We start from the raw sequence: 60,847 nt of genomic DNA, 5'->3' as shown, positions 1-60,847 counted from the left end.
TCATATTTACTCTCATAAAATGTACAATTTAGAGTATTTTGGTATACTCACAAAATTGTTCAATTATTACCAGCCTCCCTTCCCAGAATGATTTTCATTTTCCCCATAAGCAAATTCTATTCCTTGTTAAAAATTATTCTTCATTCCCCTTTGCTCCTAAGCCTAGGTAATCACTGATCTGCTTTTGTTTTCTGCAGCCTGACTTTCCTGGACACATATGACTAGAATAATGCAGTATGTGGCCTTTAGTATCTACCTTGTTTCACTTATCATTATATTTCCAAGATTCATTCTTGTCCCATCATTCATGAATACTTTATTCCTTTTATTTATGTAAAAGGATCCTCTGAGCACTTGTGCGCATATATGCACGTGTGTGTGTGTGTGTGTGTGTGTGTGTGTGTGTGTGTGTGCACGCACGCACAGAGACAAGAAGATCAGTGTCATCCTCAATCACTATCCATCTTTTTTTTCTTTTTTGATATGGGTTTCTCACTGAACCAGAATCTGGCTAAAGTGGTAGCTTGTGAGCCTTGAGGACCTTCTTGTCTCTGCCTCACAATCGCTGAAATTGCAGGAGCACACCACTGTGCTCAGTCTTTTTATATGTGTTCTGGGAGATAAACTCGGTATCCATGCCTGAAAGTAAGCAGTTTACAAACTGAGTCATCTCTGCAGCTGCAATTGCACATAAAATGTTTAGGAGGGCCAGGAGGTAGTAGCACATACCTTCAGTCCCAGCACTCGGGAGGCAGGCTCAGTTGACTCTCTAAGGTGAGGCCAGCCTGCTCTACAGAGCAAGTTCCAGGACAGCCACAGCTACATAGAGAAACCCCATCTCGGAAAACAACAACACAAACCATTAAGTGGAGACATTTTTTTTTCTCTTGGGTACGTACATAGAGAAGTCCTGGGCACATGTATCTCCCCCCACCCTCATTAAGTGCCAGCAGAGGGAGCCCATTCTTTCCTTCCCCCTTTACATAAATTCAGGGGATTGAACTTGAGCCTCTAAGATTGTCAATTCCTTTACATACTGAACCATGTAGCTGGGCCCCTGCCTTCCTTTACAATTACAGTTACAAAGAAAAGAGAACCGTCTCTTTACATTTAATAATATTTTCCTACTAAACACTAATGAAGACTTCAAAGACATCTATCATGGAAACATGTGGCATTAGGTAGCAGTCCTCATATTCCTTCCACAACCGAGATACAGGCTGGAGCATGGTGTAACATGATGAGCCTGCTTTTCCTGCCCAGTTCCCACAGCAGGTAAGCCCCCAAAGAAAATCACATAGAGAGTCTACATTAGGTTGTAAACTGATTGGCCCATTAGCTCAGGCTTCGTACTAGCTCTTATAACTTATATTAATCCATTATCCTTATCTGTGTTAGCCACATGGCTCAATACCTTTTTCATCGGGGCAGGTCACATACGGCTTCTTCCTTGGTCTGTGTAGGACTGGGAAGAGACCTTCCTTCTTCCCAGAATGTTCCTGTTCTCATTAACCCACCTCTACTTCCTGTCTGTTTGTCCCACCTATACGCCCTGTCTGGCTACTGGCCAATCAGTGTTTATTTAAAACGTAATTGACAGAATACAGAATTGTCCCACATCAGCATGGGCTATAAAAATGAATCCACGATAACCAGTCCCTAGTTCGTCACCCAGAATGAGGCCTTGGACAAGTTCTTTCTTCAAGTCTGGAAATCTTATGTGAACCCAGGAAACCTATTGGGGGAAAAATAAGTTTAAAGACAGAGGAAAGCTAATAGATAAGATGTCAGACAAATTGCCACACCTTTCCTCTTTTCAATGAGGCCTTATATTGGCACCTTTCAAGCCTTAAAAAAAAAGCTTCCTATGACCTGATGCCAATGAAATGTCTTTCTTAAAATATTTTTGAGCAATATTTGCTATCTTTCTGTGTGTGAGTATTTCGTCTGCATGTATGTCTGTGCACCACGTGCATGCATGCAGTGCCTGCCGATGGAGGACAGAAAGGGGCGTCAGATTCCCGGAGGCCAGAGTAACAGATGATTGTGAGCTACCATGTGGGTGCTGGCAATTGAACCTGGGTCCTCTGGAGAAGCAGCCAGTGCTCCTAACTGTTGAGCCCCATCACTGAAATTTCTTTAGTCCACTCAGCAGTAATCGCAAAGGTCTCTCTCCATTTATCATGCTTATCATGCCCAGCAGGAGGTATCATCAGGATGTATCTTTTAAAAGGAGAGTCTGGGGTCAGAAGCAATATCATAATTACTAATTACTGTGCAAGGAACATTTATAATAATAAAAATGTGTTATTTTTCACAACAACCCTAAGACAATTCCAAACTTCACTTTACGTGCGGAGAAACTGACTAAGCCCATATAGGTTATGTGGCTTGACTAAGGTCACACAGTTAGTGAATGATGGGGTCGTGACTGGAATTCAGGGAGTGTGGGTTAAGAGCCTGGCACTTAATAATTTTGCTATATTGCTTCAGATTGCACAGAAACAATAGGAAGATGATTTTATGCATATATAATTTTGTGTATGTGTGTGTGTACATTTATCTATGACATTACAAATGGGCTTGATTTTCTGCAGTTTTAACTGAACAGGTGGAATTTTGCTCCAGCTGTCATAGTCAGTCCAGAAAACTAGGCCCGCATAAAGGTCAGGGCTGCCCTCTGGTGGTCAGTTTCGAAACTGAAGTTAAAATTAAAGCAGTAATGGCAGTACATAGCCACAGGATGTCACTATATCATCATATAAAATCCCTCTAACTTGAATTTTTAATATTAATATAAGGGTACACATGCTGGCTGTGAAAACATTTTGTGCTACAAACAGTACAATGTCATTAAAATATTTTTTTGTATTGAATATAGTATATGTGTGAATTTGGTTTTTTGAGACAAGGTCTCACTCTTCAATGCAGGCTGGCCTACACTTTTGGCAATCTTCCTGCCTCTGCCTCCCAAGTGCTTTGATTAGAGGTATCACCTACCATACCGAATTTACATTTTATTGTATTTTATGAGACAAGATCTCATGTAACTGTGGCTGGCCAGGAACTAACTATGTAGACTAGGCTGGCCTTGATCTCACAGACCTGCCTAATTCTACTTCCCAACTGCTGAGATTAAAGGCATGCACCATTATACCCAGTGCAGTTATTTTTTAAAATATGACATTACAACATACGTGCTCTCATTAAAACCACAGACTACGAAGTTAAACTGGACCTACCTGCGAACACAGGCTCCACCTTTCCTAACTCTCACTTCTGGAGGTCATGCCCCATAGTTTCTCCCACATACATTGACATGAAATGTCACATGTATATTTGAAGAAGAATTTAGAGGCTGGGAGAGATGGATCAGCTGTTAAAGAACACTGGCAGAGGGCTTGGGTTCAGGTCCCAGCACCTACATAGTGGCTCATAATGTCTATAACTCCAGTTCTGGGGATCCAGCATCTTCTTCTGTCCTCCTCAGAAAGCAGGCATGTATGTGGTGCAGGCATCCATGCAGACTAATACTCATGTGCATAAGCTTAAGATAAATATTTTATTTTAAAAAAGAAGAATTTGAAGAGTTTGAAGTTTTGACTTTAAAATTTATTGCTTGTCATTTTTTTTGGGTTAGATTTATGTGGTTGTTCTTTGACACAAGTATGTAACTAAGTAGAAAACTGAATTTATTTTTATTTTATTCTAAAATTTTAGTGTGCATGTGTATATGCGTGTATGTTTGTGTTTGTGTATGTGTGCATGCATGAGCAAACATGCTACAACATGCTAGTTCAGATCAGAGAACAACCTGAGAGACTCAGTTCTCTGCTTATACTATGCGAGACCTAGCTATCAAACTCAAGTCATGAGGCTTTGTGACAACTGAACCGTCTCTTTGGCCCTGACACTGAATTTGTGATCCTCGTACTTCTGCCTCCCAAGTATTGGGAGTATATTTATACTTCTTAGTAGAAATAGTATATATTCATTCATTCTTAAAAACATACCATTCAACCAGCCATTTTGATAAACTACTGAATTTTTCTGCAGTTAAAGCGTAAGCATTCATAAAAATCAATGCATTGTATGTTTTCACATTTACTTAACATTTATTGTCTTGGATTTTAGAGTTATCTTGATGTGTTGAGCCAGTTAACTCCAACAACTTTAGTCAAGCTTCAAAGTCCTTTGCAGGCCCTTGAGAATGTCACAGGCCTGAGGCATTGTGCCTATGATGGTTGAAAATAAAAACTTCTGGTTAATATTATTATCATGTCACTTATGTATTATTTTTATGTCTGTAGAATATTTGTATCTATTCCAAAGTGGGCCCATCAATATTCTGTCACTATAGATTTAGGTTGTTTCCAGTTCTCCCATTATAAATGATGCAACAATATGAAATCTTTAAATATAAACCTATTTACAATATATTAGATGATTACTTTAGGATAGATTCACAGACATGAAATTTATCACATTAGTGTATATGAAGATCGGTTATAGTTCATAGCATATGTGGTACAATTATTTTACAAAATATTATGAACAATTACTGCTCTTATCAATAGCAAATAAAAGTTCCCATTCTCTTGTTTCTCAGTAGATTTGTGGACCCTCCAAAATGACATTTTGTTTTAGTATATATTTTTATAATATGTGATTTAATTAAACAATCTGTGGGCAAACTATTTTGTAAGCCAAACCCTTACAGTGCTTGATACCTTTTTCTGCATCTAAGATTCAAGAATAGGCAGAGAATGCTCCAAATTAGCATTTTTCCCCACTTATGCAAAACTACAGTGTGAGGGGCCTGTGAGGTGGCTCAATAGGTAACGGTATTTGCTGCTAAGATTGAGGACCTGAGTTCAATTCCTGGAATGCACAGGGTGAAAGGAGAGAGTTGACTCCCATAGGTTGTCCTCTGTCCTGTGTGTGGTGACACACATATGACCACACACATGCATGAATGCATGTACACACACATACATAAAAATGTAGTTAAAATTAAAGCAAAAGGAAAGAACTATGTAGTATCTAATACTATAAAAGCCTTACAATCAGATAATAAAAGGGATTGGTTCTGTTTCCTCTCCATGTCAGAACATTATACAGTTAGGATTATTCATATAGATCAGATGTCATCAAATAAATATACTTGTGGAACATTTGGTAGCTGAAAGTGGTCTGACAAGGTAGAAAAATTGTGTGTGTTTGTGTGTGTGTGCGTGTGTGTGTGTGGTTTTGTAGTATTCACTGTCCACCTTACTGAGTATAGAGAGTAATTGCGGTTTTGTACACAGAGAAGTTATTAAAGGCGGCTTTCTGACCTCATTTCTAATCAGTGGATCTCAGATGGGGCTGTTCTTACGATGGACTGCATAAAGAGATAAATATAAAAGAATATTCTCAGAAATACCGTACCAAACAAGGGTCATGCTTGTAGTTCACTAAATATTGTTGCTGACAACAACTAGCATAGTCTGAAGAAACATCAGCCTGCCTGCCTGTCTGCCTGCCTGTCTGCCTGCCTGTCTGCCTGCCTGTCTGCCTGCCTGTCTGCCTGCCTGTCTGCCTGACTGCCTGCCTGCCTGCTCAGATTCCCCTCTCAAGGTCTCAGGACACTGGAGTCAGGACACATGAAGTCAGATCCCAGAAAGAAGGGGAGCTGTAGACAGAGGCTGTTTGGATTTTGGCTGACCAAACCCAAAATAATCATATAGAAACTGAATTAATTAAAATGTTGTTTGGCCTATTAGCTTAAGCTTTCTTTTACATCTTAAATTAACACATTTTTATTAATTTGTGTATCACCATGTGGCTGTGACCTATAGGTAAGGTTTTGTCTGGTGTCTTTCTCCTTCAGTGGTTACATGGAGCTTATAAGACAAGCCCAAATTTAAGCATGTTAGTTTTTTTCTATAGTATTTGTTAGCCTGTGGTCCAGACACATGCTAAAAGGGGCTCCAAAGAGGCACAAAAGGCAGCATAGCTTTAGGTAATGTTCACAAACTCAAGAGAACAGAAATTGGAGTTTGAAAAAGCCCCAAGCCCTGCTAAGATCTGAGTAGTCTTGAGTCTGAGGAGACAGAAAGATGGAACTAGCGCTAAGCATAGTCACTACCATCTATTAACCTGCCAGTCGTGCTGTGAAGAACGAAGACTAGAAATGAAAAAGAGCAGCTAAAAAGTAGCGTGGAGTAGCAAATGCTTCACAAAGTTAATACGAACTTCTTGAAGAACACTGATGCTTGGAAACACCCGTCCCTGCATCTCATGCTGTGTTCCCTCCTTGATAGAAGGAATGTGGTAGGCTAGATATAAATGGATTCTAGCAAATATTGCAATCTGGCCTCCAGTCCTAGCCCAGAAGCTGCATTGATTCAAAATAATTTGTGTTTCTGTCACTTGGCAGAAAACAGTATTGGTAGCCACACCTGTTACCAACAACTTTGAAAAAGTAAAAATAAGCTCAAACTCTCTGACCTTTAGTCAAGGTGGAACAGGCTCACATCTGTGGGCCCTCACAACTAACATCACCATTTAAAAGCAAAAGCAAAGGCAGTGAGATGGCTCAGCCTGTTAAGGTACTCCCCACAAAGCCTGACAATCTGAATTTCAACGCTGAGACCCACATGGTAGAAACCTGCATTTAAAAATGTCCCTCCCCCTCTGCCTCCCATTCCCTTTCACCTTCCCATGACCACTCCCTGCCCATGTATTCTGAAACAGTCTCACTAGCCTCAAGCCTTATAATCCTGTTGCCAGAGGCTCCAGAGTCCTGTGATCATTTATGTGTGCCAACACTTCCAGCTAAAAGGCCCATCTCTTGCTCACCTTTTCATTGTGTACTCATAAAACAATGGGCTCATGTATTAAAAAAAAATCCCTCTCACCAATAGGCTAGACACAGGCACATTATAGACTGGGGTTGAAATTACCTGGCGTGAGTGAGAAGGAAACACGAAACACACAACAAACCCACTTAGGAGTTTATTAGAGGGGGTGTGTACAGGCCTGGGAAAGTCAGTGTGCAGAGAGAGAGAAAGATGGTGCGTCCAGCTTTTAAAAGCTGCCTAGTCCATGCACACAGGGAGTTGACATGGCTATGTCATAGGCAGATGACGGAGTTCACGCATGCATAAAAGGGCTTAGCTGAGTCATACGTAGATGATGTAACCACATGCACACAAGGACTTAGCTGAGTCATGGTGTGGGAGGTCCTTCTGTCTATGTGTTGCTTTACTGGTTAATGAATAAAGAAATACTTTGAGCCTATGGCAAGGACAGAACAGAACTAGGCGGGAAAAACTAAGCTGAATGCTGGGAGGAAGAAGGGCAGAGTGGGAGGGACACATGGAGCCACCAGGGACAGAAGCTGGGAATTTTACCCGGTAAGCTACTGCCAAATGGTGATACACAGATCAATAGAAATGGGTTAAATTAATATGTAAGAGTTAGCTGCTAAGAAGCTAGAGCTAATGGGCCAAGCAATGATTTAATTAATACAGTTTCTGTGTGATTATTTTGGGTCTAAGCTAGCTGGGAACGAAACTAGCACCTTCTTCCAACAGAATCATATGTGGATGATGCAACCACACATGCATGCAAGGCCTTAGCTGAGTCATACATGGATGATGTAATCCATGTTGTACGTGGGTCACATGGGGCCCTTTAACATCCCTGGGGGTCATTAAGTATTTCTGCCTGAGGGCTTGTCTGCATGTGCATGGCCCCTAGAACCTGGAAGTATCAGCCTTCTTGTGGCTGAAATCCTTACAGGGGTCCTATGTCAGATTCTCCAGTGTCTCATAACCCTACACCATGGAAGAACATTGCTTGCTTCTAGCAACAGAGTTTATTTCACCATGAGTTATTACTATGGCCTGTGTACCTGGGCTTGAATAAGAAAGATGAAATAGTGACACTCAATGATCAGTTTTTACCTCAGATCCCAGAGCCGGTGTCTCAAGAGACCAGCAGCTGAAGCTCAGCTTTGAATAGGACAAAGCATTACCTGGAAAGCGAGCACATTCTACCAGTAAGATAGAGGGACCTAGAAGAGGAGCATGGAGTGCATCCCAGAATTGTTAATAACCACATACCTTCGGGCACCCAAAGGATACTGCTATCAGCAGCGTGTACTCTAGAAGGAAGGGAAAGGGGCTCACTAGGACAAAAGGATGTGCTTCTGGGTTGGATGGGGCTTAAGCTGGTCTGTTCATCTAATCTCATCTGTCTGATGAGGACCCACTGGGATGTGGGTATTCACCCTGTCTTGGAGTTTTATTGCTGTGATGAGGCAACATGACCACAGCAACTCTTATAAAGGGAAATATTTCATTGGGGCTGGTTTATAAGTCAGAGGTTTAGTTCATTATCAGCATGACAGGAAGCGTGGTGGCAGGCAGGCAGACATGGTGCCAGGGAAGTTTCTGAGAGTTCTATATCTGGCTTCTCTGGCAGCAGGAAGGAAGAGAAACAATGAGCTCGTTTTGATCATCTGAAACTTCAAAATCCACTTTCAGTGACTTCTTCCCACAAGGCCACACCTACTCCAACAAGACTACACCTCCTAATAATGCCACTCCCTATATACCTATGGGGGCCATTATCTTTCAACCCACCACACAGTTTCCTTCCTATAACTGACTGCCATCATAAGGGTTAGATTTCCACTGATGCCTCCTGTTGGCTGCTGGGTGTGATTAACTTGTTCAAAGATGTTCCCTCAGCACTCTCTGCTTCCTGGTGGTGGAGGAGGTATTCAAAGACATGTGGTGTACCAAATGCCAAACACACTAGAGAGGTCAGATTGATATGTGAAATAACCACTAAAAAGTGATGTTTCCACCATATCCAAGAATTGTGTAAAAGAAGAAGAATACAAACACATTACAGATCACAATTTGGATGCCACAGAATAAACAAATTGCAAGAAACATATCATCTGAGCTAGAAAGATGGCTCAGCGGTTAAGAGCACTGACTGCTCTTTCAGAAGATCTGAATTCAATTTCCAGCACCCACATGGCAACTCGCAGCTGTCTGTAACTCCAATTCCAGGAGACCCAACACCCATGGTAAAACACCACTGTACATAAAATAAAAATGAAATAAATTAAGGAAGAAACATATCATCTACCAGGGATGAATTATCAATAAGAAATAGAAAATATGAACAGAGCAACAACTAGTATGGTAATTTGAATGTAGTTACCTCCCTCCATAATTTCATAGGGAGTGTCACTATTAGGAATTGTGGCTTTGTTGGAGGAAGTATGTCACTGTGTGGGTGGGTTTTGAGACTTTCTATGCTCAGGATAGCATTCAATGTCTTAGTTGACTTCCAGTTGTCTTCTGATCAAAATATAGCCAGCATCATGTCTGCCTACATGCTGCCATCCTCCCTGTCATGGTGATAATGGACCGAATTTCTGAACTGTAAGCAGCCACCTTAATTAAATGCTTTCCATACAGAGTTGCTGAGGTCATAGTGTCTCTTCACAGTAATAGGAGCCTTAACTAAGACAACTAGTAATGCCACTGAAATTAGGCATAGAAAGAATGTATGTCAGTGCATCAAAGCCCATATGTGTCATAAGCATGGGTATCATCACATTGAATGTGGAAAAGACGAAAGCCTTGCCTTCCAGATCAGGAAAGAAGGATTTCATCTTTCACCACTTTTACTCAACATTCTACTAAAAGTTCTAGTAAATTCAACTAGACAAGAGAAACAAATAAAAATTGTCCAAGATGTTAAGAAGAAAACCAAACCAAACTGCCCTCACAAATAATACAAGTTTCAATATAAAAACCCTAAAGACTTCACCAAATATTGTTAAAGCAAAAAACAAATTTGATAATGCTGAAGGATAAAACACCAACATACAAAATTATATCATTTCTATATATTAATAAAAGCTAATGAAAAAGAAAACAATATAACATCTATAATTGCTACAAAAATTTACAAATAAAAAAAGAGGTGAATGATATCTTTAGTAGCTAGGCTAACTGCACATCTTCACCTCTCTCTCCATCCCTCTAAATCTGATCACCTAGTGTCTTAGGGTTTCTATTGCTGTGACAAAACACCATGACCAAAAGGCAAGTTGGAAAGGAGTTTATTTAGCTCACACTTCAGTATTGCTGTTCACCACTGAAGAAAGTCAGGACAGGAACCCAAATAAGGCAGAAACTTAAGGCAGGAGCTGATACAGAGGCCATGGAGGAGTGCTGTTTACTACCTTGCTTTCCATGGCTTGCTGAACCCACATTCTAGTCACCCAGGGATGGTGTCACCCACAATGGGCTGAACCTTCCCCCCATTAATCGCTAAATGAAAAAAATGCCCTACAGCTGGATCTTATTGAGCCATTTCCTCAACTGAGGCTCCTTCCTCTCTGATGACTCTAGCCTGTCAAGTTGACACACAAAACCAGTCAGTACACCTAGTTTCATCCCCAGAGCTACAGCAGACCACCTGCTGTGGCTTCCTTCACCTACAGTGGATCACACAAACCTTCCCCTCCGAACTTCCCTCCCCACACTCATTACTTTTCCCAGCCCCCAACTCCAGTAGTCATTCCATGGGCACCCAGACGCCACTCCTGCCAGAGAAGCAGATAGCCTAAGTGTGGATCTTCACAGGTCCCTCCAATACAACTCCCCAGGCTCATCCCCATCTCTGAAGCAGAACAGCTGCTATGGGCTTGCCCTCCTCTCTGCCCTCATCGCCAGGGAATCTAGCAGATCTTAATCCTCCAACCTTTTCCCCCACTCATCCTGTTGTCCCAGCCCCCAACTCTAGCAGGCTTTCTCTGGGAACCCACCATCCAAGACTGACAGAGAAGCAAGTCGGCAATGAGCAAGCAGGTAAGTCAGCTTCAGGTAAGTCAGCTTCAGATCTTTACTCCCGCTCCTCCACACCCAAGCCCCCAGTCTCATCCCCAGCTCTGTAGCAAACCACCTGCAATAGTCTCTCTTTATTCTCTGCCCCAATTTCCAAGGGGATAAACAGATCTTGGTGGAACACCCTGATTTCCTCCCTCCTGTGGCCTCGGCCCCCACATCTAGTCCATCTTCAATCCTAAGTGTCAGCTCCCAACCCTAGGAACATGTTTTACCAGAAAACCCCAGTGACCATGTCTATCAGGATCCCAGAAAAAGTCCCCAGTAGGCAATACACAGTCACCATACCCTCATAAGAACCGGAGAGGCCAACAGAAACCAAGGAACACAAATCACCCACATAACAAAGACAAGAACAGTTATCAGCACCTAGAAACAGTAGTTCTCAACCTTCCTAATGCTGCAATCCTCGGAAAACATAGGAGAATTAAGCAGTGTACTCTTAAAGAAGTCACATGGGAAATTAGAAATGCTTTGGTTGTTTCTGTTTTTTAATAATTCAGCATACCAAAATATGTGGTACTAATGAAATCAGTGGTCAAAGGGAAATTTATTGAAATAACTGTTTGCTTATAAAAGATGACCCCACCCCTCACCATAGGCATACACCTCACCTGGGAAGCACACTAGAGCTGATCCTGTGGTCAGGGACACAGGTGAGCTGACCCTGAGGACATGAGAATACGAGAACAGGAGAGCTGACCCCCATCCCTCCCCGTCTGTCACGTGGTAGCATGGGTGAGGGAAAGATGTCAGGGACCAGCCTCTACAAAAATACCTCTTGCCAAGGTAGAGGCATGAGAATTTAGAAATATAGTAAAGAATATGAAGATGGGAAAGAAAATAATAAAACAGAGAAACATATATGATTGTATCAGGAGGAAATTCCAGTGAGTACTGAAATTCACCCACATTTAATTTCCAACTGCTTAAAATACCCCTGACCCCCAAAAGTAGGAGTAAGACAAAAGACTACATTAACATGATACAAAGAAATGAACATATCAATTGAAAGTTGTGGACTACATCCATAGTTAAATATTCTGTTGCTAGAACAAAACAAGTCACGCTCACATGTTAGACCAAAACATTCTGTAGGCAAACCGCCACCTGGGTGGAATACAATATTATCTCCATAAAGGAACTGGACCCTTAGTTGGATCCTTAGACTTCTGTTTGAGGTAGGAATATATCTACTTCTCAATTCTGAAATACAAGGTCTGGATATTAGCCACACCTGTTGATAATGACCTTGAGAGAGCAGAACTCTCTGATCTAATTCTAGGTGGAAACTTTGTTTGAGGTAGAAACACAATAACCTTAAAGGGATAGAGGTAAGTTCCAATTCTCTGACCTTTGGTCAACATGGAAATAGGCTCACATTTTCGGTCCTCCACAATTCTTCCCTTTTATTAATTTTAATAGAGCCCGTGCTTCTGCAATGGGACAGATGATCGTTCTGCCTTAGGTGAACACTTTTTCCCAGACCTACCCATCTTCAGAACATGCATGCATTCCAACTATGCAAATCAATGTCTTGGGTACCTGGAGCAGGAAAAGATCAAACGATCACTAACTGTTGATCTCTAAACAAAGGGCCTCCACAAAAAAATATCCTCTCCCTCCAACCCTCTCTAGCAATGGCAGTTGAGAGAGCTAGCTGGCCCTGGGGTCATGAGAGTGAGAGACCTAGCCCTGCCCCACACCAGCTACAGCACGCAGGAGAATGGGCCCTACATTTCATCTGGACATCACAGTAGAGCAGACCCTGTTGTCAGGGGTGCAGGTGAGCCAGCCTTGAGGGCATGAGAGTAGGAGAGCTGACACCACTCCTTGTATTCCCACTACAACAACCAGGAGAGAGGGCCCTGCACCTTGCCTGGGCAAAATAGTAGAGCTCGCCCTGGTGATAAGAATGTGAGGGACCTAGATCTAAGGGTTGGAGAGTAGGAAAACTAGCCCTGTTCCTTGCTGTAGGCTGCATTGGGTAAGCTAGCTGAGGCAGTGCTGGAAAGCTCACCCAGGTAGTGACAATAAGGGAAAGCTAGCAAGCTGACCAACCCACCTTCCATCCAGAACTATGAGTTGGCCCACCCCAACATCTATCCCATCGATGAACTGCTGTAGCATGTGAAGGGGACAAGCCTACAGATCCAAAACAGTAGGATCGCCATGACACAGAACAACAGGATATCCAAGAGGAGCCCCAGTGAGAGCCCATTATCAGTGGTGTGGCAGGAGCCAGAGGCCTTTAACCAGACCAATGACTCAAACTAAGATGAAAGTACCCCCATTCACTCCTCAGAGGGCTTAAAGGAAGGTTTAAGACTCCTTCCTTGTGGAGTCAATGAAGTCTAACATACCAAGCTGAGGCAGAACCAAGCCCCTCCCCGCTGTATCAAGGCTGAGCAAGGTATCCCACCATAGGGAATAGGATCCAAAAGGCCAGTTCATGTACCCAGGATAGGTCCTGGTCCCATTGCCATTCCTTCCCACAGTAGATCAAGCCATATAACTGTCACTCACATTCAGAGGGCCTAGTTAGGTCCCATGCAGGTTCCCCAGCTTTCATTCCAGAATCCATGAGCTTCCACTAGCTCAGGTCAACTGACTCTGTGGTTTCCCCCCATCATGATCATGAGCCCCCCCTTGCTCATATGATCCCTCCTCCTTCTCTTCAACTGAACTCCAGGAGCTCAGCACAGTACTTGGCTGTGGATGGACCACTGCATTTACTTCCAACAGTTACTGGATGTAGAAACTATGATGACAATTAGGTTAGTCACTAATCTGATTATGGGGCCGGAGCAGTTCAGATACCCTCTCCACTATTTCTAGTAGTCTTAGCTGGGGTTATCCTTATGGATTACTGGGAATTTTTCTTTCTTATTTCTCTTTGCTTGTTTTTTTCCCTTTAATTTGGTTTTGATCTGGGGGAGGTTACAAAGACAGAGGGCAGATTCAAGGAGACTGGAAGATAGGCGGGATCAGAGTGTAATGATGTAAAATCCACAAAAAAATCAATAAAGGGGAAAAAACAAAAACGTTAATTTTGTGAAATGATTAACAAATAGGCAAATGTTGCCAAAGTTAACAAGGAAAACAGAAAAAAAAGTGAATCAGTAAAATAAGAAATTAAAGTGAAGACATGTCTTACAGATATAAAAGTGAAAACTAAGACTGACAGGATGGCTCAGCTGATACAGGCACTTGCCACCAAGCCTGAGGACCCAAGTTCAATCTGAGACCCATATGGTAGAAGGGAAATTATTCCTGCAAGTTGTCCTCTGACCTGCACACATGCTCTGTGGCAACAAGTATGTGCATATGTGCTCATGTACACACACACACACACTACACCAGAAATAAATAATAAATTATATTTAATAAAAAGGAACATATGAAAGAATACTATGAACAATAATAAAATAATAAATTAGTAGCATAAATAAAATACACTCATTCTTATACACACACCAATTACAAAAAAATAGCTCAAATTCAATATGGGTCATCAGGAAAATTCAATGGGTAAAGTGCTTGTCACACACAAGCCCTATGACCTGAATTCCATCCCTGGAACCCACGCAAAGATGGAAAGAGAGAAAGAACCCCACAAAGTGTCCTACACGTGTACTTAATGGCACAGCCTCCCATATACATTATATGCCCAATAACAATAAATAAATTTCTAAAGAAGGGGCAATAAAAAATTATAAACGTGAACAAATGAATGTAGAAATATAGTAACTGAATAAATTATTAAAAATGTTCCTGTTAAAGAAATCCTGGAGCTGATGCCTTCAAAGGAAAACTATTACATATTGAAGTGAGTTCCAAGACAGCCAGGGCAATACAGGGAAACCCTGACTTGAAAAACATAAATAATAAATAAATACAATTGTTTAAAATGAGAAAGTGAAAAATAGGTACCCTCCATTGCTAGAAAAAGCTGTTCCCAGATTGCCAGTTATTAAACAAAAATTCAAATGCTTGGGGTGTGAAAGAACTCCAGAAGTTGTCAGGGACGCCCCAGAGGCCCATAAAGCAACACAGGCTTTTGCCATTTCTCTTGATTGCCCACCAAAACTAAATGATAACAGGACTATTCACTAGCCAAAAGAACCAATTTAATTATTTAAACTTAAATATTAAATGATTTTAAATATTTAAATAAATATTAAATTGGTTAAATTCAAATATTAAATTATTTAAGTTTAAGTATAAATATTTAAAATAGTTAAGTAAACACAAGAAAGTACTAGATAATATTAAACAGACAAAATCATTTATATGTGTATATAATTATCAGGAAACAACTAGAGATAGTTTTAAAAGATAGACCAGATTTGTGACTATATGCCTGTAATCTCACCACTTGGGAGGCTGAGGCAAAGGATTTCTGTGAGCTCAGAGAAACTTTTGCTTTAGAGTGGCGTCCAGGTCAGACCAGATTATATGGAGACACTATCTAAAGAAGGTATTTTTAAGAAGACAAGACCATTTACAGTATCATAAAATCCAAGCTATCCAGGAAGAACTCTAATAAAAGTAGTTTACCACTTCTCATATGAAGCATTACTGAGAGAAATCAGAGACCAAAATAGTAAGAAATACATCATGTCATTGTTTTAAAGTCAATATTATTATGATTTTAATTTCTTTAAATTAACCTAATTGAAAAGTTTTTGTGCTTCAATAAACCTCTCCACCGATACAATAATCCGAATCAGACAAAATCAAAACAAATTTCTAAAAGCCCAGGTTTAATGGATACCAATGCTTTCAGGTGGCCTTCTAGCCCCCAGAGAGAGGAGACCCGGAAGGAAGACCAGAAAACCACGTTTGTTCTCTGGGAGGGGGCAATTTAAATACCCTGTGGGAGTGGTCTTGAGCATCTCTGGTGAGGGGGTCATCATTTGGTGGGCTTTCTCAGAGGTGGAGTCTGGACTGAGGCAACTCTCAGAGGAGGGGTCTTGGGATGGAACTTCCAACCAAACATTCCAGACTCTTTGAGTATATGGATGCCAGGGGCTAGGGTGACCTTTTCTCCCAAACATCCCAGACTCTTTGGATACTTGGATACCAGGGGCTAGGGTGAAGCTTCCACCCAAACACTAATATTTAATACAACCCAAACCCAAGTCACAACATAATTTATCAGTATATCAGAAAAAAGAATTGAAACTTTATACCAAGTTGCAAAAGACCCAGAACAGGCAAAAATCATTGAAAAATCAAAGAAAAAGTTTTATCTTCACTCTCAGCAACTCAAAAACAGAAGGAAAAAAAACTCAGGGGAACCGTGTGACATCTGAAAAACAAAGACACTGCTGTTTTCTGGATGAAGGAATGGTTTTTGCAATAAGATGTTACCTGATCCATGTCCAATCACAAGGTGTAATAAAGAACACAAACTGCTCGAGTATAAGAGAATATATTAAAGACCTCCAACTTAGTCAAACTTTCTATACTGGGACACACAAACATTAAAAGAGAAAAGTGACCAATTGTATCTCATCAAATTTAAAACCTTCTGTGCATCAAAACACAACAGTAAGAGAAGAAAATGGAAAGCCATGAATCTAAAGAAGACGTTCATAGTACATACATACTCAGTTTTGACCACTACTCTGTATGTTTTTGTCAGTGATTTCAGCGTTAAATATATGAAAATTACATATTGTAATTCCTGGAACACTAAATCCGCTAAAAATAAGTTTATAAATAAGAAAGGGGATTATTATAATAGCTTTTTAAAAATATGACTAGAATATAGGGAAAAATATATAAATCAAGTTTTAGAAACACAGACTACCAATATTTTTGATGATTTTGTTTGTTTGCTTGCTTTTTAGTTTTTCTCTATTTAGTATCTCACTATTTAGCCCTGGCTGTTCTGGAACTCACTCTGTTGACCAGACTGGCCTCGAATTCACAGAGATTAATTTTCCTGTCTCTGTCTCCTGAGTGCTAAGATTAAAGCATGAGCCACCACTGCCCAGAAAGAATGCTGATTCTTTTTTTTAAAGACAGGATTTCTCTGTGTAGCTTTCGTGCCTGACTTGGAACTAGCTCTGTCGATCAAGGTGGCCTCTAACTCACAGAGATCTGCCTGCCTCTGCATCCCAAGTGGTGGGATTAAATGAGTGCACCACCACCACCTGGCTTAGATTGCTGATTTTTAATTGAGTAAAATATACAAATACCCTTTCCTCTATAAAGAGCAAATAAATAAACAATGGGGATCTTAGCTCATTACCTACCGAGAAACAAATCTGTGGTGAAATACCAGCCCACATCCTCCAAAATAGTTCAAAATAAAATGCCAACCACAGAAAAGTGTTATCTGGCAGAATCTCATGGAGCTAATCACATTTGGACACTATAATCTAGCAATTACAACTCAATACACAAAGCAGATGAGATCTCTTTGTGTTAAAAATAAATAACACAAATTAATGTGAAACAATAGACTACAAGACAACAAGGATGAATTTCACAATAATTTCCAATAAGGGGAAAATAAAATGTGCTCCAAGACCTACTGTCTACCAAAGTGAGAGTAGTTAATAATAAATCATACTATACTTTGAAATTGTAAATGATAGGTTGATATTAAATGTTTTCTTGGAAGAAATGATAACTATGCCAAAGATAGCTGGATTTGTCTGATACAGATATTCTGCAATGTATACAAATAATTAGCATTTTAACCACTAAGTTATCTCTCCAGGTCCTATTAGTCAATTAAAAATTAAAAATTATATTTAAAAAGCTAAGCACTGAAGAATGTGTACTATGTAATGTCATTTATATGAAGAGCAATAACTGTCAAGACCTATCTATAACCAGAGAAGTCATTATAGGTACCTTTAGGAAGTATGGGCTGGGAAAGGACTGGAAAAAGCTTTCTGGAGCAACGCAACTATACCATTTTGATACAATCCTTACATGAGCATATATATAAAATCCAGAAATAAATCACTTCAACATTATGAAAATTATTGTAATTATGATGGCTAATCTTGATCGCTAACTTGACTACATCTGGAATTAGTGAAAACCCCCAAATGGAGGGGCACATTTGTGAGGGATTTTTGTTCATTTGAAGTGGAAAAATTCAATTCTAATCCAGATCTTTGAGGCAGGAAGGTCCACCTCCAATCTGGGCCATACCTTTTATTGAAAGCCTTATGTAAGGATGAAGAAGTGAGCTTTTTCTCTTTGCCTGCTTGCTCTCACCTCACTAGGAAGTCCCCTTCTTCACCAGTATAGAAGTTACTTCTTTGGGATTCCAGTTTATACTGAAGACCAGATAAGATATCCAGCCCGGTGGATTGAACAATTACTGGATTCTTTCTATTTTTTAAAATAACTTTCTTGTTGCTTGCTGTATTAAATATACATCCTTACATAGACACTTTGCCACAAATAAAACAGCAAAAATAATGCAATATCTCAAGATGTGCTTGGCATACAAATATCATCTTGGAGAATAGGAAGTCTGGATACCTGTACAACAAAAAGCTGAGAAACAAAAAGCATTGTATTCTGAGTATACCCAAATGCGTGTGTAAAGCATTGTATTCTGAGTATACCCAAATGTGTGTGTAAAGTCAGCACATACACAATATAGTCTACTTAGGTTCCTTTATGAGCATAATTCCTTAATCATTCTTTTGTGAAGTAAGGATGAATATTAAAAACTATGAGGCCAGGTGATGGTGGTTCACACCTTTAATCTTAGCACTCAGGGAGGCAGAAGAAAGGCAGACCCTCTGTGAGGTCAAGGCCAGCCTAGTCAACAAAGTGAGTGCCAGAACAGCCAGAGATACACAAAGAAACGCTGTCTCAAAAACAAACAAAAAGTATGAAATCCAAACTTCATTTGTTTTCACAAATCAGTGTTAAACTCAAGAGAAACAACTTCATTGACTAAGTTTCAAAAGTAAAAGGTAACCTTAATTTTTAGTAACCATCTAAACAGGGCCTTGAAGAAAAAAGGTAAATTTTTTTTCTCTCTTGGCATGAATAAGGAGAGCAAACAAGTATCATTGAGAATGCCCACAATATATAAAGCTATCATGGGAACCATGCTCTTTCTAATATAGCAAGCCAAATAAGAAACCACCAGAAATATTGAATATATCTCAGGCAATAGAAGCGCAAAGTTAACTCTATACATTTGTTAGAATTTTCAAGTTCTTGCTTCTAAGACAATTTTAGTACACCTAATAAGTATAGCAGGTCATTTAGAAAAAGAGAAACAAAATATATACCTAGTCTTTGTAATTCAAACATTTTTTCACATGATCAATATTCAAATATAAAATTTATACTTTTTTTCTAAATACAATATATACAATCAAGGTTTTCTTAAGCAAGCCAAGCCTTAGGAATATGATGTGTACAAACTAACAGTAGTGTATATTCCAATCTCATTCTTCCTGTGTTATGATATGACATAACTTTTCTTAAGGAATGTTTATGTTAAAGCTTAAGGTGTAAACACTATAGAAGGTAACTTAGTGAAATGATTGTTCACTTAAAAATAAGTATCATCTCATAACAGGCTTCTGAATGTTCAAACTTACATGTAAAATACATTTACATCTTACATTTCTAGAAAAGGCATGTTTCATACAGAAAAGTAGCAAAATATTAAAGCAACCAATTTACTGAAAAAGCCATTTCTCTTTATTACAAACAATAATGCTTCTCAAGATGTTGACAACAAGGCATAGTATAAGACACATTTCATGCATTATATTTAATTATATTCCATGCCTCCTTGGCTGTGGGAAGCTGACATATTTGATGAACAATGTAACCTGGTCTGCTTCTATACAAACCAAGCATTTCGTCCCCCAAAGTATCATACTCAGAAAGCCAAAGATCACAGATACATTTAGGGAACCTATACAAGTCACAGAGACAAAGTGACACATTGCTACTTTTGACTGACAAGGCTCAGGTTCCTGAACAATATTGTGTCTGGCAGCTATTTCGATATCTGTAAGAGCTTTAACCCAGGCGGAGAAACTCACCAACCACACAAGGTGGCAACAGTAGTAACAATCAAGTCAATGGTGGGAAGTTGGCGACTATCCCTGTGGAGAGAGGTTGGTGTACCCCACATAGCGCACAAGGGCAGCAATGCAGTACAAGAACACACAGACTGCAAATGTGGTGTAGAACTGTGCACCAGGAGAATTGCCACCTATGAGGACATGCTTTTCCCATTTCACATCGCACACATTGACATGTGAAGGTGGATGAGATGACGCCTAATTCAACCTGAAAAGATAACCAAAAATAGTTGTAATCATCTTATTGTCACCAACATTAGAAGAACAACTCACTTGGATTTTGGTTTTGTCCTTAAACCCATCACAGGTGGCAAAAGCAAAGATGGAAGCAAACCACTCCATGACCTTGATGAAGCCAAGAAGCTCCTGAGCGGGTTGAAGTTGACATTCTCTGAGGAAGGGAGGGAAAAGACAATTACTCAGTTCTTAAACCTTGTGTACATAGGCAACCATTGTTGGATTAGCTGGACTACAGCCTGTAAGCCATTCTAATAAATTCCCTTTATATATCTAGAGATAGATAGATAAATAGATAGATAGATAGATAGATAGATAGATAGATAGATGATAGATAAGTTCTGTAAGTTCTGTTAGTCTGTAGAACCCTGACTAATACAGTAACTAAATTCATATTTGAGGGTTGAGTTGAGATAGGGTCTCACTATGTAGCCCAGACTGAATTGGAACTCACTATGTAGCACAGGGTAGCCTCAATCTAATAATGATCTTCCTAATTCAACCTCCCATGTACTGGGACTACAGGTATGTGCCACCACAACACCCAGCTGCCTCTATGGGTTTTTGCTTGCTTGTTTGTTTTTAGAAATATTTCCTGGCACACACCCATAATACAACTATATGCATTTTTCCATTTTTTAATTAAAATATAATTATATCCTTCCCCCTTTCCCTTTCCTTCCTCCAATCCCTCTCATTTAGCTCCCCATCCCTTTCAATTCAAGGCCTCTAGCCTCTTTTTCTTTACATGTTGTCACATATATGCAATTTTGAAAAGGCAACATATCAATATTAGATCTCAGAAACACTGAAAATAAAATAATGGAATAAAGTTATGCCAGACAAATACTAAAAATACTGATTAGGAGCATAACTCAGTGGTAGAGTATTTATCTAGCTTAGGTGAAATGCTAGGTTCAATTCTTATTACCATAAAATACTTTGTTACTAAAACATTAATAAATTTATGTTAATAGTAGGAAATATAATTAAAGGTATCTGAAGAACTGAACCATGACACTAGGTCCATAACCACATATTCTTTCTGTTTGGGAAGGCAAGCAAAGAAGGATCACATATTGTCTTCATAATTTTTTGTTTTCACTTGAGTTTGTGGAAGGGTGAAATTTGAGACTTGATAGGAAAGAATACAAAAGAAATGGATACTTAGAATGAAGAAGAATTGGCTGGTAGAGCAAAGCAAGATAAGGAATTTTTTAGATTTTAGTTTGTTATCTTGCTAATTAAATGCACATCTCTGCCAGAATCTTCCATGCCAATATCTTGACCATCACAATCATATTTTTCTAAGACGTTTGCGGTCTGGATGAAGCAATGTCTCTGCAAGACTCCCTGAAACCAGAGAGCTCAACCAATACGAAAGACTTAGTACATGTTTTATTCTGAAAATAATTAATTGAAAGCAAAGTTTCCAGCAGGGGGATGAAAGACTTGTTCTCCTTGAAGAGAAGACTTGTGAATGCCCCATAGAGGAGGCAGTCGAAATGTAATGAGGTGAAAATGGAGTAGGCTCTCACCTCTGTATCACAGGAAGAAAAAAATCCCTTTACAGGAAATTAATTCACACCTTCACTTCTTTCCGAATGGATTCAGAATGTGGATGTAAGGAGGTTTACAAAAGGAAGAAATTCTATTTGGTCACTCAGCTTCAACCATATACTCTATACAATTTTTACTGAGTGTCAGGGGTTCAGGTGTTAAATATGTGAAAATTGTATAGTTATTTGCAGGAATGTCAAATCTACTAGAAAAATAAGTACATAAATAATAAAAGGATGATTACTGTTGAATATTTTAAAATATAAATTTCATTTTGTCTAATTAAGGTAGACATCATCTAATCATCAACTAATTATCTCACAGTTACCCAATATCCTTCTATGACCAAATCATCTGCATTTTCTTTGTCCACCCAATTCCTGAATACAATACACAACTATTACCTAGGAGTCTGTGTTGTATGGTAGCTCTCTAGACTGCTACTTTGAGTCCTTTGACCTGCATCTCCTCATTCCCTTCCCTACCCTGCTCCCAATAATCACTGTTTTATCCTCTGTCTGTGACAGCTTTTAAATTCTACATGTAAAAGAAATCACCCAGTACTTTTCTTTCTATGCCTGGATTATTTTACTTATCATCCATATTTTTTCCAAATGACAGCTCTTTTTGTTATTATTTTTAATTACTATATTTAAGTTATTAGATGCTGAGGGTTGAATAAACGTGTCTCACATAGGCACACATATTTGAATGCTTAATCACCAGAGAGAGACACTATTTGAAAGAATTGAAAGGACTAGGAGATGTAGCCTTGTTAGAAGTGTGTCACTGGAGGTAGGCTTTGAGATTCAAAAGTCCATTCCAATATCAGTCTCTGCCAGCCCACCTGCCTGCCCTCCCCCACCAGAGATTAAGATATCGCTCTCAACTACTTCTGCAGTTACCATGTATGACTGCCTTGCCTGCTGCCATGTTCCCCACCATGATGATAATGTACTAAACCTCTGGAATTGTAAGCAATTAATTAAATTAAATAAATACCCAATTAAGTGCTTTCTCTTATAAGGGTTGATGCGGTCATGATGTCTCTTCACAGCATCAGAATAGTGACTAAGAGAGATACTATGGAATTTTTTCACAAAGTGTTTCTTTGTTTCCTTCTAAAGACTGAATAATATTCCATTATGCCCACATAGACACACATATTACAGTTTATCCCTTCTTCCATTCCTGGATACCTATTATTCCATATCACGGCTACTGTGAATGCTATTACATATCAACAGGCTATAAAAGCATCACTTTCTAAAGTTACTTATACTCTCATAGTGATTGTAGTATTATACAGATATGAGTTCATATTCACTAGGTTGGCTGTAGTCCTAAAGACAATTAAAAGTATTGGGAAATACATAGAAAAAAATGAAACTCTCGTGTATGCTGGGATGGAATGTAAATGTAAGCACCATAGAAATTAAGCTAGTAGTTTCTTAACATATTTAGTATGTTACCATATGATTCAGCTATTCCACTACTTGGTATTTGAAATGTACCCACATAAAAATTTATACAAATATCCACAGAAGCATTATTTAAAACAGCCAACATGAGGAAGCTACTCAAATAACAATCAATGAATGAATATGTAGATAAAATGTGTTGTGTATGTATAGTGGAAAATTATTTTGCAAACTGAAAGGAATGATGTCTTGACATTGTGTTATAAAATGATCAAACCTCGAAAATATTCTAAATGAAAGATACCAGACACAAATAATCACATTTTTAAAATTTCCCATCCATAGAATGTCCAGAATAGGAAGACACCTGGAGAGAAGCTGAATACAAGTCTGCCAGGAGCTGAACTGAAAGAGCAAGCAATATCAGCTGAAAGGGGGAAACTGTGTGTAATAATGCTTGAATAAATCTGTCACTACATGAAAACTCTCTGAATTGTATGCTCTAAATGAGTAGTAGATCATGTGGTATATAAAATATACATTATTCAGTATGAATAAGATGCTTTCTAATTAGAGACCCATGAGGAAGTGAATGACTACTCAGAACCCTCCTCCCCAATTTTCTAAATTATTCCTGCTCAAATACAACGCAACTACCAAGAACTTTAATTCTCTTAGGTCCACGCTACACCAGAGCTGGTTGTACAATACAGCTGCAAGGAATCCTAACCAACCCCATCTATGGTCCTATAGTACGTTTTGCCACAATTCCCAATATATTATTTAGCAATAATATATACGTAAATGAATAAACAGCCCAGTGTGTTAATCACACAGTTTGGGGTTAAAATTATGGGTCCACCATGAAGATATACAACACACATGGTGGTGCCAAAGAAACCCAAAAGAAGATGTCTGATCTTCTGGAACTGGAGGTACAGACAGTTGCAAGCTGACTAATATGGCTGCTAGGAACTGAATCTAGGTCCCTTGCAAGAGCAATAAATGTTCTTAGCCACTGAGCCATTTCTCCAGCCCAGAGCTGGGTCATCATAGCAAATTTTGTTTTTGTTTTTGTTTTTCTCTTTTGAGCTTCATATCAAATTCTTAAAAATATGTGTCATATTAATAACTACCTCTCTGTGCTTTATGAAGATTGAATGAAATCATATAAAGTATATTTCCTCATTCAAGAAAAGCCAACACCAATATAACAATGAACAGGAGTCATTTTGTGAAAAAATATAGTTTACTAGCCTTTCTTAAATTTGGGAGAGAACTCTGGGATAAATAAAATAAAACCACATCAAGATAGGCTGTAAATATTAGGAGAACTGAGGGGTGGGAATAGAAGAAAGGGGTAAAAGTGAGAGGGAGGAGAAGCGGGGAGGAAAGAGAAAGCGGGGTTAGAAAGGCAGAGATACAGAAAGAAAAGGAGGTAGAGAATGTTTTAGAGATTGGCCAAAACTAGCTACTTAGAATTCACTGCTTGGAATTCCTTTAAAATGTATTAATATTTACCTGATCGTTTGCTGCTGTGGTTCGTCCCTAAGCTTTGTGTTTTTTTTTAAGTCAGTTTTAATTTTTAATTGGACTGGGACTCCCAAAGGTCCATTTGCATAATGACAGTAGTGAACAGCAGAAACAAACACTTGGGAAGATTTGTGAAATTTTATGCACTTTTTTGTCTTATAAATAATACTATTCAAAATTTCCACTTCCTCCCCTCTTCCCACTTCCCTCCCACTACCCCACTTGCCCTCCCCCTCCATTCCTAAGACACCTGCCCTGTGGGAAGTCTAAGGCCTAGGAAGGTGTGCATCCAAACAGACTAGGATCTCAAAAAGCCAGTACATGCAATAGAATCTAATCCCAGTGCCATTATCATTGGCTTCTCAGTCAGGACCCATTGTCAGCCACATTCAGAAAGTCTGGTTTGATCAAATGTTCGTTCAGTCCCAGTCCAGCTGGCCTTGGTGAGCTCCCATTAGATCAGTCACACCTTCTCAGTGAGTGGACGCACCCCTCGCAGTCCTGACTTCCTTGCTCATCTTCTCCCTCCTGCTATTCTTCATCTGAACCTTGGGAGCTCAGTCCAGTGCTCCAATGTGGGTCTCTGTCTCTATCTCCATCCATCGCTGAATGAAGGTTCTATGGTGATATGCACGATATTCATCAGTGTGGCTATGGGACAAGGACAGTTCAGGCACCCTCTCCTCTGCTGTCCAAGGACCTAGCTGAGGACATCTCCTTGGACACCTGGAAACCCCTCTAGAGCCAAGTCTCTTGCCAACCCTAAAATGGTTCCCTTAATTAAGAAATCTTCTTCCCTGCTCCCATAACCACCCTTTCTCCATCTCAACCATCCCACTCCTCTAAGCTCTCCCCAATCCTCCCCTTCTCCCTTCTCTCTCCCCGTCTCCCCTTCCCCCACCCCACCCCTATGCTCCCAATTTTTGTCTGGCAATCTTGTCTACTTCCAATTTCCAGAAAGATAAATATATGTTTTTCTTTGGGTTCACCTTGTTATTTAGCTTCTCTAGGATCATGAATTATAGGCTCAATGTCCTTTGTTTATGGCTAGAATCCACTAATGTGTGAGTATATACCATATTCATCTTCTTGGGTCTGGGTTACCTCACTCAGGAAAGTGTTTTCTATTTTCATCCATTTGCATGCAAAATTCAAGATGTCATTGTTTTTTACCGCTGAGTAGACCTCTAATGTGTATATTGCTACACCTTCTTTATCCATTCTTCCATTGAGGGGCACCTAGGTTGTTTCGAAGTTCTGGCTATTACAAATAGTGCTGCTTTGAACATAGTTGAGCAAATGCTTTCGTAGTATGATAGGGCATCTCTTGGGTATATTCCCAAGAGTGGAATTGCTGGATCCTGAGGTAGGTTGACTCCCATTTTCCTGAGAAACAATCACACTGATTTCCAAAGTGGTTGCCCAAGTTTGCATTCCCACCAGCAATGGATGAGTGTTCCCCTTACTCCACATCCTCTCCAGCATAGGTTATCATTGGTATTTTTGATTTTAGCCATTCTGACAGGTGTAAGATGGTATCTCAAAGTTGCTTTGATTTGCATATCCCTGATTGCTAAGGAAGTTGAACATGACTTTAAGTATCTTTTGGCCATTTGAACATCTTCTGTTGAGAATTCACTGTTCAGTTCAGTACCCCATTTTTTAATTGGGTTATTCAGAATGTTAATGTCTAGTTTCTTGAGTTCGTTATATATTTTAGAGATCAGTCCTTTGTCTGATGCAGCGTTGGTGAAGATCTTCTATTCAGTAGGTTGCCTTTTTGTCTTAATGACAGTGTCCTTTGCTTTATAGAAGCTTCTCAGTTTCAGGAGGTCCCATTGTTGTTCTTATTGCCCGTGCTACTGGGCTATACGTAGGAAGTGGTCTCCTGTGCCGAGTGTTGCAGACTACTTTCCACTTTCTCTTCTATCAAGTTCAGTGTGGTCAGATATATATTGAGGTCTTTAATCCATTTTGACTCGAGTTTTGTGCATGGTGATAGATATGGATCTATTTTCATTCTTCTATAGGTTGACATCCAGTTATGCCAGCACTATTTGTTAAAGAAGCTTTCTTTCTTCCATTGAAAAATTTTAGATCCTTTGTTGAAAATCAGGTGTTCATAGGCTTGTGGATTAATATCCGTGTCTTTGATTTGATTTCATTGGTCAACATCTCTGTTTTTATGCCAATACCAAGCTGTTTTCATTACTGTAGCTCTGTAATAGAGTTTGAAGTCAGGGATGGTAATGCCTCCAGAAGTTCCTTTATTGTATAGGATTGTTTTGGCTATCCTGGGTTTTTTATTGATTATTATTCTCTCAAGGTCTGTGAAGAATTTTGTTGAGATTTTGATGGGGATTGCATTGAATTTATAGATTGCTTTTGGCAGAATTGCCATTTTTACTGTATTGATCCTACCTATGCAAGAGCGTGGGAGATCCTTCCATTTTCTGGTATCCTCTTCAATTTTTTTCTTCAAAGACTTAAAGTTCTTGTCAAATAGATCTTTCACTTCCTTGGTTAGAGTTACCCCAAGATAACTATGCTATTTGCGGCTATCATGAAAGGTGATGTTTCTCTGATTTCCCTCTCTGTTTCTTTATTCTTTTTGTATAGGAGGGCTACTGATTTTTTTGAGTTGATCTCGTATCCTGCCACATTACTGAAGGTGTTTATCAGCTGTAGGAGTTCTTTGGTAGAGTTTTGGGGGTCACTTATGTACACTACCGTATCATCTGCAAATAACGAAAGTTTGGCTTCTTCCTCTCCAATTCAAATCCCCTTGATCTCCTTATTTTGTCTTATTGCTATTGCTAGAACTTCAAGCACTATGTTGAAGAGGTATGAAGAGAGTGGACAGCCTTGTCTTCTTCCTGATTTTAGTGAAATGACTTTAAGTTTCTCCCCCTTTAATTTGATATTAGCTGTTGGATTGTTGTATATTGCTTTTATTATATTTAGATATGAACCTTGTATCCCTAATCTCTCCAAGACCTTTATCATAAATGGGTGTTGAATTTTATCAAATGGTTTTTCAGCATCTAATGAAATGATCATATGGTTTTTTTCTTTCAGTTTATTTATATGATGGATTACATTGATAGATTTTCATATGTTGAACCAGCCCTGCATCTCTGGGATGAAGCCTACTTGATCATAATGGATAATTCTTTGATGTGTTTTTGGATTCGATTTGCCAGTATTTTATTGAGAATTTTTTTGCATCGATGTTCATGAGTAAGATTGGTCTGTAATTCTCTTTCTTGGTTGAGTCTTTGTGTGGTTTTGGTATCAGGGTAATTGTAGCTTCATGAAAGGAGTTTGGCGATGACTCTTCTGTTTCTATTTTGTGAAACACATTAAGGAATATAGGTATTAGCACTTCTTGGAAGTTCTGGTAGAATTCTGCATTAAAACCATCTGGTCCTGGGCATTTTTTCGTAGTGGGTTTTTGATGACAGCTTCTAATTCCTCGTGACTTATAGGTCAATTTAAATTGTTCACCAGGTTTTGATTTAATTTTGGTATACGGTACTTATCTAAAAAAAAATGTCCATTTCTTTTACGGTTTCCAATTTGTGGCATACAGGCTTTTGTAGTAAGATCTAATGATTCTCTGAATTTCTTCTGTTTGTGATTATGTCCCCCTTTTCATTTCTGATCTTGTTAATTTGCATGTTCTCTCTCTGCTGTTTGATTAATTTTGATAGGGGTTTGTCAATCTTATTGATTTTCTCCAAGAACCCACTCTTTGTTTCATTGATTCTTTGGATTGTTTTCTGTGTTTCTATTTTGTTGATCTCAGCCCTCAGTTTGATTATTCCTAGTCTTCTACTCCTGGGTGAGTCTGCTTCTTTTTTTCTAGAGCATTCAGGTGTACTATTAAGTCTCCAATGTGAGCTTTCTCTGTTTTCTTTATGTGGGTACTTAGAGCTATGAACTTTCCTTTTAGCACTGCTTTCATAATGTCCATAGGTTTGGGTATATTGTGTCTTTATTTTCATTGAATTCCAGGAAGACTTTAATTTCTTTCTCTGTTTCTTCCTTGACCCCGGGGTGGTTCAGTAATTGAACAAGTTTCCGTGTTCAGTTTCTGCTACATCCACGGCTGTCTTGCCAGTGTAGCAGAAATGCTGACTAGGCAGGCAAGTGTTTCCAGAGGATTGGGATTTGTGCTTCTCGGAGCTGTGTGTTCCAGACGGTCCCTTGGCAATCAGTTGTGGTGTAATGCCACCTGAGTCGCCATTTGTATTGACTCGACCTGACTGTCCTTGGAAGCCATATGTGTGTCTTTTTCTTTGTCTGTGTGTTCTTTGTGACCCTTGCATATTGCTAACAGATCAGACTATTCCAGGCAATTGCGGATACAAACAAGACTGCTGAGGACTCTTTTGAATTCTGCTCCACTATTAATTAAAGCCTTAAAAGAAGTAGCCAGTTCTGGGAATTGGAAGGGTCATCATTAGGACAATTCCTTGATGATGTGGAACAAAAGGAGTTAATTTTACTAGGAAAAACCTTAGAAGCTTTAGGCATTTTGCCTGAGAAATATGTACAGTTGTAAATAGAAGGCCTATGAAACCTTTCTTATGGGAAGAAAAAGACCTAGCCTAAGCTGACAATATCTGAGCCTGAGAATTGAGAAGGGAGGAGAGTTGAGGTTAGTGATATAAAGTAAACTTCAGAGAGATTCAAGACTATATATAAGAAATTTCCTAGCAGAAAGCTTTCCCAGGGAGATAGTAGCCTTTTTCTTTCTCACCCAGGCACACAAGGTCACTTAGCTCAAATCAACCAGCCACCTGCAAGCTGATAAAGATGGTCTAGCTCAAGGACAGTGGTCTCTTTGAAGGGAAGAGGAGAGTGTTTTGTAAAGTGTGAGAGAGCAGAAGTCCTTGTGCCCAAGTCAAAGCATCTTCAAAGATTCTTTTTGTAAACTGTTTTATGCTGTTCTTTTTCTGTTCTATGATTTGATGATGTATGCCTTTTCCAAGTTCTTTGATTGTAAAAAAATATATAATCCTGCACTGAAAATAGTAAAACGCAGCAGCATTTTCAAAATACATTGAGAGTGACTGCCTGTCATTCCTCCGCCATATCCCGATTTCTCCTGTTCTTCGTCCTGTTCCCTCACAGTCTGAGGAGCTCCCCTGAACCGGTCCGTAGCAAGTTTCCACGAGTTTGTAGGCTTTCTGGGATTAGAATTGTTGTTGAATCCTAATTTTATTCCATGGTGATCCAATAGTACACAGGTGGTTACTACAACTTTTTTGTATCTGTGGATGTTTGCTTTGTTACTGATTATGTGATCAATTTTTGAGAAGGTTCCATGAGATGCTGAGAAGAAGGTATATTCTTTTCTGTTTGGGTAGAATGCTCTACAGATGTCTGTTAATTCCATTTGGTTCATTACATCTGTTAGTTCTCTTATTTCTCTGTTAAGTTTCTGTCTGGATTACCTGTCCATTGGTGAGAGAGGAGTGTTGAAATCTCCTACTGTTAGATTGTGGGGTTTGATATGTGCTTTGAGTTCTACTAATGTTTCTTTTACATATGTGGGTACTTTTATATTAGGGGCATAGATAGTCAGGATTGAGACATCCTCCTGATGAATTGTTCCTGTTATGAGTATAAAGTGTCCACCTCCATCTGTTCTGGTTGATTTTAGTTTGAAATCAATTTTCTTAGATATGAGTAGAGCCACACCCACTTGTTTCTTAGGTCCATTTAATTGGAAAACCTTTTCCCAACCTTTACTCTGAGGTAGTGTCTGTCTTTGAGGTTGAAGTGTGTTTCTTGTAAACAGCAGAATGTTGGATCCTGTTTTTGTATCCATTCTCTTAACCTGTGCCTTTTTATAGGTGAATTGAGTCCATTGATATTAGGTGATATTAATGACCAGTGGTTTTTAACTCTGGTTATTTTTTTTCTTGGTGGTAGTGTTTGTGTATTTCCCTTCTTTGAGTTGTGCTGGTGGAGGGTTGTCAGATATCTGTGTTATTATGGGTGTTGTTCGCTTCTTTGGTTTGTGGTTTTCCTTCTAGTACTTTCTGTAAGGCTGGTTTTGTGGCTATGTATTGTTTAAATCGTTTTTTGTCCTGGAATATCTTGTTTTCTCCATCGATGGTGAATGCAAGCTTTGTTGGATATAGTAGTCTGGGTTTGCATCCATAGTCTCTTAGTGTCTGCAGCACATCTATCCAAGACCTTCTGGCTTTCATGGTTTTCATTGAGAAGTCAGGTGTAATTCTGATAGGTTTCCCTTTTTATGCTACTTGACTTTTTTCCTTTGCTGCTCTTAATATTCTTTCTTTATGCTGTATGTTTTATGTTTTGATTATTATATGGCGAGGGAATTTTTTTTCTTTTGAACCAGTCTATTTGGTGTTCTATATGCTTTTTGTACCTTCATAGGAATGTCTTTCTTTAGGTTGGAAAAGTTTTCTTCTATAATTTTGTTGAATATATTTTCTGGGCCTTTGAGCTGTAATTCATCTCCTTCTTCTACCCCTATTATTCTTAGATTTGGTCTTTTCATGATGTCCCAGATTTCCTGGATGTTTTGTGTTAAGAATTTGTTGGATTTGCTGTTTTCTTTAATCAGTGAGTTTATTTCCTCTATAGTATCTTCAGTGTCTGAGATTCTTTCTTCTATCTCTTGAATTCTGTTGGTTATACTTGTCTCTGTAGTTCCTGTTCGTTTACCCAGATTTTCCATATCCAGCCATCCCTTGATTTGTGTTTTCTTCATTACCTCCATTTCATTATTCAAGTCTTAAACGGTTTCTATTACCTGTTTGATTGCTTTTTCTTGGATATCTTTGAGAGATTTATTCATTTCTTGCAACTTTTTGTTTGTCTTCTCCATTCTTTAAAAGGAGTTTTTCACATCCTGTTTAAGGGCCTCTATTATTTTCATAATGTTACTTTTAAAGTCGATTTCTTCTACTTTTTCTGGAATAGGGTGTTCAAGTCTTCTTGTTTCGTGTTCACTGGATTCTTGCATTGTCATGTTGCTTTTCAGGTTGCTGAAGGAATTCTTGCATTGGAGCCTGCCCATCTCTTCCTTCAAATGCAGGCAGGAGAGTCTTGGCATCGTGGTCCAATCTTTGCTGTGACTGACTGTGTACTTGAGGAATTTTCTTGGTCTGGCCTCTCTTAGGGCCCCTTGGCACTGGAGCCAGTCGTGCTGGTGGATCTAAGGACCCGCAGATGGAAAGGAGTACCCTCTGACTGGATCTCCTCAGTGCAGGAGCAGGAACTGTTCCTGGGCCAAGGACCTTGCAGACAACAGGGAACCAAGAAGCCCCTGTAGCAGGAGCTGGAGGGGCCCTGTACTCCCTTCTGGACTGTCCAGCCGGGCAGGCACACACTCACCCCTCTGGATGGATCTCCTTAGCACAGGAACAGGTTCTCCTGGTAGGCCAAGGACCCTGCAGACAAAAGGGCGAACTTGGCGGGGACAGGGTTGTGTAGAACAAAGAAACCCCTGCAGCAGGAGCTGGAGGTACCCTGCACTCCCTTCCGGGGACCTTCCGGCTGGGCAGTCCAAGAACCCCCTGCAGACTAAAGGGCAAACTTGGGGGGGAGGGCAGGGTCGAGCGGAACACAGAAGACCCTATAGCAGAAGCTGAAGGTGTCCTGCATTCCCTTGAGGGGACCTTCCGGCCTGCCTGGCCAGCAGACACTCACCTCTCTGGGTTGATCGCCTTGGTACAGGAGCAGGAACTGTTCCTGGGTCAAGGATCTTGAAGACAACAGAGCAGGCTTGGGGGAGGCAGGGTCGTGTGGAACAAATAAGCCCCTGCAGCAGGAGCTGGAAGGGCTCTGTGCTCCATTCAGGACCGTCTGCTCGGGGTGGGTACATACTCACCCCTCTGGATGAATCTCCTCAGCACCTGTCTATAATCTTTGTAAGGGTGTTACGTCAACTGTGTTCACTGCTTGGCGGCGAGAGCTTTGCACAATGCCTAGAGCACAGTAAGTGACTATAAATATATGTTGAATGAATAAACAATAAGAAGAGAAACAAAAATCAATCAATAAATAATGCAGATTTGTGCATAGCTGACTGATAAAATATAGACTAGAAATAAATTGGAGAAAAAAAATCAGTTTAAATTTTGGAATTTTGGTTTGAGAAACATGAAGAACATTTTCATTTTCACTATAAGTTAGATTCCATATGTATCATTTCAGCTCCATAAAGGTATAACTTAAGTTATAAAACTGTGATTCAATAGTACATGAAGAACAGTGGGGCGTCACATGGAAGTAGCTGCCCCGGAAGTAATAAGTAATGCCCGTAAGCGTCATAGCAGGCAAACCGGAAGTGACTGAAGCGGAGTCCTGCGCAGTCAGAAAAGAAAGTCGTTGCCGTGTGTACGCTCCTGAGCGCTGGGTGAAGACTAAAAATATGAAGAAAAACTGGTCCCGTGAAGACAAGTTCTATGAAAATTCTGGCTGTTCTTCGCAAGATCCACAAACAAGCTACCAATAGTAAGTTTATAGAAATATTTGATTCAAAGTTTAGAAGTCAGTCAGGGCCTTGTTGGGATTAACTGCTTTAAAAAATGGCGCAGAGAGTGGGGGGAGGGTACTGAGACCAGTTTGTCACGGCGGCATTTTCATTACTTGAACTTAAATCATAGCTAGTCACTGGTTAATCACTGTTTAAATAATGTGATGGTAAAAAATAACCTTTAACTCATAGTTTCCATAAACAATTAAAAATGCATAGAAAAACGCTTGTTCGTTTTTGTTTTGTTTTGTTTTTGGCTTTTGGGGGAGTGCTTGACATTTAATTCCCTCAGTGTGGAGAGAGTAAGTAAAATATATGTGTTTTAAACAGCAGAAATTTTTTAGGCATTCAACTAAGGCATTAGTAACAGAGACACAGAATGAAGAATATTCTAGAACTTTAAGCGGTGTTCCAGCCCCTCGTGCAATAGGCGGTTTTTCTTATCCTTTTCTCAAGTTCTGCCCCCTTTTTTATTGGCTACTAACCTAGGTTATTCCGTTTCTCATTGGCCTGCCTCCTGGAATAAAGCCATCCCCGTAACTGGGCCCTTTATTTTTAACTTGTACCAGGGCAGGTAGCTGGAAAATTGAGATGCATTTGTTTTCCGTGTTAAGATTGCAAGAACAAGGTGTTTGTTTTTATGGGAGTGAGGTGGAGGTTATTTTGTTTTTACATTGTTTTGTTGGGATTTTTTGGATGATTTATTTTTGGTTTTGTCTGTTTCTCTCCTTTATGCTAAGCGAACTGTGTGCAAGTAATTAAAACAGATGGGTGGAATGGGTTGAAACTAAAGGGAACTGCTGCTTAACATTGGAACATTGGGGTGATTTTAACATAGGGATACAATGGGCAGGTTGAAAAATACGTGCCTTTTGCAGGTTTCATTTTCTTGCTAAACATTTCATCCTAGGCCGGGCGGTGGTGGCGCACGCCTTTAATCCCAGCACTTGGGAGGCAGAGGCAGGCGGATCTCTGTGAGTTCGAGGCCAGCCTGGTCTACAAGAGCTAGTTCCAGGACAGGCACCAAAAACTACAGAGAAACCCTGTCTCAAAAATCAAAAAAAAATTAAAATTAAACATTTCATCCTTTCACAGTCAAAGTAGCCAGATGTGTGAGGACGTGGTGAAACCCCAGCAGGAGCATAACATTTCAAGCACCCCGATGGCCATGGCTGTGGTGAGTGTGTGACATCATGGGGTGCTAAGGAGCTAGGGCCTGGGCAGCAGAGGGAAGGGAAGGCACAAGTGGAACTTGAATACAAAGCAAGGAGCTTGGACACCTGAGCAAGTGGCAAATCAGAGTCTGGTCTGCCAGTCAGGGGGATGGGACTTGCGCCCCCTCCCCCACTGTCTTGGAAAAGATCACAGGTGGGAGGGTGGGAGGCTCAACCGTTTAATGGCGTAGAGTGTCAGCCTTTCTTTGGACATTTTAAAAGTTAGAATCTCCTGATCACACTCACAAAGGATGGCGATTAATTTTAATTTAAAAGAAATATAACTTCTCAGTAAAAGGTGGGGGCAAAGTTACTTAAGGGATCTTTTTGCAAGACCACTCTGAGGAGTTTAATTTCTTGGTTTTTGCAATTCATTTACAAACACCAGTGAATGGTTATGTAAGAAAAATTTCTGAGTGAGGCCACTTTCATGTCATACTTAAAAAAAAAACAAAACTAACTCACTTTTGAGTTTGGTCCTAAGTTGAAACTCAGCAGTGACTGTCCACCCCTCACACCTTGTTTCTACCCACACTCACCACTCACCCTTAAGTTACTATCCCTATGGTATCCTTTTGTAGGTGAATGGTTTATAAAACACTGAGGTGTTGTTTTTTTTTTTTTTTTTTTTTTACTTAGTTGCCGAGCAAAGATCCTAGAGTTATATGTGAAAAGTGAAAAAAAAGACAGATGAATAAGATCTAAAGACATATACCTAAAACTAGCAGCAGATTGCTTTTAAAACTGAATGTATTTGTGCCTTAACCTTTATAATACTCAAATTTATGTGATAGTTAATTTCATATGTAGCTTTATAGTGATGAATATAGATCAACAACTTCTGATGTATATTTCATGCTTGTGGAGGATTGGTGGAATTATGATTATTTACCTTTGTGAAAATTTTCTTGTAGGATTTTAAAACTTATGTGGAGCAAGCATGTAGAGCTGCTGAGGAGTTCATCAATATTTACTATGAGACAATGGACAAAAGAAGACATGTGAGTTTTTTTAGTTTCTCTTGCTCTTTGTTTAAGTACTATTTCTGTGTTTAAATATCATTTATCTGACCTACATAAGTAATTACTGTACACACATTCTTTAAGAGTTGTTTTTATTTTGTTACAGTTTTGTGGGTTCTTTTTCTCTTTTGGTGTTCTTTTATTTTGTTTTCTTGGTTTGAATTTTTTGTTGTATTGGATTTTTGTTTTTCTTTTTTTGAGAAACTACTACTTGGGAAGCAAGGGAAAGGATTTGGAAGGACTTGGGGGAGAGGAAAATACGATCAAAATGTATTTAAATTTAAAAATTGTTTCAGATAATAAAAATATAATGTTGCAGGATACTTGATCATACTGTAAACCCCAAGATTGCATTATTTACTGGAAAAAAAACTGTTTCTAGTTGTGGTATGGCTCATTCATAACACATACATTTAACCCAAGAGTTTTCTGCTTGAATATTGTAAACATGATTAAATAAAGTCAATCATAGGTCAAGAGGTGGAGCAGTTGACAGGAAGTGAATATAGGATTATCATGAAAAAAAATTAGAGAGTGAGAGAGAGTCAGGAGGATGGGTAGAGAGATACATAGGAAGTAGAAGGGGGAACATTCTGTTTGAGGAGTCTTGTTTGAGAAGGCATAGGGGAAAGGAGAGTCTTATGGGACATCAGATGAGGAGAAAGGCCATCTGAGTGTTTTCTCTGCCTCTCTGAGCTAGCAAGCGTTCATCCCCGCATATGGCTCTTCAGTCTTTATTGATAAAATTAAACAATTAAGATTTTGTTAAAAACAACATTTGTCACCCAATATCGGGCACAGCCACATGGACAGGGAAATCATGCCAGCTGTGGACAAACTGAGAAGCCATCAGATTTGGTAAGATACCTGGGAAGTCCTCAAGGAGAGACTCTAATATGAAAAGGAAAACTCTTCCCCATGTTAAGGATGGGAAATATCATAATACAGGGCATTATGACCCTATATAGTGCTACTTTAGATGACTTGAAAATAGAAGCAGAAAATGAAAAGATAAATGGCTTAACTGAGATTGACATAGTACTAATAATTACTATCAGTCTGGAAATTTGTATTTTATCCCTAATAGTAGTTTTTTGTGCCAAATATGAGAAATGGTTTAATAATTATACCAAATATGAACAGTGGATTGATAAGGTACAAGTCTTAGAAAGACTTATGAGTGAAAATAAGAAAAATGCCCAAAGACAGAGGAATTTAGACAAGAATCTACCATGCCAACACATAATGAAACTGAAGAGGGGTGGGACAAGGTTCTTAGAAAACCAACCTTAGCTTAGTCAGTTACTATACAAGAACTAACATCAGACAGTAGGCATCTCCAAGGTTATGAAGAAGTTAAATTGACTCCTAGAGAAATTCTGGATTTGAGGAGATTTAAGGAAGTGGTAATTTCATATGGTATACATATGCATATCTCAAAGATGTGTTGACCTCAGAGTGGAAACCAGGATATGTATTACATTAGGGAATTGGTTTTGCCTTTGTTTTCACAGAAGAAAAACTGTGAATGCTGTCAAGATTGATAAAGATTAGATTCAAGCAGGAGAGACCTCCTGAATAAAGATAGGTGTTAGTTCATTACACAGCTTGGTTCTTCAGTCCAAATTAACTTAAAAAGACTAACATATGTCTTTCAATTGATCAGACATGGAAAAATAAAAATACAAATAATATTATTTTTAATGATAATTTACTAAAGGCACACGTGCCTTACTGGCATGAAATTAAAAATGGGTTTCCTTGAACCATGTGTCTTAATTTCATGTTTGATTGAAACTGTAGATTTCCATGCAACAGTCTACATGCCATCTTGGACATCAGCTTTTGAGGGTTCTTCTTAAATAATGAGGATATTTTTGTTGTTTTGGTATTAAAAACATATTTAAACTATAAAAAAATTTAAGTAAATTTAAAGTGTTACTATAGTTCAAGATTGTTTTTAAATCTCAATGAGTTGGAGTTACTTGAAGCTAAAATAAAATATTTGAGCAGGACACTAGAGCTGACCCTGCAGTGGGAGGGGGTCACAGGTGAACCATCCCTGAGGGCATGAGAGCAGGAGAGCTGACCCCGTCTTCTGTATGCCCTCTACAACAATCAAAAGAGAGGGCCGTGCACCTTGCCTGGGTAAAACAATAGAGCTGACCCTGGGAATATAAGTATGGGGGACTCAGATATGAGGGTGTGAGCAGGAGAACTGGTCACCCCTCCTTGCTGTGGTCTGCATCAGAGGCAGGCACATAAGAATTAGTGATTGGAAATTAAAAGCCACTTGCAAAAGGCAAACCAAAATTCAAAGTGAATGTCTTTTGTAATCTAAAAATAAACACTCTTAAACCTTGAATTTATGTATAAAAAGAACAGGAAAATAGGTATGTTTATCTACACATGCTACAGTATATTTAATTTAAGAAGAATTTTTTAATTAAAAGATAATACTTTTATGTTGCCAAAAAAAACCATTTTGCCCTAAAAAAGATATAACCTACCAAAAAAGGAATCCCCTTTTATTATATTGTTGTTAAAATGTAATAAGAAAAGAAAGCAAGTTGCTTATAGACTGTATGGTAAGGTATTAGGGGGATGTCAGCTTAGGAATAATGTCATTAAGTTTGCCTTTATCAAGTACCATGCTCTTAGGCAAAGTCCCAACTTTTCTTAACCTCATTTTCCATTTAAGGGGGAAAATTTTTGTAATGCTAGAAATTAATCTCAGTGCCTTAACAAACTATGTGAGTGCCCTAGCCCTGCCCTAAGTCCGCAGCACAGAGATTAAATACTGTGTGTAACACTGAGTCCAGCATACCTGTACTTAAATAGTTGATCAAGTTCTTTTAGCCCCTTGAGTTAACATAATTTAATAAATAGCACAGTGTGAAATGGTCTAAAATTTCAGGGATGTCTCCTGGTTTTCCTCTTTTCTTTTCTATACTGATAGAAAATTTCTGATTAAGGTTCACAGCTGTAGCTGATGTTCACAGTAAGGATTCAAGTGATGTAGATGCTTTTAGTTTTTAATAGATCAGGTTTCAGATCAGATTTTCCATTGTAATTTACCTCTCAACTCTATTTTTATAAAGGAATTATTTATAAAATTCTTAAAATAGTCTTGCCTTGGTTTCCTACCAGTACAGAACTCTTTTATTATTTTTTTTAAAAAAAACTTTTTTTAAGAAAGAAGATAAACTATATTACTATTGCTGACATAGACCTGGGGGTGGGAAAGGCTATGACAATGGATGGTCATTGTCCCTTGTCATGAATATTTGTTATTTGTCCTGTTTTGTTGCTTTCAAAACTAAAGTAGCCTGTTGGGTTTATAGTAGCACAGGTGCTTAATCCCAGTACCTGGGAAGCAGAAGCAGGCAGATCTCTAAATTTAAGGTCATCCTTGTCTACACAGTGAGCTCCAGGACAGCTAGAGCAACATAGTGAAACCCTGTGGGTGCAACGGAGCCAAGCTTCGTTCATATCTGTAATTCTAACATTCCGGAGGCTGAGACCAGATCCTGAATTTGAGGCCAACCTGGGATATAGAGCAAAAGTAAAAGGAGTTAGTGTCGTTCATTATCAGTGCAAGGGTGTGTTTAATCCTTTCAATCCAACTTAACTTTGAAAATAAAACCAGTAATGTGTCACTTGACCCAAAAGAGTTAAATCTGCTAGATTTTGCCTCACGTGCACCTCATCACATTTATTCTCAGCACTCCACTTTCAGTGCTTCCGACTCTTTGGTGCTTACTATGCCAACACTGGAAAAATGAATTCTTCCCAGCATAAAGGCATCAAATGAGTCACATATGTTTAGTCACTAGAACGAAAGTGGATTAGGACTTCTCAAAATTGGAAAGGAGAAACTGAAAACATGTTCGAGACTGGGTATGCTTGGGATTTGTGATCATTTAATTTATTTTAAAATAGCAAGACTGTAAAACTCTTACTATTTGAGGGGATGCAAGTTTTTGTCATCAAAGCTAAAGCTGAAATACCAGGTCTATTGAGTCGAATAATACCTATTTAAGGCAAGCTAGATACCATGGTCACATTGTTTTCTAGTAGCAAGGGGGCAAAGGAAGTAGAGATGGAGACAGAGTCATAAAATTGTTTACATTCCATCCGCAATCTCTTACTGTATTTCTAAAAAAATGTTGCAGAAAAAATTCATTTCTTAAAAGGTTTCCTTTATTTTTAGGGACTCGTCAGACTGTATTTGGACAAGGCCACCCTAGTTTGGAATGGAAATGTTGTTACAGGGCTTGAAGCCCTTTCTAATTTTTTTGAGGCATTGCCTTCCAGTGAGTTCCAAATCAATACGCTGGACTGCCAACCAGTGCATGGTAAGATCACAATCTTCCAAAGTATCTCCTTTATTTGCTGTTAGTAAACACTGAGGTTTACACCTAAAGCAGCAGTAAGTTTTAATAGGAGATAGATTTACTTGTTTGAGCAAGTGAAGTGTCACGAAAGGTACTTTATACAGTCAAGCTTTGGGATTGTTTGATGCTTTTCACTCCAGAGAACTACCATTAAATTTGGAATAGTGTATGTTTATTGGTTATTACAACTTATATGAGAAATTGCATCGCTTTTCACTCCAGAGAACTACCATTAAGTTTGGAATAGTGTATGCTTATTGGTTATTACAACTTATATGAGAAATTGCAACTAAATGTGATTTTTGTTGAAAGGGAGTGTCTACAGAAAAAAATTTATGCCATATAATAGATTAATGTGTTTGAGGGTCAGTTAACATTTCAGAAAACTGTATTTTGTGAAGGAATGACTTAGGACATGACAGAATTTGATTCAGAGTAGATAGATGTAGTACACCATTTTTACCTCTAGATGGGGTACTTACTATCTTAACTAATTGTTTATAATGGTATTTCTCCTTATAGTTCCTGAAGAATGGCTTAAGAAGCAAACTGTGAATGACGTTAGATATCTAATGAGATATTAATACATGTAGGAAACAAATGGTCAGGTTAGATTAATAATCTTTATTTTGAAACTTGAGAGTACCCCATAAATCTTTCTGGATAGACAAATCATCTTCATATTTTTAAATATTCAATTTTTGACTTTGGGATGTATGCTCAAAGGACAGAACATGAAAATCTTTAGCATTACATCGTAAGCTTATTGAGACATGTAAATTGATATCTTTCTCTTGTTTGTGTTGCTAAAGAGCAAGCTACCCAGTCTCAGACTACAATTCTTGTTGTGACCAGTGGAACCGTAAAGTTTGATGGGAACAGAAGACACTTCTTCAACCAGAATTTTCTTCTGACTGCACATAGCACTTCTAACAGCACCGTGTGGAAGATTGCAAGTGACTGCTTCCGTTTTCAAGATTGGGTTAGTTGCTAAAGAAGCAAAAGCCCATTCTCTAAGTCCATTAATTCCAGCAAGAGAAGTTGAATGTTAACTAATATATTTCATTGCAAACTATAAACCAGTATTGCTGAAACAAAATGTATTGTTTTTTTTATTGCTAGCAACACTTTTGATAGAGCAGCTGCCAGTTTGAATTATTGCACCTAAGAGCTTTAAAGATAGATTTTTTTCGTACTTTATGTATACATTCCACTACTGATATTCTCAGGGCAATATTAAACTTGATCTAGGTACTAAGATTGTGAATCCAATCTATTGCACAAATGGAGTCCTTTTGTAATACTGTCTGTGGAAGAGCACAACATAGCTCTGAAAGAGGAAGTAGTGGTGTTACGGTTATTAAGATAATTTTTCAATGAAACACATGCCTGTTTATGATTAACACTGGTCATATGTTTTAATAGTTAAGTTTAGATGTTTGAAGTCAGTTCAACTTAGTTTATACTAGTACTCTGACATATTTGAATTACTAGAAGTGTTTTTTAACACAGCCCATTTTTATTTTTTATCTTATATTTCTTTTTATAATCCATATTGCTTTATAATCCATATTCTAATCCATATTGTTTTCTTACTTTGACATGTATCCTTTTGAAATGAGGTGATCAACTAGATATGTGAAAAATGTTCTCGACTGATTCTTGAGTTTTGGGTGCTTTTACTGGCAGTAACACCTTTTAGACATTTTCTTGGCAGCTTCAGGTCAATATATTTCTGTGATGAGTAGCAGTGAGACCCAAAGCTTTAATGGGAGAACAGGGAATAAGAAATGTAGAAATTCAAGACTGAATTCAAAAAATGTGAGAGATGATCAAGTGATAAAATAAGTTCTAGTTTCCTCCTGGTAGTATAACCTTGTTTGAGGATTTAACTCCCAGAGTCTCTAAGTATTCTTGCCAAATGGTCAGAAATTGGCTTACATTCTAAGAATTGTATTTTAAGATCTTACTTCCCTTTGTACTTGTCTCCAGTATCCATCCCAGTTTCTTCAAGAACTTCTACAAGTCAGCCATCAGCAGTAAACTTAACTGGGTGACAGAATCTGCAAATTAGGGCAAAACCTACTGCTGTCTCTGTACATACATAAGGTTTCCCCATCAACTTCAGACTCCAAGACTTCTGCATATTACCCACCACCCACATGAATAGTTTTCTCCTCTTGTTCTGTACTGCCGACTTATTACTTACAATTTAAAGTTGTCTTCAATTTTGTAATTTGTTTTTGTGTAGCACTGGATAAAAGAAAAATCAATATTAAACCATCTCTGTGGTCAAAAACAGAAAAGATCTTCATGATAAACTTCAAAGGAACAAACTCATTAATTTTATGTCTTCTAAAAACAAAAAGATATATTTTTAGCTTTTAGCTAAACTTTAAAATTATTTGTAATTTTTAAATAGTTTAAGCTAAATATGCTAGCTTTGTTCTTTAGTACAACCAAAATTAAATTTTTACTACTCAATTTTAAAAATATAATTTAGTTTGGCCCAGAAATAAACAGTGTATTAATGTTTTATAAAAATTGAATTAAGTAGGACGGGATGGAATTGATATTAAAATCGTGCCTTATTTCAGTGCTTAGCAAAACTTACACATTCTATTCAGTTTGTTTACTCTTATTTTGAATTAGTTTTTCTTGCCTACATCTTTAGCAGAAACAATTAAAATACCCAAGTACTGCCCTTTCTGTTGCTAGAGAAAAGTATCAAAAGCTATGTACAGCTAGCAATAACAAAACTGAACCATTTTGAATTACTTTATCCATACTCTGTATAACTCCATTATCTGTATGACATTTAAATGGCTGGAACTTCTCATATGTGGACTAAACTCTATATTTGACATCTTCATATTTTTCTAACTTGAAAAATATAATAAAAATTGCATTTTGACAAGTTTTCTCAAGTGTTTCTTCTTTTTTTAAAGGATTATTTATTTCATGTGTATGAGTATTTTACCTGCATGAATCTTTTGCATCTTTTTTTTTGTGTGTGTGTGGTTTTTTGAGACACGGTTTCTCTGTAGCTTTGGAGCCTGTCCTGGAACTAGCTATTATAGACCAGACTGGCCTCGAACTCAAAGAGATTTGCCTGCTTCTGCCTCCCGAGTGCTGGGATTGAAGGCATGCACCACCGCCGCCCGGCTCTCAAGTGTTTTTTTAAGGTGTTTTTGTATTAAAGGCCCCCAAATGGGAACCTATTCCTTTTAAGTCTTCTTAAAACAAAGAAGAAAAATGTTAAAATGTTGAAAACAATGGTAGATAACTTTGGCTTTTTTCATTCTCATTTCTACAGTCCATCTTTTTCTCCCCATTTCCTACTAAGTATTCTCATTGCAATTCTTTGAAGTTCCAGTGAAGTTTGGGGTGAGAAGTTAGAATTCTTCGCTGGAGAAAATAACCAAAACATTTATTCAGTAAGCATTGAAACAGAATACAGTTGTGTTCTAGAAATACTTCTTCCTTCAGATTTAATATTACATTAAAAATATACTAGGAGAATCTGGAGAGAAGGTTCCATGATTAAGAACTGGTGCAGTATGAAAGAAAAAAGATGAACCTTGGTGTTATTTATACAAGAGTTGGCCTGATTTGTGCAGAAGAGTTCCAATCTCGCCCCTGTCCTCATCGATCTCTTGAACAAAGGCTGTCTTTTTGTTTATTGAACATAACAGCAAATATTGTATCAAAAAGGAATGAGGAACTTTTGTTATAACCCTATAACAGAAGTCTTGCAAGAAAGGAAATTGGTTTTTTGTTATTTTGACTCAGGACAGTACACAAAACCATATATATATATCTCCCCTATGTTGCTTTCAACATTTTTCTTAGCAGTTGAGGTGGTCATTGCTTTCAATGCCTTGCTGTTTTCAACAAATGGTCTTAGGTCTAGCCACAACATTTTCTGCACATGCTTTGTTCTGATTAAAGGGTAAGTGTAGTATTTGGGAAGAAAATAAGAAGTCAACTAAGCAAATAAAAGCCAAAAAGCTAATCCTTTTATTCTGAAACTTTGCTGGATTATCTATTGCCAGAAATTAGAGGGGAAATTTGATAGAAAATGCTTTCATTTGAGGTTTATTGTGACGTAGGAAGGAGAAGTCTGCTTTATTCTGGCTGATGTAATAACCCAGCATTCAGGATGCAGAAGCAGGGGGATCTCTGAATCTGAGTCCAGCCTGGTCTACAGAGTGATTTGCAGGACAACCAGAACCACAGGAAAAAAAAGATCAAATGCAAATACTCCATGTGTTTTAACATAGCCACATATTTATCAGGAAAATGGTAAGCCTTTTGGATTTGAGAGTTGATTGTAAATCAGAGCATTTTGTCAAAGCATTACCAAACTGTTCTAGTTAGTATGATTCCTTTGCCAAGTCCTTCTGCACAAAAGATTTTTCATTGGGCTATATAGTTAAATCTAGCCTTCTACAAAAGAAATTAAAGGTAGAGAAGTGTACAGATTATTGTTGCAGTAATGTGTCAGATGAAGGCTTTTAGGATACAGCATATATCTGTGATTAAATGTGTAATACACTTCCAGATAGCGAGGGCTGGTGAGACTACTTAACTGTTAAGAGCACTAGATGCTCTTCCAAAAGACCTGAAAACCTGTGTTCAGTTCCAGGTATCCATATGGTGGCTCACAACCATCTTTTACTGCATTCCTGAGGTATCTGCCGCCTTCTGGCCTCCACAGGAACTGCATGCATGTCATATTCAAGGATATATGCAACCAAAGCACCCCTATACATGTCAAAGAAAAACAAGTCTTAAAACATTATACCTCCAGATAGTTTGTACAAAGTTTACTTCGACTCATAATCAGTAAATTTTACTTCACAACCAATTATTAGAATGCACAAATAAATGAAATGTAGCTATCTAAAATACAATTCATACATAACCACATGTGATATACTCATAGAACTGTTTTTACTTATTTACTTTTATTTTTCAAGGCAGAGTTTCTCTGTGTAGCCCTGGCTGTCCTGCAACTCACTCTATAGACCAGTCTGGCCTTGAACTCAGAGATCCATCTGCCTCTGCTTCCCAAGTGCTGGGATTAAGGACATGTGCCACCAGTGCCCTGCATGGCATTATATTATAATTTCATTCTATTATTGTTTTGTTAATTCCAGTTACAACCTGATCAGCTAACTTTCACAGCATCTTAAAGGATTGAATCAATAGTTTGGAGAAGATAAAAATTGAACCACACATATTATTGTCACTATCTATCCCTTTTTTTGTGGGGAATGTAGGGTCAGCTTCCAAAATAATGAGGCTGTGTGTCAGTGATGTCACCCTAACTCACAAATTATCAAAAAATGTTCTCTCATGCTTGTCTTCTTTAGTGAAGGCAGTTGTACTGGTTACTTTCTATTGCTGTGATATAACACCATGAACTTAACAAAGAAAAAGATTATTTGGTATTAACAATGCCAGATAGTATCCATGATAACAGAGGAGAGATGACAGGAACAAGGAGCTGAAAGCCCAAATCTTGAACCACAAGCAGGATTCAGAGAGAGGGAACAAACTGGGAATGGCTCATGTCTTTAAACTGTCAAAGCCCAACTTCAGTGACATACTTTCTCCAATAAGAAAAAAAACATATACCTTTCTAAGCAGTACCACTAACTGGAGAATGAGTGTCCAAATTTCTATGGGGGTCATTCTCATTCAAGCCAATAAATTCCATGGTGTTTTTCTCTTGAAACCATACATTTTTATTTTTTTTTAATTTTGCTTCAAATGATCTTTTTTTCATTGTTGATCTGAATAAGTTTTAAGTGAAAATAGCCCTCATAGGCTCAGATGTTTGAATACTTGGTCCCCAGTTGGTCAGCATGTTGGTGTGGGAGGTCCTGTCTATATGTTGCTTTTATTGGTTAATGAATAAAGAAACTACCTTGGCCTATTGATAGGGCAGAACCTAGGTAGGCAGGGAAAACTGGACTGAATGCTGGAAGAAGGAAGGCTGAGAGAAAGATGCCATGGAGCTGCCGCCGGAGACAGACGCTGGGAACTTTAGCCAGTCAGCCACTGTTATGTCGCGATACACGGATTAATAGAAATGGGTTAAATTAAGATGTAAGAGTTAGCCAATAATAAGCTAGAGCTAATGGGCCAAGCATTGATTTAATTAATACAGTTTCTGTGTGATTATTTCCGTTCTGGGCAGCTGGGACTGACAAGCAGCTCCTTGCAGCAGCATGTTTGGGAAGGATTAGGAGGCATGGCCTTGTTGGAGGAGGCATATGCTATGGACAGGTTTTTATTTGAGATTTCAAAGTACTAGTGCCACTCCCAGTGTCTCCCACTGTCTATCACTAGCAGCTTGGTTTAGAAAGGCTGAGTTCCCTGGAAGGAAACTCATTTACATCACTCCCACGGTTTTGGCACTAGAAGAGTAGAAAAAAAAAGACCTAAAAAGGAAGTATATGACTGCTCCTATGTATGGTAGAGGAGAAAGTTTATTGTAGATGAAAGGGAGAGCATGGGCAGAGACAGAGATGTAGAAATCTAGCAGAGTCACTGAATCAAGGTAACATTAAAACAGAAAAGTTTTTTTTCTAAAAGAACTTTGACCTTGGAGAAATCTTGGTGGAAATCAGTGGTTGTTGTCTGGGATTGACAGAACTGCTTTTCTGAAGCAGCTTGGGAGCCTTTTCATGACTTTAGTTACAAGACAGTCCTGGCAAACCTGGAGCTCTTGAATATTTGGGTTCACAATAAAGACTAAAGTGGCCATGGCCAGGTGTGTTGCTTTCCTTCAGAGAAACACATTAGATCAGGGACTTTGGTATGAGGAATTGTTTGCCTAAAAGATTTTGTGTAACAATCAATAAAATATGCTTTGAACAGCTGTTTGAGGTTCAGTTCATCAGAGGATGGACATTTCTGCTGCCACACAAGCCTACAATTCATCTTGAAGTTTCTCTCTTTCTTTAATGGTCTCGCACAACACAGAACACTTGACACAGAGATAATCTGGTAGAGTCCAGAGAGGATAAGACCCTGAGCTATGTGAGGAGAGAGGGGAGGGGTAAGGAGGTGAAAAAGAGGCAAACCAGGTGCTGCGGTCAAGAGGGGAAAAGTTTTACTTTTTAAAATTTTTTTTTAAAATAGATTTTTTTATTGAGTTCTACATTTTCCTCTGCTCCCCTCCCTGTCTTTCCCCTCCCCTTCAAAGCTCTCCCAAGGTCCCAATGCTCCCAATTTACTCAGGAGATCTTGTCTTTTTCTACTTCCCATGTAGATTAGATCCATGTAAGTCACTCTTAGGGTCCTCATTGTTGTCTAGGTTCTCTGGGATTGTGATTTGTGGGCTAGTTTTCTTTGCTTTATGTTTAAAAACCACCTATGAGTGAGTACATGTGATAATTGTCTTTCTGGGTCTGGGTTACCTCACTCAAAATGATGCTTTCTAACTCCATCCATTTTCCTGCAAATTTCAAGATGTCATTATTTTGTTCTGCTGTGTAGTACTCCATTGTGTAAATGTACCATATTTTCCTTATCCATTCTTCAGTGGAGGGACATTTAGGTTGTTTCCAGGTTATGGCTATGACAAAAAATGCTGCTATGAACATAGTTGAGCACATGCCCTCGTGACACAATTGAACATCCTTTGGATATATACCCCAAAGTAGTATAGCATCCTTTGGATATATATCACTTTTGTGTATATATATCAGGGCCCTGCAGTGTTTGCAACAATTTACACCCCACCTAAAGGGGGAGACGTCCTGTTATAGGCCTTGTTGTATCACCGTTTTGAGAGTTTTCAATGTTTCAGCTATGGGTAGCAAGCCATCCATGTCCATCTCCCCTGGGGTGAATGCCTTTTAGAGGCCCTAAAACCACAGGTTTAAATGCCCTACTTCTTCAGCTCCTACCCTCACTCTGCCAGTGTCCCACCAGCTCCACTTTTATGGGCACTGTCTAGCTACTGTCAGTAGGAGCTTTCTAACTACAGTCAGAGCACAGGCAAATGGACCCTGCCACTGCTACTGCTGCCAACAAGCTTGGTCGGATCCGTGAGGCAGCTGGTTTCAATTCCAGCCTTTTGTTTCCTGCCATGGCTTGTGGCATGGCGGCTCAAAGACAGGGTGGATCACGCCTCTAAGTTTCTCTTATTATTAACCTTAAATTCCCTACAGCTCAAAATTTGTAGCTTTTCCATACAACATGTGACTGCTTCCATTTTGACTGAGATCAGGTGACTTTATCACCATATTAATTGAGTGGCTTTTCCATACAACATGTGACTGCTGCCATTTTGACTGAGGTCATGTAACTTCAACGCCATCTTGGCTGAGAGCCAGGTCAGGTGACCATGTTCCACCATCTTTTAGTAAGGTGTTCCCTTCCTGGTTCCCCATTGTTAACTCTGTTACATGGGCGACCTTACCACCATCTTAACTGAGGTCAGGTGACTTTATCACCATCTTTATCTTATGCTAAAACGTCTTATTTGTGTTTTTGTCTCTAAATTCCTCTTGTTGACTCTGTTAAACATGTGTTTTATGCAGTGGCATGCCTCTGGTAGGGTCCACCAAGAGCATCCACATCACTCAATTCCTCTTCAGTCTCTGTGTGTGTGTGTGTGTAACTTAAATGCACTATTAAATGTTATAATTGTCTGTTCATTGCATCTCATTTCAGACTACAAAACAGTATGTCTCATATTTTAAACTGGTATGTACTTTTAAGTCTCTTACAAAATACTTTATATTTAATCCAACCCTCATTTAAAATATATTAAGATGTTCTATACTATTGTCAGTTCTACCATTAACCTTCTATTTCAAGCAGTTTTCTCTCCTGGCAAATTCTATACTGTAGTTACACCTGATAAACAGCCATTAACTGCTCAGAGATCTGGCAAATATGGCACTTAAATATTTAATTATTAAAAAAAACTTTTATAACAAAGAGAGACAGGTTGTCTCCTAGCAGCAGTACTCAATTTCTTCCAAAGAAGGCAGAAGACAAATAGGCACAAACAATGGCCATTCACAATTTGCTTCAACTTTCAAGCACTGACTACTGGGAAAAACTGCCTTTCATCTAAACTGAAGATCTCCAGACAGTGGACAGAATCACTGGAATCGACAGTCTAGCTGCTCAGGTCAAGATAGGCTTGTCTTCCTATAAATTTCTTAGCCCACAGGATCTTCTGGAACCTGGCAGGCTCTGAGCTAAACAGCAAAAGGCAAATGCGACATTCAGCAACCATGGAGGACCCTGAGGAGTAGCTCTAGGTGTCAACCAAGTAAGTTTCTGTCATTTTTTAAAACAATAACTCAAGTAAAATTTTATCCTTCTCAAAGATCTCTGATGCAGTTTGACAGCTGAGAGGTTTTGTCAGTTTAAAAGGACAGCCTCACCAAACAAATTTCAGTAAAAACAAATAAAAGGCCTGCAAGTTATAAAGGTATGAGGACAAATACAAGTGATCAAACTTCTCTCTCATGTTGCCTTCCATAGTCCAAATACTTTTTATTGTACAAAAATATCTGTCACAGTCATTCTGACATAAATATGCTATTGTTTATACAATGTATATGTCTAAAACTTTTGTCTTCACAGACCCAAAGAATTTTTGCAAGTTCCAGGGAGCCAAATTGAAGGATCCACCTTAAACAGGTCAGATACACCCCCCTCAATTCCCTGGTTCTAAATATTTTTTTTCCTTAAATTAATTTTGTCCTCTGTTCTGCCAATACCTTAAACAGGTGTAAGAGACACCAGACATTGCCATACCACAGACACCAGACAGGAACAAACAGACCAGCTACACCAGGATATGACCAGCACCCAGATTTCCCAGATTTCCCAGGTTCCCCCCCAAAGACAATGCCCATAAATAAGCAGGAAGCAGTCTTGAGAATCCACTGCCTCAATTCCTTTAATCTGTGGTGCCTAACCTCCCGCCTTTTTATTATAAAAAATAGATGAGAATGTAATGGTCTGTTATGTCTCTTTAAGAGACAAGCCATGCCCACTCCCTCCCTCATCTGTTGAGGCAGGCAGGTCTTCCTTCCTGTCTGCAGCCTGAGTCTCTTCCTTTTTTCACCTTTCTCTCAGACAGGCAGCTTCTCTCTCTCTCTCTCTCTCTCTCTCTCTCTCTCTCTCTCTCTCTCTCTCCTCTTCTCCTTTTCCCCCTTCCATTCCATAACCCACAAATAAATATCCAACCTTAATCTGCATGGTGTGCCTATCTGTTTGTCTCTCACCTGCTACCGCCACGTGGCTCACTGTCCGGGACCAGCTGCCTTTGGAGACCTGTGGCATGGTCTCATGCACCATCCCTGCATGGGACTGTCTGCTCTTGGGACTCACTGCCCCATGCCCGCTACCACATGGCCCACTGCCTGCTGCTGCTCAGAGACCTTCAGCATTTCTGCCACTGCAACTACTCAGGGATCCACAGAATTTTTTAATTAATCCATTTCATGTGTTAGATAAGATTCTTTAGTGATGAATTCTCAGGCTTATGGCCAAGGGTTGAATGTAAATTAATCAGAAGCATGTATTAAATAAGTTGTCTTTAAACAGAAAACCACATATAACAAGGTTATAGTTTTATAAGTTGCTAAAAAATATTATGGTGGGTACCTAAATATGTAGCCATAATGGTTCAATATTCACTAACACAATGTTCATAATGGCTTTATGGAACTTAACTACTGCAAATGATGACACTGTGTTATGATATGACGGGAGTAGGGATTCTAGCCATGGGTGTGTTCAAACCACGGCCTGTGAAAGATAATGCCACGCAGACAGAGCTTGAGTGTGGAGCTTATTGAGATAAAGGGAATGGGAAGGGAAGAGAGAATGGGAGAAGCAGAAAGGGGGGAGGGAGGGAGGGAGGGAGGGAGGGAGGGAAGGAGGGAGGGAAGAGAGAAAGGGAAGAAGAGGAAAAGACAGAGAGTTCAGAAGAACTGCAGGAAAAGAGAGCATGAGTAGGCAGAGTTTGTCTTCTTAAGTGGACAGGCTGTCTGTCATACATGCAAGTGTAACACAGGGCACAGGGCTTGACACACTGTGCCAGGTTCCTAGGGGGCAGGGCCAAGCTGTGCCTAGATACTAACATGCACTAATTTACTTCTCTCAACTTTCACAGCCTTCACTTTCCACCAAGCTAACCATGCTAACACCTCTTTCCTAAGCTGCTATCTTCTAGAATGGTCTCCTTGCTTCTGTTTATTATATTTTATTTATTTCTTTTGTGTATGGATCGGTGGCGCATGGCACAGTGGGTATGTCATGGTATCTATGTGGCAATCAGAGGACAACTTACTGGAGTTGGTTCTCTCCTTCTACTTTGTGGATCCCAAGGGTCAAATTAGGTCAGGTGTCAGGCTTGGAGTCAGTGCCTTTGTCCAGTGAGCCATCCGGAGGCCTCCAGAGTAATTTCCTGGTATAACATCTCAGATTAGGTTACTTAGGTTACTTTCCTCACAAAACCATTGGGGAAGGCATCCTATTGTGCTTAGAATAAAACCCAAATTTCCTAGTCTATTAGAATTATCCAGAGAAGCAGAACCAATAGTGTGTGTGTGTATGTATGTGTGTGTCTGTGTGTCTGTGTGTCTGTGTGTCTGTGTGTGTGTGTTGATTTTAGAAGGAAATAGTTGTGTGATTAGGGCTTCACTTGTAAGCAGCTAAATTGAAAAGGGAGTTATATGTTGCGGACCACCTTGTCTTCTTGACATAATGCCAGGAACCAGACAAAACAATCTCACCCATCCTTCCCTGAGACATTTGGGGAGTAGGGACGCCTACATTTTAAGTGAAAAGAAAGAAGGGCACACAACACATACACACACACACACACACACACACACACACACACACACACACAAACACACACATTCCTAAATGTATAAATGAGTGTTTAGGGTTGCTTGAATGTATATGATTTTAGGGTTGACTATTTGGTATTAGATAAGCAATCAGGAGACTCATTCCTAGAAAAAACTAATTCTCCCTCTTTCTGCAGTTGTTAGTTGACTATAGTTCTTTGTCTGTAGGTAGAGTCCTGTAAATTTTTCTCTTCCATATTATCATGTCTGTTGATATTGTCATTGTTCAGTTTCGGTTTCCGCTGTTTTGTCAGGATATCATGAGTATAGCTTCCCTTTGATTTCTAGGAGACACAGTCTCACAGCAGACTTTCCAGTCCTTTGGTCTCTGCACTCTTTCTCCCCCTGCTTCCATGATGGTTCCTGCACTATAGTTGTGAGGATTGTGTTGAAGATGTATCATCTGGGGCTGGTAACTGCATGGTTAGTTGTTCTCTGCATTTTTATCAGGATGGCTTTCTGTGATGGTGTCCATCTGTTGCAAAGAGAAGCTTCCTTGATGAGAGATGGAGACTTCACTTACCTGTGGGCAGTGAGAATGCAGGTAGACATTATACTGATTTAGTAAAGTGACAGAAATAGGTTCCCTTCTAAGACACATGATCTCCCAGATACGTGATGAGGTTTCTATTACCAGGAATGAACATCGTCTCGCTGAGTAGACCTTCTATTCAATTAGACAGCTGTTAGCTACCATCAAGCTGTAAGGGCCACTATTGTACCTTTAGTGATACCTTCATCAATAGAACAAATTGTCAGCACAGAAACAGATCCTTACGTATATGCAGCTATGACACATGAAAGAGATAGTATAGCAGATCCCTGGGGATATTTGTGTGCCAAAATGGACAGATACTTACTATAGAACACATACAAAATAAAGTCCAATAGACTTAAGTTTTAGATGTGAAAAAGCAAACTTTTAAAACTTTTAGAAAAAAAATTATAGAATGCCATTTTGACTTTACAGTAATGGAGAGTTTCCTGAACAAGACACTGAAAGTACTTCTAATAAAAATAAAGACCTATAAAAATATTGGCCAACAGGTTTGCATTTATGTGGTTTAAAAGATACCATAAAGAGCATGGAAAGACAACCTATAAATATAAAAAATGAAAACAAAAGTTCTATATAAAAATATTAAGAGTGAAATTTTATTTTAGCCTGGCGGTGGTAGCGCACCCCTTAATCCCAGCACTCAGGAGGCAGAGGCAGGCAGATCTCTGTGAATTTGAGACCAGCCTGGTCTACAGACATAGTTATAGGATTTCCAAGGCTACACAGAGAAATCATATCTCAATAATCCAAAAAACTGACAATTTTTAAATAGCAAGGTAGAAATAGGCAAAGGTCATGAGCATTCATATGACAGAAAATACACACATGACCAATAAGCACAGAAAATGATGGCAACTTTCATTAACATTCTGGGAAATGCCAATTAAGATACTGTATTACAAAACAAGATTATAAATAGTGCTTTAAGTTCATGGCAAAAAGTAAGATGTGTGACAGTAGAAAAATCATGAATTAAGAATTTTTATATATTAAGGTCTGCTTATCAATGGATATAACCCCTTTGGGAAACCATTTGGCAATATCTTGTATATGCACACTCTATAACCCTGAAATTCCAGGTCTTGATCTGTTTTCTTGAAAATGTTCACCAGGAACCATAAAAAGGGATGATATAAATATATTCTTTATAGCAAGCATCAAATGGCAGCCCACATGTTCATCAACAAAATGCATAAAAACATATGGAGTATCATACAGCAGTTAATATGAAACACAGTCCCACAAAACAACATGTCTGGACCTCAGTAATAAGTTTATAAAAAAAAGGAAGTCCGAGAATAAGGATAGATACAAGAAAGTTCAATTTTTATAACCCTTAAAATCATTGTTTAGGCATACATACTTATACAAAAATCTATTCTTTCAAAATTAATACCCAAAAACCAGATTCAGTTATGACATTAGATACAATAAAAGTTTTCCTTAAAGTGAAATTAAAACAATATTTAAGAAGCTAGAGAGATGGTTCAACGGGTAGGAGCGCTGGTTGCACTTTCAGAGGATATGGGTTTAATTCCTAGCATCACATGGTGGTTCCAGTTCCAGGAATCTGCCTTCCTATTCTGACCTCTGTAGGCACCAGGCAGACACATGGTGCACAGACAGACATGTAAGCAAAATATGCACCTAAAAAAATCTTTAGAAAAAAAGGGGTATTTGGGTTTTAGGAAGAGAGTATGGTGGGATGCATAGTGCTTTATTTCTTGTGTTCTGTTTCTTTCATAATTATGCTGATTTGTATTTTAATCTAGTTTAATGTTACACATGCTTTATGTATAAAATAAAGTGTCTAAAGAATGAAGAAGAGAGTGCAATAATTCACATTTCATTGTGTGCATACTTGGTCATGGTTGCACAAAATAATATTGAAAAAGTCAGTTGTTTACACCTTTATGGCAAGGAAACTATGACTGCGAAGCCACAATGTGTATTGTTAATGTTGATGGTATTAAACCATGTTATGTTTTCCAAAGTGTTAATTAATCCATGGTAGTTTCAATCTCAAATAAAAGGCACACTTTGGTGGTGCACGCCTTTAATCCCAGCACTCAGGAGGCAGAGGCAGGCAGATCTCTGTGAATTTGAGACCAGGCTGATCTATAAGAGCTAGTTCCAGGACAGGCTCCAAAGCTACAGAGAAACCCTGTCTCAAAAACAAAACAAAACAAAACAAAACAAAACAAAAGACACACTTTTCTCTAATTTTACACAATAATTCTACTCTTGGAAATTGCAAAGATTATTTAGTTGTATGTAAAAATAGAGTTAGACTCTGGATTCAGGTCAATATAATCAGGTTTTATACCCATTTGAGCACCCATCCAAGTCTTTCAAAGTTTTATGGGAGAACCGTTTATTATGTAAGAATGTTCCAAATACTACTTGAGTATTCTCAGTCCCTATCCATATATGATTAACACCATCACTAAATCACTGTGACAAATAAAAAATGTCCCTACAGGTTGCTCAACTTTCTCTTAGAAAGAATGAATGTTGGGTAGCAGTTTCCTCCAAATTGAAATATTCCCTGGAAGAGGGAGGGAGGAAGCTAGAGAGATTCAAGGGATCATCTCAACAAGTCCGGGGAAATTGAAACTTGTGAGATTCTAAAAGGCCCCTCTCCCCAGTTTTTAGAATCAATAAAAAAAAAAACTGCTGGATGAGGAGACTGGCCTGCCAGACTGCCAAACTGCCAAGAGGAGATTTCTTAGATATGTGGAGCTGCCCGCAAGCTATGTAGAGAGCTCTAGGGTTCCAGATTTTGTGAGTCATCCCCTGTATTCGGTTGGCTTTTCAGTGATGCAGCTGTTTTCTAGGCTTCCTTGCTCCTGTATGTAACCTCTTACCCATAATCCTGTTAGTAATCCTTATGAAAACTCATTTGGTACCAAGTCGGACTTTAGCACAATTGTTACTTTGATTTGCCATGAATTCCATGTGTGTCTGTTTGTCTTATGTTATGTTGCATTTCCCTAGAAAAAAGTCTATCACAAACAGAAAATACCATCAGATTCACTGCCCTGGTGGAAAAAACTCACTAACTTTTCTATAATTTGGTTTCTTATTTAAATAAACCAAGGAACTCATTAGAAAAAGCTTTTGGATATGACCATCAAGAATGGGTCTGAAACCAGGTGTAGTGGCACACACCTTTAATCCCAGCACTTGGGAAGGAGAGGAAGGTGGATCTCTATGAGTTTGAGGCCACCCTGGTCTATAAAATGAGTTCCAGGACTGCCAGTGCCACACTGAGAAATCCTATCTCAGAAAAAAAAAAAACAACAACAAAAAAGACTTGATATAAGATAATGGAGCGGAAGTGCATAAAAGCAGAATGGATTATTTTGAGGGAGTAAAGGGATCACAGGGGCAGGAGGGAGTAGGAGAAGACACTACGGTGTGAATAAGAACAAAATCTACTGAAATATATTTGCAGGTGTTACAAATAGACTCGTTTTTTGTAATGTTAGTCAAAATTTTATTTTTAAAAAGTCCTTAGTAACTGGAGTCAGAATCACACTGACCATATAATCATGGTATAAGCTTTGGAGTTGGTGGGAGTTCTGATTCTGACCTTGCAAATAACTAGCTAAATAAACTTGGACAAGGCACAAAAAAAATTGATGTGAGCAGAAGAGGGAGGAGCGTGTGTGTGTGTGTGTGTGTGTGTGTGTGTGTGAGAGAGAGAGAGAGAGAGAGAGAGAGAGAGAGAGAGAGAGAGAGAGAATGTGTAATTGAGATTAGTTTGGAAAAATAAAATGGACAGAGTGAGAGAGAGAAGGTAGAGACAAGGAAGATAACATAAATGCCAGGTGGTCCTCAAACTAGGAAATTCATTCAAGACAGTGTGTCTGCTGTGAATTCTCAGTTTAATGCTGAGCAACCCCTCCCTAAATGTACACTTACCAGGCTCGCTGAAAGATCCAAGAGAACCTTGAGACACTTTAGTGAAATAGAAGGGAATAATCCTCAGTTGTGCTTGCAATGGAGAGGAACTGAGGCCAATCTAGATCGGTAAAAAATAAAATAAAATAAACTTCGTAATTACATAACTTTATTAACCCTGTGGAAATGTTGAACCTTGGGCAAGACAGTCAACGAATCCAGCACATGCCTTTTCTGGCAGTGTCCACAAAATGTCACCAGGAAGATTCCACCCGTCTTCTTTCCTTTTATTGATATTTGCAGAGGAGCCCCAGCTGTCAACTCTGAAGAAGGAAACAGGCTTAACAGATATGCAATTGAGCTGAAGGCTAAGGTGGCTCAGAATAACCTAGTGAGACCAGAAAACCACTTGATACCCAGGTGTGGTGCCAGAAGTCAAGGACCGGAGATTGGGTCCAGTTTCGGAAACTGGGCATCCTGAGTCTAAGATAGCTGAGTGTTTGGAAGGTCACACTGTATGTGGTAGAGAGCAACAAGGATCACTGTGCACATAGAAAGGCCAACTTTAGGCCAGCCAAGAATAGAGAGAAGCAGCTGTCAAGGTGATGGACTGTAAAAACCATCCTCCCATTAGGTAGTTAGAAGGGAAAAGTAAGGTGAAATCCTCTTAGAATGTGAAATAAATGATTGGTTGCGTTAAAAAAAAAGAAGCATAAATCTATCTTGAAAACCAAATAAAGGGAGAGGGGTCCAGTATGCATTATTTATGGAATCTGCATTGTAACACAGAAGTCTCTCATGCCACTATTTCAAGATAGTTAAGTTAAATAAAATATTGTTTGTGGAACAAGTTGCTGACAAATGAATGATATCTGGCTTAATTTGAATATTTTATTTACCCTAGTGGGAAAACAAACTACATACACATATTCGTAAGAGTTGGGATGAAGGCAGAAAAGGATGGGTATAGAACTGTTATCAGTGGTCACTGTGTCGCTCCTGAGCTGGAACTGCCTAGGGGAGTGAATAAGCAGATCTATATTTTTTTAAAAAACCTCCATAACACTTATCTTGATTAACTAACACATGACAGAGATCTAAAACTTAAATGTGATAGAACGACTGGAGCTCACCCCTCCCCCACAGATTCAGCAGAAATTGGGCAGAGAGAAGCCCTTGACATTCAGTAGACACCGGAGACAGCAGAGACACGGGGCATGACTACGTGTGTGTGTGTGTGTGTGTGTGTGTGTGTGTGTGTGTGTGTGTGTTCAGCAGATTTCAAAAGACTACCCTGTTGGGAAGGGTGGGGCATATTCCTAAGAAAGAGGAAACAGGGACATAGGTGGCTGAAATAGTGAAGGGGGAGGGCTTAAGGAAGGGATAAAGAAAGGGGCCTATCAAAGGAGGATAGACAACTTCCCCAGGTCTGTCGTGTCCCCAGTGACCAAGACAGTGAAGCAGTGTATCTCTGTGAGGGATTAAGATAACTAATCTAACATCCCAATGACGGGCCTCACTCTCCTTCACTCTCAACTTGATGTGGATTTAGACTAATTAGCTCATATCTGAGAACTGCTTAAGCCTCTCCAAGGTTGAAAGTCTGTGGTATACTTACAGAGGGACCTGTACCAGTAACATGGGATGGCAAAGGGGAACTAGTTGCCTTTCTTCTCCAAGGGCACCAACCAGCATGACAGTTGGACTATGGGGCATCAAGGAGTGCCTACCTGCAAACAACGGTGAGCGACAAGGTTACAAGGATTTCTACTTGTGGATGTCGACTCAGCTGGAAAGACAGTAAGGATCTTTCCCCTTTTCCCCCTCCACTGCTACAGCTCTAGATTCGTATGAACAGCTGAAATAGGGATCATACCTACAGGGAGTTGAAGAATAAAGCAAACCCAATCTCCAGGAGCCTTATGTGTCATCAGAAAAAGAGTAAGTTCTTTTGCTATGATTTATTATGTAGTTGAATTTACTTTATCAAAGTCTGAGGCTGTGTATCAGCTCAGTAAGCTTTCTTAGGTGAAAGGTAGACTGAATCATCTGAATGTGAAAGAGGGACTTTAAAAGACCCAAATTCACTTATCCTCAGCCCCAGGTAAGAATTCTTACCTTGGCAACAATTGCCAATTGGAAGGATGTCATAAAACCCACTTGTGTTGGCAGAAAAATCAAGTAGTTCCTAAAGTGTGGTCCCTGGACCAGCAGCTTAAAAGCCATCTGGAAACCTGATAGAGTTGCAATCATAAAATCCCAGCCCAAATTTTACCGAATCTGAAACTCTGATGGTTTAACAAACTCTTCGGAGGGTTCTGATATTTAGGTCCAGATTGAAAAGTCATACCCTCTGGCCAAACCAAAGGCCACCCTTTTTGGTAGGTCAGGATACCAAACTGTTACAGAGAAAGTGAAAACAAACAAAACAAAAAATGAAAAGCTAAAACAACAAATGTAACAACAATACTATGGAAAGTCCAAGATCAAACACATTTGTTATAGTAAAGAAGAACGGATATTATCAAAAAAATCAAAAATTGAAATCTAGAAAAAAAGACACTCAGTTTTTAGAAGTTCCACTATATCTTACTTATAATGAATACTTTCTGGGGAAATAAAGCAAAGCATGTCAGAAAATACAACTACACAAAGGTTGTATCAGATTAGTACAGACAAAAGTAAAGCAAGAGAGAGACTACTAAAGAACAAATCCAATGAAATTCAAGAATGAAATGTAACAAGAAAATGTTCTCATAATGACAGAGGGCACATTCTACATACAATTCATCTTAAACATTGAACAATGTAGAAATTAATATATAAGCTAAGTAAACACAAGAAATACAATGAAATTTGATAGCCATAATTACATCAAGAAAATCCATATACTTCATAAAATGTTTACCAAAAAGAAGATAGCAGGATATGAAGAATCTTTATAGTACACTCAATTTATTTCTCATTGTATATCCTTAGTGTATTTATTTATTTATTTGCATTCTTTTATGATTTTTTACAATTTCACTTGTGCATTCTTTGCATACTCACCTTCTATCTCCATGCCATCCTGGTCCATGCTCTTTCCTCCCCACACATCTCTGTGGTTCCTTCTTATGTATTCCTTCTGTTTCATGACCTACAACTTTAACCAAGGCTCTGTTTGGAGCTATTCATTGTAGGATACTGGAATCAGAAAGTCCATAATTAACCACAATGATTCCAATTCTCCCAAAATCTATCAATACCAAATCATTCAAATGTAAAGGGTAGAGCCCTGTGAGCCCCTCCCTTGACTGATTGTTGATAAGGTTGTCTTGTATCGATTCAACGCAGTTAGCCTTGATTGATGTGCATTAGTGCTTACAGTAGTTGTACTGAATCTAGGGAATGGAATTTGTTAGTACTTCTCCCTATATTCAGCTTCATACATTCTCCCTCCCTCCCTCCCTCCCTCCCTCCCTCCCTCCCTCCCTCCCTTCCTCCCTCCCTCCCTCCCTTCCTCCTTCCCTCCCTCCCTCCCTCCCTCCCTCTCTTTGGCAGTGTTTTCTGAGCCTTAGGATAGTATAAATCTTTTGATTTAGGCCTGGGCCAACATACATTGCTTACTTTCTGTGTTTTGGGCAGTCACTAGTCTCTGTATTTATCACTGTGAGTTGATTTTTAAAATAAAGGCTTGTAGGAATCAGAGAACCCTTGACAGTATGCACAAATCTGTGCAAGCTCAAGCTTGGCCACATCTTAGCATGGAGAAGGGAGTGAGGCATGAAATCCTACCCCTAGCCGAGGAACTATTGGCAGTGATAGGTGTTTGGGGAAGGAGAGTCAATTTTCTCTCAGAGTATAGCCCCAGTAAGTCTACCATGTTACACTGGAAGGCCATGTATTCAAGAATATTTGAGAAGTGTAAATCAGACTTGATGAGTTAAGAAAAAAAGGGAGTACACAGAATTGGGTGGATAAGGAATGGGGATCGGTTTGAGAGGAGTTGAGAGAAGGGGTGAAAATGACAAAACACATCAAAATTCTTAAGGAACTAATACATAAATATATATATTAAAATTTTAATCCAATTAATATAATTTGTTTTGCTTTGTTTTTAAAGACAGCATTTCTCTGTACCGTTGAAGCCTGTCCTGGAACTAGCTCTTATAGACCAGGCTGGCCTTGAACTCACAGAGATCCACCTGTCTCTGCCTCCCAAGTGCTGGGATTAAAGGCGTGTGCCACCACTGCCTGGCCTAATTTTTAAAATTAATCACAGGGTCACTGTGATGACTCTGAAGGTTAATACAATTTACTGCCAAGCCTTCCAAACCTAAGTTCAATCATCATGATCCAAATGTTAGGAGAAGCTTGATGCCTGCAGTTTTCTTCTGACTTCCCCAAGTGCACCACAACACACGTACACACACACATGTATACACACACGTGTGTGCACGCATGTAAATAAAATCATAAATCATATAACTGGTTACAACAAAAAGACAACAGATTCTGAAAGATAGAACTATAAAGGGGATGTTTTCTGATTTAAACAAAACTACATATAAAAAA

General features: G+C 38.9%; 1 protein-coding gene and 1 pseudogene across 1 annotated transcript; one reads left to right on the top strand and one right to left on the bottom strand.

Moving 5' to 3' along the window:
• Positions 1-19,767: 19,767 nt before the first annotated feature.
• LOC125396572 (synaptophysin-like protein 1 pseudogene) lies at positions 19,768-33,084 on the bottom strand (annotated as a pseudogene).
• Positions 33,085-33,119: 35 nt separating this feature from the next.
• Nxt2 (nuclear transport factor 2 like export factor 2) lies at positions 33,120-42,839 on the top strand. The gene is made up of 5 exons (XM_048428526.3): positions 33,120-33,267; positions 34,385-34,466; positions 35,418-35,504; positions 39,739-39,883; positions 40,735-42,839. The coding sequence occupies exons 1-5, from the start codon at positions 33,185-33,187 to the stop codon at positions 40,914-40,916; spliced, it is 579 nt and encodes a 192-aa protein (XP_048284483.1). The 5' UTR covers positions 33,120-33,184; the 3' UTR covers positions 40,917-42,839.
• The last annotated feature ends 18,008 nt before the right edge of the window (positions 42,840-60,847 follow it).

This window comes from Myodes glareolus, chromosome X (genome assembly GCF_982192425.1).
Source record: "Myodes glareolus chromosome X, mMyoGla1.1, whole genome shotgun sequence".
Classification (NCBI taxonomy): domain Eukaryota; kingdom Metazoa; phylum Chordata; class Mammalia; order Rodentia; family Cricetidae; genus Myodes; species Myodes glareolus.
The sequence above is the reverse complement of the archived record's forward strand: the minus strand, read 5'-3'. Positions and strand labels throughout refer to the sequence as shown.

Coding starts and splice junctions, on each gene's coding strand:
- Nxt2 (XM_048428526.3), top strand. CDS start 33,185: ATGAAGAAAAACTGGTCCCGTGAAGACAAGTTCTATGAAAATTCTGGC. Junction 33,268..34,384: donor CCACAAACAAGCTACCAATA/GTAAGTTTATAG, acceptor ATCCTTTCACAG/TCAAAGTAGCCAGATGTGTG. Junction 35,505..39,738: donor CAATGGACAAAAGAAGACAT/GTGAGTTTTTTT, acceptor CTTTATTTTTAG/GGACTCGTCAGACTGTATTT.